This window comes from Arachis duranensis, chromosome 3 (genome assembly GCF_000817695.3).
Source record: "Arachis duranensis cultivar V14167 chromosome 3, aradu.V14167.gnm2.J7QH, whole genome shotgun sequence".
Taxonomy (NCBI): Eukaryota; Viridiplantae; Streptophyta; class Magnoliopsida; order Fabales; family Fabaceae; genus Arachis; species Arachis duranensis.
Window position 1 is genome coordinate 41,375,514 of NC_029774.3, and position 72,089 is coordinate 41,447,602.

Genomic DNA, 72,089 nt, shown 5'->3' on the forward strand with positions numbered 1-72,089 from the left:
TAAAGGCCTAAAACTGGCGTTCAATGCTAGCCATCTGCTCTATTCTGGCATCCAACGCCCAAAGGAGCATAGACCAGCGTCCAACGCCCAAAAAGAACCCCCTAAACAGTAAGACTAAATTGATTCAGAGGAACAAAGCATCTCCGAGGCCTTAACCATCCTCTTAACACTGGTTATATCAAATATAGTAATTCCATTTTATTTTTCTTTTATGCATTCCAACAAACAAGCAACTTTTCTATCCACCTGGCTAAGATCTACAAGATAGCCATTGCTTGATTCAAGCCAACCATCCTTGTGGGATCGACCCTGACTTGCTCAGGTATTACTTGGACAACCCAGTGCACTTGCTGCTTCAGTTGTACGAAGTGTGGGAATTTGTGCACCATTAAATTAGCTGTATTTTAACTATATTTTATTTCGAATAACTAATGTTGTTGAATTTCTTTATGTAGGAGAAATTTATATGGGATAAGGAACATAACATCTTGATCAGGAATTTCTATGACCACTGGATAGCTAGGCGACATCAGCAGATCATGCAGGACGTTCGTCAAGAGCGTGACCACCTCATGATTTTGCTTCGTCCAGATATTAAGATGGAACTAGATGTCCATTTTAGTACTGATGAGGAATTTTAGCATCACTGTCTGACAAATAGAACTAATAAGGCTTCGCCGAGGTAGTCGAAGTATACCGGTGGGTCGGCAACTTTCATGAAGACGACGAGCATATTGGTATGTAGTTTATTAATATTTGTTAATTATTACTTGAATTAATTGTTACTTGATTTATTTTATTATTTGGTTTCAATATGTGTAGGCTAAGTCGTTGGATCGTAAGGCGACATTGGCAGAAACCTTCAAGTATACCCATACTTGAAGGCCAAATATAAATTTTGTATTTTGAGTTGGGTATTGAGAATTTTTGGTAATTTTGATGTTATAGGAGTTCTCTAGCTTATGTTCTTGGTGGTTTCTATTACTAATTTCAATGAGTAAAGATAAATACCCCTTTTTCCCTTTGGTTCATCAATTTATACAAGCCTTACTTTTGACATTGTGCCAAATTGTATGATATAGTATTAGATTGAGTAATTGGAAGCTTGACTTGGTGAAATTTTGGAAGGAAAATCTTAGAAGCTTGAAATTTGCGACATTAAGGTGTGGGCTTAAGTTTCGGATAAATACCATACAATGTGACTTAAAATCCTAGGCTATTGGACTTAGAATTATTGTTGAACTATTGTGGTTGACTGTTTAGTTTACTAAAAATTGTGATATATGTTGGTATGATTGAAATTGTGTTGAAATGAAATGTAGTTTGATTGTTATAATGGTAATAGTTTCATGCACATAAGGGGTGTTATAGAAGTGAAATAGTTTTGTGAGCATACCATGTGTATGCACAAAAGCCAATTCATGGTACGCACGACCCATGCGTATGCACGACTTACATTTTAGAATTGAATAATTTTCATGCACGTTTTCGCGCGTACGCGCAAAAGTGAACTCATGCGTACACGCACGACTGTCATTTTTTTAGAAATGATCATTTTTAACTGTTTTAGTCTATCTAACCAGATTTTTCACTTTCATAACTCCTATGGTAAGTTAGAGACGGTGGATTAGAGGGTAGAAAGCATTGGGAAAAAAATTATTGAGTCGAAATGGGTTGGAAGTGATTGAAGGGATGAGTTGATATAATTGGATGATGGAGATGAGTTTGATTGATAGTTGAGTTGTCTGGATAGATGCAAGGATTGTGGCTTTGTCCCACTTGCTCCGGGTTGATATTTGAGTTGCTTGGGTAGATGCAAGGGTTTTGGCTTTGTCTCACTTGCTCTGGGTTGAGATATGTGACTTTGTTGAGCCTCCATGGCAAAATGTGGCCGAACACTTAGACCTTCCTAGATGATACTCCCAAGAGAAGGTGAGATGTAATGCGTGAGCATCTTTTCTATTTTTTTCTAGTGAATTTGTATTTGAATTGTTAAGTTTAATTAAGATTTAAATATCTTTTAGTCACAGTGAATGTTACTTTGAGTCGTGTGCAATTCTGTTTATTTCAGGTAGCATTCGGATGGATTTGATGGAGTTTTTGTAGAAGAAGAGAAGAAAGTGAATGATGCTGTCAACCCTGACCTCTCTGCACTCTAACAGAAATAACTTGAGCTAATTGATGTTATTCTAGTAGCATTGGAAAGCTAACTTTCAGAGCTTTCCATCGATATATAATAGTGTACACTTCTTCTCCAACACACTCGGCCTTAGTGTACACGTTGAAGTTTCATTCTGCATAAGTGGGGACTAATTTGGCTTTTCCCATGTTAGGCACCAAGACAAAGGAACGCGCCTCCAAGCCTTGCTTCCCCCTTCATGCCTAACTTCACAATTATGAAGTTAGGTGCCAGCCTTATAACACCCAATGGTCCCCGCGCTCCTCAAGGAAAGCCACGAAGATCCTTGGTGATTTTGATTAAACTTTTATTTTATTTATAAATAGGAAAAGATATTGTTTAGTTTTAGAAAATATATTTTACATTAATTAGGATTAGATATAAAAGGGAAAAGAATCAGCCATTTGGACTCCTCTTCTCTCTTACCTCATTTCGCACTTTACAGTTTTTCAGAATCCTTGTTTTCTCTCTGAACCATGAGCAACTAAACCTCCACTGTTAAGGTTAGGAGCTCTGTTTATTGTATGGATTGATACTATTACTTTTATATTTTAATTTATGTATTGATTTCAATTTCAAGAATTTGTTTTTGTTCTTCATCTTATGAATCTGGGTAGAATGGAAGTATGACCCTTATTCTATTTGAGTTCTTGTAAACCTTGGAAAAGTAATTTACTTGAACAACAGCTTGAAAATAATTTCTCCTAAATTTCTAATTATCTATACTTAACGGGATATGTGACATATAATCCTCTTATATTTGGATAATTAGAGTTTTTGTGGCACATAAACTAGTTTTGAACTTAACACTCTATTTGGAATCAAGTGACCAAAGAATTGGTGGTTGATGAAGGTTAGAGGAGACTAAAAAGGTCTAAGGAATTAGGGTTTAGTCACATATAATTTTCCATGAATTGAATCTTGCATGATTAAAATAGTTGGTAAGAAAAGTTAATACGAAAAATAAACATCTCTGAAATCTTAATTGTTTTCTCCCATATTCTTTACAATCCATTTACTATTTGCTTTCTAATTCTCTGAATTTACTGTTTATGCAATTAAACTCTCAAAACACCATTTTCTGCTTATCTAACTAAGCCAATCACTCAATCATTGTTGCTTGATCCATCAATCCTCGTGGGATCGACCCTCACTCACCTGAGGTATTACTTGGTACGACTCGGTGCACTTACCGGTTAGTTTGTGGGTTATAAATTCCGCACCAAAATGGCACTCCCTAGCATTGATTTGAGAATCATGCATGATATTGATCAATGAATAAATATGAATACGTTTTAGGGATGCTCGCACCAAGTGACTGTTCAGGATTCAAATGCATCATTTTCATTTGTGTGTATTGATTAGGTGTGCATCTTGTATTTGGCTTGCCTTATTAAATAATTGTATCTATATGCTATTTGGGCTAATTGCTTTATCTGTTCTCTCTATTTGTGTAATCTTTGTATTGTTTTGTATGTGTTTGACAATTGAGATATCCCTTATGCTGGCGATGGTGACCCTGAAGATTGTTCTTGATGCAATGTGGTGATTGGAGGTTTGTGGAAAATTGAGAATAAATAGATATATTAGAATCTCTTAGGTAAGTTTCCATTTTTTGGTTTAGTGAGAACCCTAGACTTGGAGCAATGAAATTTTGAAGATTCAGATTGCTTAGAGAGTTCCTATTACCATATATTGTATCGACTCGGCACTTTTACCCTACTAGGAACCCGGTGGTTTGGGTTCTCACCCATATATTATTTTTGTTTTTCAGATGCAGGTCCCAACGTTCCTCAGTGAGCGGGAGTTTTATTTGGAAGATGGCGAAGAAGACTTTTTGCTTCTATTTTGGTTTTAGATACTCTCCTTCTTTTGGAGAAACTCGTATGATGTATTCATTTTGAAAACTTTCCTTTAGAGGCTTTTGATGTATATGTCAAGAGATATATTATATATATCAAATTATATTACTATTGTAACTCTATCCGGCCTAATCTTTACAAGCCGAGACTAGTAGACATTTATATATACTTATATATGTCTCTTTACCCTTATTCTTTTTTCAAGCTTGTAATTATCTACCTTTTTTGACCCACTTATGTATGTTATCGAATGTGAATGATCAAAAAATTGTTTTTTTTTATCTGGGGTTTAAATTCCTATACAAGCTTCTACATTAATATCTCCTTTAATACATAAGAATTTATATATCATCCTGGTGTCATAGCACCAAACTCTCATTGAATTATGACTTAAGCATAAGACTTTAAAGGGTAGGGTGTTACGGCTTCATCTGTCTCTACAACCCTGCCGTTCCCGAGGAAGTTATCAACTTGAAGGAGGAGGTGCAGAAGCTCACACAGGAGCTTCACGAACAAGCATATCAATCTGAGTAGAGATACAATGAGCTTCTTGCAAGAGTGAAAAAGACCGTTGCCATTAGCTCAGAGCTGACGGAGAAACTGGAGTGGCTAGAGCATTTGCGAGACCAGTTGGAGGTGTACAACAAGCAAATGCATAGTGTACAACGAGCAAATATATTCTGGAGGCAGCGCCGTTGCTAGTACCAGCGGCAATGCGGCTGGTGGGGCACCAACATCAACACCTAGTCCGCTGCCTCAGTAGGGGGAAGACGACGTGTCGATGACAATAACTAGGATCCGTAGGGTTTAGAAATTTAATTTATTTTATGTCTATTTCATTGTATTTTACTTCTTTGACTTTTTATTATATTCAGACCGTTGATATTTAATAAAAATAATTAGTTGATTTCTGATAATTTTGAATTTGTGCCCTAATTTTGTAAACAAAAATTTTAATTTGACTAGTAATTGTGCACTAATTGTGCAAAAAATTATAATTTTAATAAAACGTAAAAAAAATAGATTAGAGTGACAATTAGATCCTTGAGAGTTTTGATTTTGTACTAATTAGTCTACGAAGAAAAAAAAGTACCAATTAGATCCTCCACTATAGCAAACGGTGGACACCTTATGTCTTTCTGTTAATTCATCATGTAAAACCTAACCCTGATGCTTATGTGTACTATTAATTACAGTGATGTATCTATTTATGGAAGATCTTCATAGATATAATAATTTTTGGAACAAAACTTCGCTTATATTATTAGGATTTGTAGTAAATAGAGAGTAGTTGATGAATGTTATATGAAAACTCAGATGATAACAAATCCTTCACCATCCAAAATGGCACCATTTACTTGCTCATATGGTAGCCACGACACACGTAGACAACTGAATATATTAGTAACTCTATTTTATTTTGCACAATTCATAGATGAAAAGATATGACATGTCCACTTTTTAATATTGTAAATGATTTAATTGATATTTTTTTCTTTAGGAATTAATTAGTCTAAAGTTAAAATTCTTAAGGAATTAATTGTCACTTTACTAATAAAATTATAAATTTCTAAAAAATTTAGTTATTTCGTTGGTCCCTATAATTTTATTGAATTTTTAATTAAGTTTCTATACTTTTTTCTTTTTAATTGGGTTCCTATACTATATTAGATTTTGTAAATAAGTCCTTAGAGTGACAAAAACGTTAGAATTAACAAAATATTCTAGTAAATAAAACGAATATATCTGATACTTGACTGAATATTTTATTTTATTTAATAAAATATTCCGTTAATTTCAACATTTTTATTACGGTGAGAACTTAGTTATAAAATCTAATATGGTATAGAAATTCAATTGAAAAGAAAAAAAATAGAGATCTCATTAAAAATTTAGTGAAACTATAAAGACCGACAGAATAATTAAACTTTTTTTTATACTAAAATTAATATAAAAATAATTTTTTATTAAAGCAAAAAGTTAAAATTTTCTAAAACATACCATCACTCTTTTAAAATTATATTTTGTACCGAAATCTACTGAAAATAAATAATTCTTTGTCAAAATAAAAAGTTCAAAGTTTTTATAACACATATACATCACTCTACTAAAATTATATTTTATGCCAAAATAAATTTCTAAAATATATTCTTTAGTCACTTAAAATTATAGTTTATACCAAAGTCTACAAAAAAGAATTTTCTGTCAAATTAAAAATTTATAAATTTCTAAACCATACTTATCATTCTTTAAAAATGATATTTTGCACAAAAATCAATATAAAAAATAATTTTTAAATAAGAAAAAAATTTATAAATTTCAAAAGCATACTCATCACTCTATTAAAATTATCTTTTGCACCAAAGTGTAAAAGAAAAATATTTTAACAAAGTAAAAAATTATAAATTTCTAAAATTATATCCATCACTCTAATAATTAAATTATATTTTACGCTAAAATCAATCTAAAAAAAGTTTTCGATAAAGTAAAAGATTACTTCTAAAATATATAAATTTCTCTTTTAAAATTTTGTGCCCAGGTCTACAAAAAAAAATAAATTTTAATGAAAGTAAAAATTTATAAATTAGTAAAATGTACATACCCACGACTGTCTATAAATTTAATTTAAAACCAAAGTTTATATAACAAAAAAACCTTTAGGTTAAAAGCAAAAAATTCTTAATTTTAAAACCTACCTTTCACTCTCTGTATATTTGGCGACAAAATCTTCAAAAAATAACTTTTGGTCAAATTAAAAAGTTAAGAGTTTTTAAAACATATCTATCCTTCTCCTAATAATTTTATATTTTGCACAAAAAACAATACTAAAAATAATTTTTTATAAAAAAATTATGAATTTCTATAACATACTCATTACTGTACTCCATTGAAATTATATTTTATACCAAAGTCTACAAAAAACATTAATCAAAATAAAAAATTTATACATTTTTAAAACAAATTCATCACTCGTATAAAATTCAATTTTACATCAAAATTGATATAAAAATAATTGTTGATTAAAACAACTACATTTCTACAACATTTCTATTATTCTCCTAATAAAATTACACTACAAAAAAAAGTGCAACTACTTCATTTTATCATCGATTTTTAATATTATTTACCGTCAATTTTAATTGTATTTTTTGTAGTGTTATATATATTAAAATCAATATAAATAATATTTTTATTAAAACAAAAACTTATAAATCCGATCCTATATCCATTACTCTCTTAAAATTATATTTTGTACCAAAATCTAAAAAAAAAATTGTCAAAGTATTTTTTTAGGAAAGCGATAGATATGTTACGAAAATTTATATTTTGACCAAATATTTTGTTTTATGATTTTTGTTACAAAATATACTTCTAATAGAGTGATTGATATGTTTTAGAAATACATAACTTTTACTTTAATAAAATATTAGCTTTTATACTGATTTATGTGTAAAATATAATTTTAGGAGAGTAATAAGTAAGTTTTAGAAACTTATATAACTTTTTATTTTGATTGAAAATTATTTATAAATTTTTGTATGCTTCTTATGAGCTCAAACAAATAACTTACAAGGTAAAATTTAAATCTTCTCTATTATGTCACTATCAATTAATATTATTAACATATTTTTTTATATTTTTTTATACAAAAAAGCTCAACATCCATGTAAAAATTATATGGATGGTATCTAAGTACTTTTCACTTCATGCATTTTTTTCACCCACACACTTGTTTGTTTTACACGCGCCTCATATAACGTATATAACGTAATCCTTATTTTGCGTGATCAACCTTTCTCAACGTAAACCTTTTTCTATAACGTAAACCTTTTTCGCGTTCTTCTTCTTGTTCTTCTTCTTCTTCTTCCTATTCTCCTTCTTCTTCTTCAACCTAATTAAATTTGTTGTTCTCCTCTATTCGCGTTTTTCTTTTCTGCATTATGAAGCTGGATTGACTTCAACGTAATTAGCTTCGTCGTTCATCTTCTTCTTCATTTTCTTCTTCTTCATTTTCTTCTTCGATCTGTACTTCTGAATTGAAACAATGAATGAATCAACTTCAAATCAGTTGAATGAGTGCGATTTGGATAATTCTTCCGAAATGCATCAATTTGATGAGGTATGGATTATTGAATTTTGAATCGAATTCAATGGAATGAAATTGCTAATTTTATTTGAAGTGAATTGAATGGACTGAGGTGATCTATATCTGAATTGAATTGATAATATGTAACTGTGAGTAACTGTGAGTGTGAGTAACTGTGAGTAAATGTGAATAACTTTTCGGTTCCGTAAGTACTAAAGAGTTGATTCACCATGTGCATGTGTTCGGTTTGGTATGCAGAAAGGAGTCTAAAAAAACATTAGACGAATATATTCTGTGTTGTTCCCTAAGCACTATATAATTATTTCACCATTATTAAGATTTGGGTTCACCATAATTAAGATTTCGATTCACCGTGCAGACCAGCTGTGTTGTGGATGAAAAATTTGTCCCAAAGGTGGGAATGATTTTCAAGACACTAGAAGAAGTTGGAAAGTTCTACAAACATTATTCCAAACTTGCCGGTTTTTCTACCAAAATAAGGAACACAACTCGGGACGGAGACAAGATTAAGAATCAACTAATTGTATGCACAAGAGAGGAGAGGTGGAAATCAAAGATATCTCCAACTTTGAAAACAAACCCTTCAGCTGGGTTAAATTGTCTTGTCAGAATTTACGTACACATAATGAAGGATGTTGGTCTTTGGACAATTTCCAAAGTTGTTTTGAACTACTCACTTCCTTGTTGTCCAGACTAGGCTGAGATGCTCAAACAACACCAGGAGCTTAGCATGTTCGTGCGTCGCACCATTGAAACCCACGAGGAAGCCGGAATCAGACCAAGCAAAACTTACCAATCATTTGTGGCAGCAGCTGGCAGCCACGGTGAACTAGGTTTTATAGAAAAATACGTCAGGAATTACTTCACAAGGGAAGTACAGAATATTTCTAAAGAAGACGATGCCAAAGAATTTGGAAAGTACCTAGTAAGAATGAAAGAGAAGAACCAAAATTTCTTCTTTGAGCTTAACCTTGAAGGCAATCACTGCATTAAACATGCATTCTGGGCTGATGCAAGAAGCAGGGGTGCATTTGATTATTTCGGAGACATGATTTCATTTGACACCATCTATAACACAAACAGGTATTCGATTCTTTCAAATATATTTTTGATGTTCAGTGAGTGTATATATTTCGGTTCACCACTGTGTGCTTGTTATTTATGCAGGTACAATTTGGTTTTAGGTTCTTTTGTGGGCGTGAATCACCACAGCCAGTCGACATTTTTGGGATGTGCGCTGATAAAAAATGAGGACATCTAATCATTCAAATGGCTATTTTAGTGTTGGCTACGTTGCATGGGAGGGAAGGCACCAAAAGGTATTATTACCGATCAATGCACATCGATTCAAAGGGCAATTAAGTTGTGCATGCCAACAACAATTCACCGCTGGTGCATCTGGCATATTATGAAGAACATCCCAAGCAAATTAAACGGATACAAAGGACACAATGAAATTAAACAAGAGATGAGTCATGTTGTTTGAAACTCATATACAAAAGAAGCATTTGACAGAAACTGGATCGATTTCCTTAGAAAGTACGGCCTCGGAGGCAACAAGTGGCTTTCAGGAAATTGAGATTTCAATTCGAATTAATTTTATGCTCATATCTTTTTTTCCCAAAGCATGCACTGTTTTCGGTTCACCACACCTTATGAGTTCGGTTTGGTTTGCAGAGCTGTACGAGGATCGACATATATAGATTTTGGTTTACTTGGATCACCACTTTTGGGCCGAGATGAGAAGCACACAAAGGAGTGACAGCATGTATTCAATTTTCAACAAGTTCATCACACAGAATAGCTCCTAGAGACAATTCGTGAAGCAATACAACAATTGCCTAGCAAGTAGAAAGAGAATTTAATGCTGCAGATTTTCACACTGTGATACCGTGTGCAACAAAATCAACAATAGAGGCACAGTTTCAGCATGTATATACCCAAGAGAAGTTCAGGGAAGTTCAAGCTCAATTCAGAGGTAAAGTAAATTGTATCACAACATCAATGCATTCCACCCTAGGTTTCACAACATATGAAGTCATAGAGCAGGTTTTCAACTCCACATTCAACAAGTTTATCGTCACCTACGACGCAGTATCACGAGATGTAAAGTGTCATTGCTTGCTATTTGAGTCTAGGGGCATATTGTGCCGCCATTTCCTAAGCGTCCTAAGCTTTGAGCGAGTGGATAACGTGGCACCGAAATACATATTAGAACGTTGGAGCAAGAACATAAAGAGGAGACATACACACATCAAGAGCAGCCAAGATGAACCTCTATTGGAGCCAAGAAGTAAGAGATTTGAGGAATTGGTGTTTTGGTCGCACAATATATGTGAATTTACATCCGAGTCTGAAGAGTTGACCAAAATTTTGCACCGAGTATTTGACAAGGTCATGGCAGAGATGGAAGAATATCAAGAGAGAAGCAAAGGAAAAAGTTTGTTAACCCATGAAGAAGCAAAATTAAGCAATGTGAAGGACCTTCAAAGCCCACCACGTGTCAAAACAAGAGGTCGGCCCAAGAACAGACTTGGATCAAACCTGGAAAAAAAGATCTCAAATGCCATGAAAAAAAAAAGAAAAGACAGCTCCAAGCGAGGTAAAAATTGACTTGCTTTTGATTAGTTAAAAATTCAATTGTTCATTTTGCTAATATACAATTAATTATGTCTTTTCTAATTGAACGTTTTAGACTCTGGATCATCGATTCAGTCAAGCTCCACTCTTTACAATGCACTAGATATGAATTATCCAAGAGAGGATTGTACAAGTTTTAGTTTTTATTAATGTAAATTTTTGTTCACCCATGAGCAAATTTTGGTTCACCATGGTTATAGCAGCGTAAATTTCTGAATGTTGTTAGTTTTTAATGAATAGTCACTTTTTTTGTGAAATTCTATATTGATATATGCAGTTTTTTTATTCGTCTAGTGTATTAATTTCTAAGTTGAATAATTAGAATTTGTTTTGAGAAACGGGAATCAGGTGTAATGCTAGTTACATTTTTTATGTGATTAATTGAATAAAAATTATTATAAAATATAAAAGAGTAACATAATTATTTTTAACTTACATTGGTGGAGTTTTAAAACTCTTTCTTGGATGGATTTTCAGGGTTTAGGATTTTGGGTTTAGGGTTTTAGGGTTTAGTGTTCAGGATTCAGGGTTCAGGGTTCAGAGGTTCAAGGTTTAGGGTTTAGGGGTTTAGGGGTTCATGGTTTAGCGTTTAAGGTTTAGGGTTAGGACTTTAGGAGTTTAGGGTTTATGGGTTCAACGTTCAGTGTTCAGGGTTATGGGTTTAGTGTTTAGGGTTTAGGGTTTAGTGGTTCAGTGTTCAGGGTTTAGAGTTTAGTGTTTAGGGTTCAAGGTTTAGGGGTTCAGTGTGTTTCCAACTTTTGGTTCGCTTAGTGTATTAATTTCGGTTCACCGTGTTCAGGGTTCAGGGTTCAGGGTTTAGGGTTTAGGTTTAGGGGTTTAGAGTTTTGGGGTTCAAGGTTCAGGGTTTAGGGTTTAAGGTTAGGGGTTTAGAGTTTTGGGGTTCAGGGTTTAATGTTTTAGGGTTTTAGGGATTTATGGGTTTAGGGTTCAGGGATCATGGTTTAGGAGTTTAGGGTTTTAGGGTTTAGGGTTTTAGGGTTTAGGGTTTATGGGTTTATGGGTTCAGGGTTCAGTGTTCAGGGTTCTGGTTTTAGTGTTTAGGGTTTAAGGTTTAGAGTTCAGGGTTTAAGAGTTCAGTGTGTTTCCAACTTTCGATTCGCCCAGTGTATTAATTTCGGTTCACTGTGTTCTTTTGGAGTTCATAATGTATTGGTAAATACAGTGATTGCAATCACTGAGAACTTGGAATAAAATAGCAGCCAAACAGTTCCAACAGATATATAAATTAGCATCTCAGATGAGTAATCCATCTTGAATCAAATATAAATATTAACATTAACATTTAGATTAATATTCACATATATACATTTGAAGTAAGCATTTTTTTCTTTTTAAAAAGGTTAAAAAAATTGTTAATTGCAACCAGCTAATCATAGTATATGCTATTTACTATCTGAATTCCCATATGTGAATTTATAATAAGGGCTGGAGAGGGCAGTAGATGGCTTTAGGAGTCTTTTTGCTTCAGATTCCCAAATCACTTGGTCTCTAATTTTGTTCATTTCATGCAACAGAATGTGTGGACCATATTGATACCTGAAGCTATCAATCTCTTTCTACTTTTGATCTTTTGCGGATCAATTGTTTCAAGCCATTTTATGACGTATATTTCACAATCATAGCTAAGTAAGAATTGAGTATAATACGATTAATAGTGTGCAAAATAAAACATATTAAAAATAGCACTATAGAAGAGAAAGATTCTTACTATGTACGTTGACCATTTAGTAGGATATACTCTACTTCTACTCCTAGTCCATCCTCCATTAAGGGTTTCGTCCCAACATAAACCCTCATCTGAGAAATTATTAATCCCTGAAAGAGGTGCAAAAATTGAAAAAAATAAATCAACAACACTCAACCGAACACATTTCATGTCCTGAATAATTTGAATAATTTACAAGAAAATAACTTACAACAAATTTGTTCAGTTTCTTCCTCGAATCAGGTATATTTTCTGGCAGCTTATTGATATGGTCAAGCACATAGAATTTCCTTTTGATGACATCGGCAATCAACAACCACCAATGCGCTCCATTGCAAATTGGCACAAATAGCTAAAGTTTGGGAAAATAATAAAATATTTCAGTCAAAACAATAGCAAACAAGAGAATTATCGAAGAATTTTTAGAAATTACAACTTACAAATTGATATGATGCAAGTTTTCTTTTGTCAAGAAACTGGCGGTGGTGGGCATACTGTTCAATATCTAACCGGTAGGCCTTGTTTGTCCTTTTATCAATGTAAGACTCGCCATGTGTTCCCAACATAAAATTTTGCAAAAAGAATATCAGTTAAATCACATTTGCACTGAATTGAACACAATTCATACAATGAACCGAACACAATTCATGTGCTGAATAATACTTGAAAAACATTCAATCATCATGAGAAAAGATTTCTTCATGAAAAAGAACTCAACAAAACACATAACAATCAGTTGAATCAGTATTAACATTTTCACTCAACTAAACAATAATCAGCAGTGAATAAGAAATTTAGCTTACCACAATATCCAGCGGCACAATGTATATTTGTTCCTGATACCGCCGAACTTTTATTTGGTTGAGAATCATGCTGTGTATACTAACCACCGACAGGATGAAAATTTATGAGATATACTATATAAGAGTGTTTAGAAAAATCATTAACGTTATTGCAACTGGCAAAGAATTTATCGAGGCATGCACTTGTTCTTTGGGCATTAGAGACATAAAATATTCTCTTAACCCCTCGTAAAGTGCCTTATGTTTCAAGACAAATATTGTATCGTATTCATTGCTACCATCTTTTGTCTGTTTCACATGTGTCATCCAATGATAACACTTTTCAATCAGCTCATTCACAATTTTTGTCTTTTTCTCCGGGGTTTTGTAAACTTCAACAGCTAGTAAGATTAGTTCTGAAGCTGTTGCTTCAGCAAACTTTAATGCTGCTGTCACTCCAGCATCTACCACCGCCTCTTTTAGAATTTCAAGCTGTAAAACACTCGGTTAAGAGGGCTGACTTGGTTGAGATGTTGGTGGACTTATCCCAAGGTTAAAGGAAGGCATTTCATCTTCCCTTTCCCTAGGTTAAGCAGCACTGCAAGATGATAGATATTTAACAAAGATATTAAACAAAAATGATATTTAATCATTATAGTGAACCGAAATCCAAACTAATAGTGAACCTAAATCCAAACTTACAGTAAACCGAAATGATATTAAACAAAAATGATATTAAAGAAAAGCAAGTAACATACCTATCAAATGATGACAAGATTAGAGTTTTTTGTTCTGATTGCCGTGCCACCGGAGGTTCTTGGGATTGTTGTTGTTGTTCTTCATCAGAAACTTCATAGACATCGTCATCTTTGAAAAATTCTTCAATAATAGAACTCGTAAGAGACACTGTAACATCCTGCTTTTTGGACAACAACACATTGAATTAATTTCTGGTTTCAACTGAACCATAATTAAACCATGTATAAGCAGTAAACATTATCGGTATTTATATAAGCAGTAAAACTTACACATCAACAGGTGCTTCTTGTTCGGATTGCTGTGCTGTTAGTTCTTCGCAGGGCTGCTGTTGCTGTTCTAGAGGTCTGCTGCATTAAACAGTAAACATTTATATAATTATCCCAAATTATTATCATATTTAACAATGATATATATTTAACAAAAATGACATTAATCATTATAGTGAACCAAAATCCAAACTTATAGTGAACTGAAATCTAAACTTATAGTGAACCGAGATTATATTAAACAAACATGATATTAAAGAATTTTATGCTTACACATTAACAGGTGCTTCTTGTTCTAATTGTTGTGCCACCGGAGGTTCTTTGGATTGTTGTTGTTGTTCTTTGGCAGGGTTGTTGCATTAAACAGAAAACAGTTCAATAACAACCCAGAATTATTATCATATACCATTAAAATTAATAAAAAAAATTTATGTGAAACTTACTCTTATCAGAAACTTCATAGACATAGTCACCTTTAATTAATTCTTCAATTACAGAACTTGTAAGAGATACTGTAACACCCTGCTTTTTGAGTTCTGGAAGGCAGCTGTAATAAACAGAAGAGAGTCCAAAGACAAGAACATATTGAATTCATTTCTTGTTTCAAGTAAACCATAATTAAACCATGTATAAGCAGTAAACATTGAACAAGATTCATGTAGTGAATAAATATTTATTAACTTACTCATTATTAGAAGTTTGTTGTGTTTCATTTTGTGGAGGGACATAAATGAAGTCATCTCTGATTAACTCTTCCGGAACAGAACTTGGAAGAGACAATGCAAGAGGATGTCTAAGGAATGTAAACAAGGATAAAGTTAATGTTGAATAACTAGAATTTATTTTGAAAAATAGGAATTTGCACATTGAAAAACTCACACTTCTAAAGGTTGAGAACGAGTTTCTTGTCGAAACTCAACGATTTGTAGCTCAGAATCAGGTGTAACTCTAGTGACATTTAAACACATTTACCTTGTGATTAATTAAATAAAATTATTACCTAAATCTAAAAGAGTAACATAAATATTTTTAACTTACACTAGTGGAGTTTTAAAAGTCTTTCTCGGGAAGATTTTCTTTTTTTTTTTAAATATTTTACCGTGCTTTCTAGGGTTATTTTCCTAAAACATAGATAACAAATTAAAATTAGAAACCAAGATTAAAAGCAAAGGTCTAGAAACACATTAAATTCATTTTTGGGCAACCACAGAACAGAAAGTAGAATATGCAGTGAACCAATTTACCTAGTATTGCTCGCGGCATTTACAGAAGCTGTAGAGCTTCCTTGAGTCTGTAAGAGTTACTCGCTATCCAGATTTACAGTCGGCACTCTAAGCAAGATAAATAAATATTAGTAATTGAATATAGAGGAATTAGAAAAGGTTCTAGCAAAAGTAAGCAAAGAAAGAAAAGAACTCGGGAATAATAAATTGAATCTTACGTCTCAGAAAATTCATTTTGTACCTTTGGAGAGTCAAAATGATCCAGAGCAATGTTTGCTGACTGAGCTTCATCATTTCTTTTCTTTGATCTCTTTTCTCTTATCATCTTCAATGCTCGTTTTCTTCTTTCCGCAGCATTGTCTTTTGCTGTTCAGTTCTGAAAGTTCATAAAATAAGTATTAAGGAACCTAGAACGTAAGTATCAATAAAGAAAATATGATTCGAGAAATTTACTCCTTGTCAGATTGGGCTTGTGTTTTTGCCACCCTTTGCAGTTATTTTCTTTTTATTACGGGTGTTTTCTCAATTTCATTTTCTCTAGAATACAGACAAACACATCAAATTTATACCGAAGACAAGACACTAACAATGAAGTCAACCAAACTGACAGACACCACCGAACCGAACTAAATTAAATTACTAAAACAAAAATTAGAAGCTCACCGAACCAAAACTAATTCATTTGCTGAACAAAACGTGATACATATGCAATCAACAAAATGTCTCACAGAAATTATGCAATACGTACTGGCTTTCAGATTCGCTTGCGCTCTCTGAATCTATCGGCACAGGCTTTGTTTTTTTTGTTTGTTTTTTAACCACCTTCGGTGGTTGTTTTCTTTTCTTTGTTCCGGATTTTTTTATTTCTTCTTCTCTGCAATACATAAGAACAAGCGCATAAGAACAAATTTAAGAAAATACAAGTTAAATGAAATTAATATGAAAATTAAACTGACTGGTTTTCAGATTCAGATTCAGAAAATCTTTCCTCTTCCGAAGAAGAATCCATCTCAACAATTTTCTTTTTTATTTTCTTTCTTGTCCAAGTTACTTGTTTTTGTTTTTTCTTTCTTTTTTTCCTTTCTGTACAGAAATCCCTACAACAGAAACAATGACTCAATTATTTAATCATCAAGAAAACACATTAACAATACAGTGAACCAAATGAAGCAATCCCACCGAACCGAAAAATATTCATATGGTGAATAGTACATGACAACTATTTAATCATCAAAAAAATATTTCTTAATGTAGAAACATTCAAATGAACAAACTAAAAATTGCAAGTAGGACAAATAAATTAATTATAACCTAAAACAGAAGTTTATTTAGATAGTAGAGTATTTTAAAAGCATTTGAAAGCAAAATTTTGGGGGAATTTTAGTAGAGTATTTACCAATGGTTCTGTTGCTTCGGATGAAATCAGTTCAAGCATCATTTGCCTTGTCCAATGGGCCACCCATGGTGCAGGGGGAGCATCAGGTGCAAACGGACGGGAGAACTTGGTTTCGTGAAAGTATATCAATATTAATACAAAAATACAGCCATCAACAGACTATTTCTTCCCCTTTCTCTTGTTTTCAACTCCTTTTATCAAGAAGTTGAGCACATATTTTTTCCAATCCCATTCTCGAATGTTGTCCACATGAAATATCAGTGGCTTATGGATTGGGAAGGTCACACTTACTATTGTGGGGAGCAAGAACCACTTTTGTATGAAGACAATAAAAGTTCTCTTGAATTTTTTCCGGTTCTCCTCCCCTTCTACACTCATATCCAGCACATTTCTTGTCTGCTGAATTCAGGCTGTTGTAATCAACCTTATCAGGAAAACGATTCTCTATAATATTTTAATAGCAAAAATCAGTCAAAAATGGTCAATTCAATTTTCTAGCCACCAATGAACTGAAAATAAGCAGTAAGTGAAAAGTGTATTACCTCCATTGGTTATGCCCAGGGCAGCTGCTACTTTCCGAAGAGTTATGTATATTTTTTCTAGAGAATTTTCAGGCATCCTTTCTCTTTATCAAAGCGATCAAGCAATTCTTTCAACAGGGTATTAGAGACATTCATTTCTGGGATATTTGTCGGGCACCAAATCCCATTTCTTCCATGATATCTTTCTTTTCTTGACTCATATCATTGTACACTGTTGCTATTGCCTTTGTTTGGCATCTGCAATAATGAGTTTTCTGCAAGTTTTGAAACAGAATGTGAGGATATATTTATAATATAAAATAGATATTATTCGAATGAAAGCGGATAAATATATTTAATATGCTTATGTTATAGTGCGGCTTCTCCTTCATTGTTGCTATTGTCTTGTTCTGTTTTACTGTAATGAAAAATTTTGGTCAATACTTCGTTGAATAAATCAACAAGCACAAACATGTATATCTTAATCAATTCAATTAAAATGCCACAAGTCACCGAACCTAAACTCATTCATGCACAAAACTAAAATCACAAAGGCCACCGAGCCGAAAAACGTTCATGTGGTTAATAAATGATGATCAACTTTCAATCAACAAGAATAGTATTCCTCCATGCAAAAGAAGTACTGAAGATAGTAACAATCAATTTCAAAGCTCTAGTTAAACTATCCACACAAATAAGAACAAGCACGTATATCTTAATTAAATCAACATCTTCCAAAAGAAAAGTTTTTCAAATTTCATGAATTTTGGTCAATACTTCATTCAATACATCAACAAGTACAAGCATGTATATCTTAATCAAGTTAATTAAAATGTCACAAGCCACCGAATCGAAACTCATTCATGCAGGTAGCGTTTGTTTGCGAGACAGAGACCCAGAGACAGAGACAGAGAGACAGAGACCAAGAGACAGAAATAAAAATAAGTACTAGTATTATGTTTGGTGTGAAAATGTACAGAACTGAGTTATGTCTCAGTATCTTGTTTGGTTTAAAATAAAACTAGAGACTAAATATTAAAAATTACGAAAATACCCTTAATTTTAACTAATAACCCTACCCCCAAATCAAATGTCATTTTACTCAGCATGGAACCCTAACCCCCTTTCTCATCTCTTCTACCCTATCTCCTTTCTTCTCCCGTGAATGAATCCCGGATTCTGACCCGCCGCCGGTAGCACCTCCACGGGTCCAACGACGACGATGCCTCTCCAATTCTCCAGCAGTTCTTCTTCGTGGCGCCAGTTGCTCTTCATGGTTTGTAAAGTTGCTGCCGTCTGCGGGCTCCTGGGTTTGCGTCACCACAGTCTCGGAGTTGTTCCTTTGGTCTCCACGGTTTCTCTGTCAACGGACTTGGTATCTTCTTTCAACTTACCTTATTTGCTTCTTAATTTTGTGAAGCATATGAATGTATGAGCAAAGTGTTCTGGCTTTTTGCTTTCTTTCTATTCTGTTCTATTTTTTGTTTGTTTTCAAGAAAAGCTTATCTTGTTTGTAAAAATGTTGCATTATTCTTCAATTTCTCCTCATTGCCTTACTGCCTGTGATATCCAAAACTTTGTAACTACTATATCATGTACTCAGCCAATTTAGAATGCCCGCAGTTTGCTTGGTTATTTGGTTTCTTTGTTATTGGTGCCATTGTATTTGGTATTGCTCGTTGGTAAGTCACCATTTGTTTGGAGTAGGTTTGGGGAAGTTTCATATATGAAAGTGGAAGTGCTATGTATTTTCAAATAATTTCCTATGTATTTTCTCATTTTATCTTGTTTAATGGGTGGCATAAGTGAAATTCCTCTACTAAGTCTGTATGTTTTACCAGATGTCATTTTTCTACCAATATCTGGTTTGGTCGGTACAAATATGAAGACAATAGTGGATAAAAAAATCTGCCCATGGTGGAATGGCCCATGCTTATTTGAAGCACTTGACGATGTTGAAGTTCCTGAGCGAGACCCCAAATGCCCCTTTAGGTAATCTATGGCCTAACATTGTGTTGTATTGCTTCACTTTCTCTCTCAAATGTCAAATATAATAATTTTACTTAGTTTGTTCTAATAAAGGAGAATTTCTTATTGGCACAGGATGCCTATAATTGACAAATTCAAAGACATGGGAACTGTTGTTATGGAAAAAGTGGAATCTGGTACTGTTCATGAGGGAGACTCCTTGTTGGTTATGCCAAATAAGGTAGTTTATATTTTGGATTTGTATTTGTGATAGTTTTTTAGGTTATTCTGAGCCTTTGTTCTTTTTCATCGTCGTCTTCTGCTTTGCTCTCTCTTCTTTTTCTTTTTCATTGTCTGAACCTTTCTTTTCTTTTTTTTTTCTTTTTCTTTGTTATTGGTTCCATGGATGTTGTAGGTTATCCCTTTATTCTTTGTCATGCTTTGCTTAAAATTGGTGATTTGTGCTTCATCAATTGCGTAGCATATAAATTTTTTTTACCTTACTTGTACTTGTTAATTGCTGATTTGTGAATTTCTGATAGTTATATTTATAAATTTATTTATAAATTTGTGATTGTTATGATTGTTAACTGTCTTACCACTAATGTCAACATTGTATACGAAGTCACCACATGCCTTAACTGCTTTTTGTTTTATTTGTGCATCACGTGATCAATTTATGCGGGAAATTGTTCTTTCCAAGTTTTGGTTTGGGTGCAGCTATCAAGAAATTCAACCAAAATTAAAAGTCCATCATGAAAATTGATCACAATTTAACTGTATACACCCTAAATAATAACGGCTACTTTCTCAGTTCTAGTTGTAAAGATATGAAATAAACTACTTGTTTATTGTTGTTTCCCCTCGTGTGCAAGCATGTATATATGATGTCTTATGTTGTAGTGAGGAATCTTACAAAAGTGTTTGATGTACAACAATGTAAGGTCAGTATTGCTCAAAAGGAATATCAAGACAGCTATGAATGCTTGTGTAATTTGAGATCTGTTTAATAGAATATGTTACTTGTGTTCTGAATTTAGCAACTATGTGCATCTTTTCCCACTTCTTCATGTAGATACTTCAATAAAACCAGTATAAACAGTAATGTTTCACCAAAATTTCTATAAGACTCAAAAACACAAATCTAATGCTTCCAGTTAATGCAGGAAAATAATCTTTTTACAAGTTGAAAAAGCATATTGATAATCAACCAGAATAGGACAGTTGATGACCTAAAATTATCATAATTTTCATTAACATGATCATGACCATAAACATTGTACTTAACCAACAATTCCTGCTCAAACGACCACAGCAAAGGCCATACCACAAGTTCAAAAAGATTGTACTAAGAACCTACACCTATTAAATACATACCAAAGTAAAGGCATTACCAAAATATCTATCCAAATGTATACTAAGCATAAGTTTGTACATTAAACCATAACACAAAATATAACCATCTCACAAAATACTAAAACCCTATAGTAAAAAACTTAATACCATAAGCCAAGCCTAATACCCTTAGCCAATAGTCAACTTCATATAATGGAACGCACAAGGTCAATCATCTGTGAATCTGTCAAACCCCAGAAGTGTGCATACACATTAAGACTCTCAGCAAACTTCAAAATCGCCCTCACCACCTCCTCATCACCGAACCCAAGCTGTGCGAGCTTCTCACCAACCTTAAACTTCTCATTCACACCAACAATGGCATCAGCAATTAGTTGGGCATTCTTCCTTTGGTCAGCCGAAGATTGCTGGATATGGTCAGCCATCCTCTCCAAAACGTCAGCTTGCTTTCTCTTCCTCCCATATCGCCTTGTGCTTCCTGCACTCGTACCAGCTTCAGAATGTGATGCTTGTCCTTGCATTGCTGGGCCTCCGTCTAATTCTGGTTGTGGAGACATCTCAGAGTCATCAAATCCAATTGTAGTGTCTTCCGTCTCTTCGTTAACCTGTTCTTCCGCATCAAAGCCACTAACTGCTGCTGCTCCCGTGGCTCTATCCCTACCAAATATACCCTCTAGCCGGTGGACAAGAGGAAATGGCTTGCCAGGACTGTAGAACTTCGTTGGATGTGCCTGTAAAAATTTAAACCCGATTTAACAAAAATTAATGAGGTTCCTGCTGTACAACTAGTTACATTAATGAAGTTCATAAAAGGAAAGCATATCTTAAGAGAGTGTTAGTTCACAAGGAAATTCTAGTTTTCATCACCCTTTCCTCTAAGATCAAAAACTTCAAATAGCTAGGAATTGAAAGAATGGATAATGGGCATATTGAGAAAACTCTAAGCTAAGAAAAAGGTTTGTTTTATACCTTATTGTAGCAATTATGGTGAGCAAGAAAATCATTGAAAATTAGGAGAGGCCACTGCCAATATTAAAGAGGACTTTTTATGATTTTTGGAATGTTTAACTCATGGTAGAAGAGAGGATAGCAACTTGTTTCTATCGCCTCTAACATCACAGAAATAGGAAAGTCCACCAACCACCAGATGAAAAATAACAAGTACAATTTCACAAAATCAGAAACAAAATCAGACAACATGATAATAAATTCAGCAATAACAAAGCAAAACACAAATGTCTTTTATTTAAATATAATAAATTCAGCAACAACAAAGCGAACACAAAGGTCTATTGATACAAAAATAGGAATATTAGAAGTGCGAGAGAGATTTACCAAGTTTAGATTCCAATAAAATAGGAACATTAGAAGTGCCACTACCATGTTCATTCAGAGTTAGTTAATTAATTATTAACTATAACCATGTCCCCCATCTACCTTTCAAGCTAACACCTAATTTAAGAACTAAATTTAAGAACCAAAATTCCAAACACAGCAGAAAAAAAATATAATTAACTCAAACTGAGCTGCCATGTTAATACTATTATTACAGGCAAAACAAACAGAAACCTATTTCATACTTGGCGTCCAATACATGGCATCAGCATAAATTCGTAAGCAACATTAAATTTCTGTGTGTAATCTATGGTGTCTATGGAATGAGGCAACAATACTAATCTAACTATCTAAATAATTAGGGTTCAGGGACCTTGTTGTTCAATGGGTCTTTCTCCTCTATTGAGGCTGCTTCTGAGTGGCTAATCTATAAATCCAATATACTTATTGATATTATGGCATTGGTAATAACCATTGAAGTTATAATACATCAACACACCGTAAAGCAGATTATGTAAAATTAATTTAAATCTTCAACCATCAAAACAACGAAGAACAAAATTATTAGAACAACACAAAAAAGATTAAAAACAAGAACTAATTTAGAAAAGAAGCAAGAACAAATCTACTGTTCTATTTTACCAAGCATGAATCACACTCACCTTCAACCATGCATCAAGGACGTCTTTTGAATCAACCTCGACACATTGTTTCTCATTATTCCACCCGAACCCACTGCATCCAAGCATGTCAGCGGCGTACTGATACTTCTCCTTCAACCACTTGTGCTTATTCTTGCAATGCTTCGCATTCAGGGTACAACCGGGGAAGGCCTCCAGCATCTTCAGAGCCAGTTTCTCGAATGTATCTGGTTTGAATTGCCCACAGTCGGTCCTCTGACCATCTACCACAAACTCCTCCATGAAGCCAACAAAAGCATTAGTCTCTTCATCACTCCACATGCGTTTGTTCTCCATTTTTACCTACACAAATTAAGATAATCAACATTGTGCAACAATCATTTCTGTGTACATGAATTAAGAATCTGAAAATCAATTAACATAATGTAGCTAAAAATAATAAAATAGCAAACAATAACACAAGAGACTCCAATTTATCCACAGCCTACAATTCACGCCATAAGCAAGTACAAATATTAAAAATTGAACCACGAATACTTAGTTGCCATTACAAACAAAGAAGTGCCATTACAATGTTTCTCGTCTCAACAAGTGATACAAATTAAAATTGTGCCATTACAACAATACTCAATTGATAACAATGTCATTACACTGCAAATACAGCACTACTCCATAAGCCCTATATGCCACTCTTCATACATCTCAGTTGCTATGTTGTCACGCCAGTGAGTCCACTCGTTCGTGTTTTCAACTACATCAATCATTCCATCCTGTGCTTCATCTCCATCAGGCATAAATTCATCCAATATGCTACCTTCCTCCTCCGGATCCATACCCATACTCTTTCGAATGAAATTTTGAAGCAAACAACAAGCAATAATTATCTGAGATTGTGTCTTTAGAGGGTAAAAGCTAGGGCTTCTTAAGATGGACCACCTCTTCTTCAGCAAACCAAAGCATCGCTCAATGATATTCCTAGCGGAAGAATGAACCCTATTAAAATATTCTTGGTGATTGCGCGGTGCACGTGCTCCTTGGGCCCACTCTCTAACATGATATCGAGTTCCTCTATATGGTGCTAGAAAATCCGGACCATTTGTGTAACCAGCATCAACTAAATAGTAATTACCTACAGACAAGTAATACAAACAACATAAGCTTAACTACTGTGAACTCAAGCTATATGTACAGGCTTATATCTAAAGATGACATAATTACCGTGGGGTATCTTAAGACTATTACGATGAGTTATTGCATCCCGAAGTACCCGCGAATCAGATGCCGATCCCTCCCATCCACTGAGTACATAAACAAAACCCATCTCCCGGTTACACACTCCTAAGACATTGGTGCAGATTTTACCCTTTCTTGTTCGGTATTTTGCCTTCTCAGACTCGGGGACTGTCACCTCTATATAAGTGCCATCTAATGCTCCCAAGCAACCCTATCATCCATAGAAAGTTATGATACTCAGATATAGAATCCTTCAGACAAAAATGAATCAGACACAACATCGAATAAGCTCTACCTTAAACCTTCTCCATGTGGGGTCAAGACAATCCTCTTCAACTGGTGTAGCCTTGGCAAACAAAATGCTTTGAATACGTATTACAGCCTTCAAAACTTTATTAAAATACTTACTAACTGTCTCGCCGGACCTACAAAATCTAACTTGCAGACTACGATTTTTTTTGTGATGCGCTAAGATAATTAAAAAAGTCGCAACCTGCTCCGGCAGGCTTACATGACCATCTTCATTAAGTCCTCCTTGAACTTCGAGCAACTCACATAAATTAGCAAAGGCATTTGTGTTCATTCTCAACTCCCAAATACAATTCCTATCACCCTCACCAACAATACGCTCTAAAGCCTCACGTCTAATTCTACTATTCATTCTTCCGCCTAACGACAGTTGGCCACTAGTTCTATCCCTAAAGTAAACAAATAGCGTAAGCACAAAGAACAACATCAAATCTTCATTCTTGGATCTCATCTCTTCATAAAAATACACGCATCGCTTAATAATTTCCGACCGCTCCATTTCTTCCTAACAAAGTCATTAAATTAAAAAACGCATAAACATTCAAATTAATCTAACACTTCTTCATGCAAAATCTGCTTTATCATCTTAGAACCACAAACAAGAATAAAAAGCTGCAATAAAAAGATATCTAATTCTATTTACTTCTTAATTTTAATTAAGTTTCAACTATAAATCAAAACAGGAAAAACAATATAAACACAATAAAAAATTTATATGAAAGTACTTGAAGAGGGTGTTTTGAGTCAAAATCAAGAAACAGAAATTCCTACCATGCATTAGTGTTAGTGCAGCCAAGGATGGATGGATGAAGTCTACTGCTTGTTGTCTAAAATCTAGAAACTGGAGCTTGTAGTTAACAAGAGTATGAACTAAATTTCCTTTACGTTTATACTTTCAAGTTGCATGCTTTCAAGTTGCTATTGTATCCTTTTTAGTTACTACAATTGTGTTTAGCAAGTGTGAGATGAAAAGTTTGTAGATGTTTCCAAAGCAAGTAAATTATTATTATTCTGCACTATTCAATCTTTATTCATTTATTTTGGGTAGTACTCAGCACTATTCATTACGTTAGATAGAGATAATATAGTTATTACACACTGCGGAAAGGGAAAAACAAGAAGGGGGGAAAGAAAAAACTTTATTCAAAATGGGAAACACAAATTAAGCAGTAAGAAAATCCCAAACAACATTAAAAAAAAAGTAAAAAGCTGATTTAAACTCCCCCATCAACATGTATCGGCTTAAACTAATATATAGACTAGGTGAGTGTGTGCTATTTTTTTTCTTGATCTGTTCAAGTAATCATCAAACCAAATTTTAGCATAAAATCCAATCTTGTGTTCAACATCTAAGGAGTATTAGTAAACTTGAGGATTTTGCAAAGAGCATACATCTAAATGGGATGTTCTGTTATCTCATGCCATGAAAATTTTTTCAATAAATCACCCATCCATAAGCTTTATATGCAATACGATACAGGGGAAAAATGATTCAATACATTGTGCAAAAAAGCATAAAAGCAATTATAGTTACTGATAAATAGATAAATTACAACCATCTCTATGCAGATTTTGATACTCCTGTTAAGCTTCACCCTTGTTTTAATTAAGTTTCCTCTCTCATTTCACAAACTGAAAGTGACTTTTTCAGGTACTTTAAGCAAATCATAGTCTTTCAAGAGGCAACAAAGAAGAATCGGTAATTAAAATGTGAAATGATTCACACTTGACAAAAATAATTGTGCTGTCATTATCAGCTACACTGTATCAAGCATATTTATATGATATCATGTACATTCAACAATTTCACTTACTAGTTTAGAGAATACCCCTCAAATAGATATGTTAATAATTGTAGCCTACCTAACAATAGTTCTAACATATAAACAAGCATGCTGTTATAAAGCTGCACTTATTGAGGTTTGAAGATGCAATTGACAAACCAAACAAAGACATTGAAACTTATTACAATGGCCAAACTTAATCACTGACCCTGCTATCAAAGTGACCAAACTTCACAATTGAACCCAGATTGTTCAGTAATTAGTTCTTACGAGACAAAAATAGGAGGTAAACATCATAAACTCATGTTATTATAAAGTTGAAATAAATGGGTTAGTTAGTTTGGCTTTCGTTCTCATCAAAGAAACTTTCACAAATTAGGGCATGACGGAAAAGATGAAATGAACAAATCCATGGATTAGGGTATGACGGAAAAGATGAAAGGAATCAGTAAATTAAACAACTTTTGTATATGACTAACCTGGGTCAGAGCACTAAGGACGAGGAGTTGATGGTTGACGTCGACAGCAACCGGGGAGAGGCGGCAGCTTCGTTCTTTGACTTTCCTGTGAAGGTGAAAGAGGGGAGATGAGAAGATGGGAACCACGAACATGAACTTGCAAGCGGCAAACCACTTACCTAGCGGTGGCGAGACCAGCAGCGCGGTGAGGCAGCGGCTATTCTTCAGATGGTGCTTCAAAGGCTGCGTGGCTGTTCTGAAGAAGAATAAGAAGATGGAGTAATTTTGAAGAAGCCCTGATTTAGAAAAGGGTAATTTTGGAATTATTGAATTAGAATGGGGGTAATTTAGGTACAAATTATAATTGAAATTACTGTCTCCGTCTTTAAAATTTTCTGTCTCCAGTGTCCCTACTTTTTGAAGGTACTGGAATACTGAAATTTAGAAGACAGAGACAGAAATTTAAGTTCCAGTCTCTAGCTCAACAAACATAATACTGAGTCTCTGTCTTTCAGTCTCAGTTCCAGTCTCTGCAAACAAACGCTACCGCATAGAACCAAAATCAGAAAGTTCACTGAATCGAAAAACGTTCATGCACAGAACCAAAATCACAAAGGCCACCGAACCGAAAAACGTTCATGTGGTTAATAAATGATGATCAACTTTCAACCAACAAGAATAGTATTTTTCCATACAAAAATACTAAAGATAGTAACAACCAATTTCAAAACTCTAGTTAAACTATCCACACCAATAAGAACAAGCATATAACACCCCGAATTTTCGAAAAAGATTAAATATTATTATTATTATTATTATTATTATTATTATTATTATTATTATTATTATTATTGTTATTATTATTATTTGGTTTTATGCAACTAGTTAAAATGGAACAAAGAAAAGAAAAAAGAAAGTTAAATGTGAATTTTTATATGCATGTGCATATATATATATAATGAGGACACATAATCCAATTATTATTATTATCACCTGGCCATTATCATCAGCGGTTCCATTAAGGGAAGTAACGAAGAAATGAAACGTGTCTTGAAAGTATATATCCATATACATATATACATGACATTTATCAATGTTTAGCTTACCACCACAAATCAATATCCATTACTATCTAGCCTTTAATTGACTTCACTTCCTTTTAACCGAAACCATAAGAAAAGAAAAGGAAGAAAGAGGGACCGTGGGTGAGGGAGGAAACCGCAACTCCTTCTAACATTTCACTTTCGATTTCTTGAGATCCGTAATTCCAATAAAAAATCTAATTCGATAAAAGTTTTCGTATCCTCATTCTTTATATGTTAGTGTTATTTTTGTTTGATAAAAGTTAACAGTAACGTAGTTCCTCTTTTCCTTGAGTTTGGCTAACTGGAATTCTAGAAAGCATAGACAATTTCTGACGTTTTCTCCTTCAACAGCTCGGTCAGAAAGCTTCTTCAGAGCTTTCGATAATTTTGATTTCATACGAAGGTAGGGGGTTTTATTTTAAAATTAACTGTTTTAAATTATGAATACCACGGAAGTCTAGTGGATATTTACAAATAATTTATGATTGCTTGGAATGACTGAATGATGAGTTTGAATTGAAGCTGTGATTGATATTGGTTTTGTGATTGATATTGGTTTTCTGATTTTGATAGAGTTGTTGAAATTCTAATTTTGTGTGATTATGATGAATTGGTTGAGTTGTGGCTATAAAAGGTGATTAAATTAGCATTACTTATTAAATGGTAATATGATGAGTTAATTATTGAAGAAATTGTCGTATTGATAATTGTTGAATGGAGTTGGATTTGAGTTTGGTTTGGAAAGTGATGAATTCGAGGGAATCCTCATGGATGGTGAAGTCCAATTTTTAAGAGGAGATTCTGCCCAATTTTATGTAAAAGTAACCGAAAACGTGGTTTTATTTCGAAAATCTAATTTATAAATTTATTTTGAAACATAATTTTATAGTAGAAAATATTTTATTTACATATTTACTCATATTAAGAAATGGATTTTGTATTGAAATTTTGTTTTATTAGTAATAAATTGAGAGTTAGAAAAGATTTTGACATTGGAACTAGTTGAATTTTTAGATTTATAAATATTTTGGATATTGGACTTGACCTGCTGGTTTATCGGAAGTAATCTGTGAGAATTGAAAATAGGTTTTTAGTACTGAATTTGATTTGTTTGAATTATCAAAAATATTTTCTAAGAATTAGAAATGGTTTGGTTGGAACCCTGAAAGGGTGGCGTAGTCCGAATTTTAGAGGAAATGCTGCCGAAATTTTTATAAAACTCCAAGACTTTGTTTAAGGCGTTATTTAAAAGCCAATCTGATTTATGAATATTGATTGATTTTGAATTATTACGGAAAGAGTTATTTTCAATCTGATTTATTAAGAAAAAGTATAATCTTTTAAATTCACTCTTTTGAGAAGAGATTTTGTTTTAAGTTATGACATGAATTTGGTTTGTTAAAAAAAGAAAGAATGAGAAAAGAACATGGCACGTGTGATTATGAAATGTTTAAAATGTCACGAGAGGATGACAGAAAGTAAATGGTTATGGTGCCGATGGAAAAATGTTAAGATGTGGGCTTTATATGTGAATGATTGTGCGGGGATGCGCGTGTATATGGAATGGCTTCCAGGAGAAAGTGGCACATGCTTCACCTAGAGAATCAGCGCCTGCAAGTACTTGCAGAGGTCATGTTCGACATACTTCAACTGGAGAATCAGCACCTGCAAGAAGTAGAAACTTGTAGAGGTTATGCCGCTGGAATGCCTTATCTGACTTGCGAGTCGGATTGCATTGGGTGCGGGTCGAAACCGACAAATGAGCTCATTACCTGCGATAGGACTAGACATGCATCATCATTGTTTGCACATTTGCATTTGATTGTGTTTACTTATCTTGTCTCTATGTGATTGTGCTATTTGTCTTATTGCTATTTGTTTGTGTGCTAATTTGTTTCCTGTGCTATTAGTTTGTGTATTGAGGTGACTAAGAACTGAGGTTGTGATTGAGATTTGTCTTATGTTCGGGAATTTAAAGAAGATAATTAATTATATAAAGTAATAGTAAAAATTATTTTCAAAAGGTTTGATAAAAAATATAGTTTTATTGAGTAAAGTTAATTATTTGCATTTTATTTCACTACTCTACGGCATTCTCATTCCCTACTGAGAACGCATAGTTTGTTCTCACCCCAAAATCTTCCCCCTTTCAGTGACACAGGTTCGAAGACTCAGTTTGAAGTTGCGGGCGATGATTAGTCTTATTTGAGTTAAGTTTATGTGTTGAGTCACCTTCCTAGGATTCCCTCGCCTTTGTTAGTTAAGATTTTATTTTATATAGAGGGATAGGAGTTGTATCTGAGTTTCATTTGAATTCTTTTGTAGGATATTTATTATTCTTACTAACTATGTGACTAGTATTGCTTGGAGATCTTTGATATATGATTTTAATTAATAGAAACAAAACTTTTCAGCTTTTCTTAAAAATTGAAAGGCGAAATCGAACTAAAGGCTTAGTATTAAATAGTAAATACGGAAAACAGGTCAGTAACGCCTCACTTTTGGTACGATCATGAGGTGCTGAAAGTTAGGGTGTTATAAAGCACATATATCTTAAAGCCCTAGTTATACTATCCACTGAATTGAATGAAAATAATAATAAATTTCATTCCAATGCCTAGTTATACTGTGAAAATCATTCACAATAGTTCAATATACTAAACGAAGCAAATCAATCCAGTAAAACTAAAATGCAACTAGGAGAAACGCGACATTGCAAGATTTTAAATGAACAGTAGTTTTCTCATACATTCGGTAGTCTTTGTTGCTGTTTTTGTTTGTTTCTGGTTGTTGCTTGCGAAATCTTCTTCTGATTCATTTCGAGTAGTGATTTCCGCAGATAATGTGATTGAAGTTTGAGTGATGTTGAGAGAGATTCGAACAGAATGAGTGTTTTCGTGTCTTGGTTTCGTGTTGAAGATGTAACATTTTTTCATAATGAAGTGCGAATGAAAAAGGAGGGGTTTCTTTCATCTCTGGTGCATGTTTTTCACTCGCCATTTAATGCGCCTGATTCTATTTGGGTTTGGGCCAACCTGGTTATATGGTTATATAGATGTGTAGCGGCCCTGTATAATTTATTTTTCGTCTATCCAACAACACTAGTCTCAGAAAATCATTTAAAAATCCACCACTTGAAGATCTAAACAAGCAAATGTTACTTAAATTTTGCTCGCCAATCAACACTCCATGCTTGCAAAGGAAGAAAACCACATCCTATAATTCACTAACTAGGATCCTTTCATGTCAAATTTCAATAAAAATAGTGAAATGCTTAAAAAGAGCAATCTACAAGAACAAAATCAACGAGAGATAAACTCATGGAAAGGAAAAAAGAAAAAAAAGAACTCGATGGATTTTCATGAGCAGCAAGCCATGGTTCTACAACTGCAACTCCAAACGAATTAGAGTGATCACCAACCAGCAGTTAATTAATTAGAACCAAGCATTCATCAGGTGAAGTAACATTATAAATACTCGTTGCACTATTTGAAAAATCAGTTTTAACGGCCATTGATTTTGTTTTTAAGGAAAAAAAGTAACTATTAATATATTTACCGGCAATCAGATATTATCCATCGTATACTTTGTTACTAAAAGGTTTTAGCAGCAATTATAATTTTCGTCAGTAAAAATCTTTTTAACAGCAACAAAATATATATAACTTTTAGTGGTTATTTTCTCGACAATTTATATAACCACTAAAGATAATTCTAAACTTTTAATGCTATTCACTTTTAGTTACTATTACTGTTATCGTTAAATCCCATTTTACCGCAATTTATATGACCACTAAAAGTAATTCTAAAATTGTAATATCATTTACTTTTAGTTATCATTACTATTAAAGCAATAAAACACACTATAAATTTGAATAATGAGTATTAACACTACAAGAAAAATGCTATGAGTACTGTCGAAATTATCGTCAAAAAAATAAATAAAATCCGATGATATAAATCTCTCCGGTAATTAGTTACTGTCAGATATTTTACATCCGACGGTAATTACTGTCGGAATCTGCGACGAATTACCTGTCCAAAAAATCATTTGGTTACCAACATATTTTTCCAACGGTAATGTTAGCGGCTTGGCGCCATAATATCTTGTTTCCCGCACTATTACCGTCGGATTATTCCCTCGGTAAATCCGACGGTAATCTCGATTTGTTTAAAAAAAATTATTGTGACGCAATTTTTTTAATTTTAATTTTAATATTTCATTTAACTTTATTTTTTACACAATTAGTAGTCAATTTATAAATAATAGAAACCAAATATGTAATATTAAATATCAAATATTCAATTAAATTAAAAGTCAAATAAATCAAATAAATACAATGAAATAGTAAAAACAAAGCCCTAATCGCTAAAGATCCTGGTAGTCGTCGTTATCGTCGTTCCCATGGTCTTGCTAAGTCGGCAGAGAAGATGGTGATGTCTGTGTCCCACCAGTAGCACGGCTACCACCAGTAGGGCTGATGCCAGCGGCATGCATCTGAGCTTGGTACACCTCTATCTGTGCCTCCATCCGTTGAAGCCGCTCCCTCCACTCCAGCTAGAGGTCATCCATGTTCGTCACGCATGTGAGGATCTCCTGATACTTCTCCCGAGTTTTGGTCAGCTCCTGAGCCTGGTCATGACGGCTCCGGGTGAGCTCTTGCACCTATAACCTCAAATCAATGCGTTCCTCGGAATCGACGATTCGACTGGTGGCAGAAGCGGACGATGGCCTCAATGTGGAGGTGCAGAGGCCACTGGCAAAGAACAACCCCAACCCGTATATACAATTCTTGTACAGTGCTGGGGCGGTCTCACGCCAAACCGCATCAGAATCAACGATTGAAGCAGCAGAGCCACGGCGTCCTCCCCACTTTGCTGAGATTGCTAAGTCGCGACCTCTAGTCTTTGTTTGTAGGACTCCTGTATAACACATGTTATTATAATTAGGACGACAGCTGTATAATTAATCTTTAATTTTATATCATATGATCAGATGTTTACTCACATAATGATCCTGAGACTGCTAATAAGCAAATCTCTCTTTATTCTCCTTCAAAGTGTTGGTGTATCTGAAGGTCTCTGCCAAGATTGCATTGCGATCCAATGACTTCAACTACACATGTTGCATTGAAACAAAAATTGTTAGGATAACTACTAATGATATGTCAAAGAATATAATGAAGTTAATAACAAAATTAGACAGGCTACATACCAGCCTGACCTTAGTCTTCATGAAGGTCGTTAAGCCGCCGATATACTTGGACGACCTGGCCGATGCCCTATTAGCTCTATTTGTGAGACGCTGACGCTAGAACCCCTCATCGGTCTCCCGGTGAATGTACAGAGCCTTCTTGATTTCTGCGCGGAGTCAGGTAGTGAGGTGGTCGTACCTCTCACGTACATCCTCCAGCATCTGTTGCAGCCGCCTACCCATTTTATGGTCGTATATCTTTCTGATGAAGGCATCATGCTCCTTGTCTCATATAAAGAGAAGATGTACAAAGAAACTTTAAAACTAGTTAATCAAAATATATCGTATTAAATAAAATAGAAGATATAAACTAGCTAAGAAGATTTGATTACGTTAAATTAATTATCGTCCACTTCTAAAACCATCACTCTCTAGTCTCAGCGGGGATCTTCTTGTAGCTCGGCCGTAGATGGTCGTATATCAGCTTGATGACGTTGGTCATCTCCTGAGTACATGTGTTGTTGTTTAGCGCAAACATATCAACAATTCATAAACAAACCAATATGACAATATAAATTAAAACTTCAGAAGCAAATAACCATAATATATAGAGATTTTTTTTAGAAATTTTGGAAGAGTTTCATCTATAATTGGAATGTGCCACAAACTCTATCTATGAACAATTAACTTAATCAGCCACTAAATGTCAACAATCAATGAACAATAGCCAAAAATCAGAAACTTTCAGCAATTCAAACCTACAATCCTAAATCTACTAAAACTAGAATCAACTATTAAGAATTGAAACTTATCACGATATATCAAACACTTTCACCAGTTCAAACCTTCAACCCTAAATCCACTAAATTAGAATCAATAATCAAACTTTTAGCATATAGAAGACTTAAAGTAGTACTTACACTGTTCCAACATCATGCCAAATCGTCAATCGTACGATGGGAGGTGGTGGAGGGGCATCAGCTGGCTCACTTTCGTGAGAGAATTTTGGGGCCACAATGTCCGTTGCTGGAGGCAGCATTGCCAAGACATTGGGCTGTTGAGCGGATGAAGGTGGCATCGTCATCGTAGACACAGGGACGTAGTTGGGATTAGGGAGCATGATAACGGCTGGTCAATCCACCCGCAACTTGTGACGTCACTGGAGTAGTTGGAGTAGAGGGAGACAATCTAGAATTCCCAAGAGTACCGGCAAAAACCCTCCCTCTACTACGACCACGACCATGACCACGAATTTAAAATGTTTTAAACATATTCACGACATCATTCAAAATGCTTAATCAAAATAAACTACGTTAAACTTATTGAATATTCAATCATCAATACAGAATAACAAGAATTTCATTAAAAGCTCTTTGAGGCATATTGTCAAACACTTAGCGTGCAAAAATATAAACAACACTTAATAGCACTAAGAAGCATTCTTTGCAACACTAATTCAAAATTTAGCAGCAATAACATGAAAAATTAGCAGCATTTTGCAGTGACTCAGTAAAGTATCAGTCAATCAATCCAAACAAATTGAAATTCAAACTCAAGAAGCTCTTAACAGCATGTTTAACTATGTATAAACTAACACTAATTCTAATAAAAAATCCTAATTCTAACCTAAACTCAACTAACAGCAGCAAATAAGCATTGATTTTCAAAGATTGAACCCAAAATTTCATTAAAAGTTCTTTGAGGCATATTGTCGAACACTTGGCGTGCAAAAGCATAATCAACACAAAATAGCACTAACAAACATTCTTTGCAACACCAATTCAAAATTCAGCACCTATGTCATGAAAAATTAGCAGCATTTCGCGGTGACTCAGCAAAGTATCAATCAATCATTCCAAACAAATTGAAATTCAAACTCAAGAAGATCTTAACAGCATGTTTAACTATGTATAAACTACCACTAATACTAATCAAAAAATCCTAATTCTAACTTAAGCTCAACTAACAATAGCAAATAATCCTAACCAAATCAAATTAACACTAGAATCAACATATAACTAATCCTAAATTAACTAAAACAAAGAAAAGAAGATGATACGAGAACCTGAGTCGAAGAATAGAGCAAGAACTTAGGAGAGCAGGATGCAGTGGTAGTGACCAGCCGCTGCTGTGTTTGAACTCGCTGGAACTAGAGTGACTCTGTTCTGATCTTGCGACTGCGAATGAAGGAGGCAGGGGCGAGCTAGAGACCCACAGTGCGAGGTTGTAAGGAGGGGAAGAAGATGGTCGCGACAGTGCTGGATGGTAGCCGGTGGTTAAACAGAGAAAGCAGGAGAGACAATGGCGAGCAACACGAAGGTAGCGAGACGACGCGCAAACTGCACAAATGCAGCGAGAGGGGTAGAGAGAGAGAGAGAGAGAGAGAGAGAGAGAGAGATTCAAATGAGGGGGAAGAGATTTCACGCTTCAATTTTACAACGTAATAACCGTCGGATTTACTGTCGAAAAAATTCGACGGTAAACCATTGCGGGTCACAAACCATCAGAAAAATCCGACCCTAAAGGGCGCGCTAATTTCTTTTTGTTTCCCTCTAATTATTATCGCCGGTAAATCCCTCCAATTAAAGTATAATACTTTTTAATTGAGGACTATCCTTAGATTTTTCCATGTCATCATTATCTAAGTCATCGTATATATTAAACAACTCTATTGAAATGGTATTGATAACATAATGCCAAGTATCACTTGGATCTTGTGTAATAAACTTGTCTTTCTTGAGTTACAAATACAAATAGATCATTTTCATAAATTAGCTTTTTAATATTTACAAGTGTTAATTCAAAGTTATCTTTTTTACTTTAAAACCAATCACACTTAAATAGCATATATTTAGAATATCTATGATAATCCAACTCAAGTATATCTTTTAGAACTCTATAATAAGTACATTTTCTACTTCTGGATCTTTATCTTTTCATTTCTAAACTTGACAGTGGATGAAATAACTATAATTTCAATATTCTATATTTTTCAATCACAAACTTATAACCATTTATCACACTGAAAATCTTCTTACAGTAACATTTGGCCTTCTAGACAACCACTTCACCTCTTTATTAACAGATGAATTTCTAGCAAAATTTTCAAACCATTAAGTAAAAGTAAGATAATAGTCTTTTGTCTTGTCCCGTTTATCTCCAAAACTAACATGAGTATTAATAAAAACAATTTTTTATATGATGTTTTTTTTAAATTGATATTAATCAAATTGGACAGTCTGATTTATTTAAAAAAGAAAAATAAACTACAAATCAGTTTGAACTTTAAATTTTATTTTTAAAAATAAAATTCGCAGCGTTCAATTTTAATATAATTTTTTATTTTTGAAAATCGCAAATCGGACAATTTGATTTATAATTTTTCTAAAAAAAATTAAACAATGTAAAAATTGAACGGTACAATTTATGGACATCACCGTACAAAAAGAAAAGAAATCGGTACCTTCGATCTCCTCAAGGCCATAGCAGTGAAAATCACATTCCATGGCTCATCTTTTTATGATACACACTCAGATAATCATAGATTCATGATACAGATTTTTATGCATATAATGGAATATAGTAACAGCCCAATCTTGTTCATATTACTGCCAAGTATGAAACTAGAGGAAGAGAAGAACAAGCACCAAAACAGATATCAGATGAGAAGCATGTGCACCAACACCATTATACAAATTGTAGATTGAAAACCTTATATATCAGCGATGACTTAATAATTCATACTAGCCTTGAGACAAATCATTACATGTGTCACATAAAATTGAACAAAATTTCCAATCTACAAAAGGCAATGAAGGATCCATTGCTTCTATAGGCCTCCTTCATTTGAATAAAGCCCCCTTTTCTGTTATCATAGTTCATAAAATCTACAGCATACACAAATCACCAGGGTCCAGCTTCAAGCAGGGAAAAAATTGGAATGCCTCAGACTTCATGATCAGTAAAATAATCATGCTTCTAAAGCAACAGCAGTTTCATTGTCACTAGAATCCTGTGACTCCGTGACTGATTCTTTCTCAGTGTTAAGTAGCTTCTCGCGAAGCTTCGCTGTTAATTCTTGTGTGTTATCACTTTCAGCCAGGAACCTCTTCAAGGCATCCTTGCCATGGAAATTCTGGCCATTATACCCGAAATATGCACCATTCTTTGAGATTAGCTTGTGTTTTAGGCTAAGTTCTATAATCTCGGATTCTTTACAAATACCCTTCCCAAACTCGAGTTCGAACTGCGCCGTTTTAAATGGAGGCGCAAGCTTGTTCTTAACAATTTTAACTTGAACCTGGCTCCCTAAAGTCTGCATACAAAATTAACATAATGGTTAAGTGGTTACCATATTAAGAATTAAATTCCCTCCAAATTATACTTCTGCTTGTGGGAGAAGTAACTCCTTACTTATTTCGGGGAAAAAGTAGCAAAACTAATTTATTTAATTCTTTTACCTTATTCAGAAATAAAGATGAACAACATTAAAAAAATTTATTAGTAATTCAAAATAACTGAAAAGAGTACCTCTTTTGTGTCAAAACTCAAGCATAAATAAATTCACCCAATGTCACGTAAGTTCATAGAAATGAACTCATTTGTTCAAAAAGAAAACACTAATTTTAGTAAATAGTTCACATATTTAATACCACAATATCAGAATAGGCATGGCAAACACTACAGGAGAAAACAAGTGAAGAATTAAGGATGATTTGTACCTCTTCACCTTTCTTCACAAGCCCTACTCTTTTGATATTTAGCCGAACAGAAGCATAGAATTTCAGTGCATTACCGCCACAAGTAACTTCAGTCGGCCCACCAAAACCCCCAAAAGTTGAAAGCTTTGACCTCACCTGGAGAAACAGACACACACACACACGATCTCATACTTTAGAGATAAACACTTCCCTCAATTAATTTGAACAGATGATGCCGAAAAGGGAAGATACAAATATTCTTATGCAACATTTAAGCAACAAGTAAAAGAGGAACACATCCACATCCAAAAAATTCCCTAGGATCAAACAGCAGTTTCAACCAAAACCAATAATTAAGGCCCTTCGTAGCCAGGTAATGAAAATAAATACAAGAGAACACTTTCACCAGAGATAGTGAGGGGGGAAAGTTTAATATCGACGCATCTAGTAGATCAGATAAAACCTATTAATTAGTTACAGTAGCAGAACTCTGAAATCATCATAATCATAATGAATCAAAAGCAGACATGCAGATGGCTGAAAACGACATTAACAAAGCCGAAGCCCAAACATTACATGAGAAGTGAACAACTTTTGGTTCATTAAGTCAAGAAAAACATATATTCGTAGACCAATATGAAATTAACAGATTTCGGACAGACTCCTACAACAGCTAAACAGCTCAAGATAAAATAAAATAATATTCACAATCGGCCATAGCCCATAGGAACATTGGTGACAGTGAAATCCACAACTATAGCTGATACCTGGTTTATAAAAATCAATATACACTGCGAGAGTGATAAGGAGTGGCACAACTTCCGAAGCGCCTGGCTCATCAACCTAGCTTGCATGGCCATGTGAGCATCACCCATCTCACCATCAAGTTCACCTTTAGGAACAAGGGCAGCCACCTATAAATGGAAACATCAAACTATGCATTGACTCAGCATGTAATGATATCAATCCAATGAAACAAGATGTCAATGATATAATCAAACTAGAATTGTAAAGAAAAAGGATTTTTCTTTGAGAAGTTCTAAAATTAGGCCCAATGTCTATTATGGAAAAACAAGCCAACTCCAGGACAGCACCTTTTCAGGCTTCGATGAACTTACACTATCGACAACAATTACATCAAGTGAACCACTCCGAATTAGGGTATCTACAAGACTAAGTGCCTGTTCACCACAATCTGGTTGTGATAAAAGCAAGTTCTCGGTATTAACACCAATAGACTCTGCAAGTGACTTATCAAGTGCATGCTCAGCATCAACAAAGGCACAATACCCTGCATGAAATAAACCAGTTCACATCAGCATAAACCAAACACAAAATTCCTAACACATACTCTGAAGTCTTAACAAACTAATCATAGTAATGGGATTATATATAAGCCCAAAAAACTATAGCAGCCCCAAAATATCATTGTCATGATAAATTCAAATTTTAAAGAAAATTAGTTGGGAGACAGAACACAAAGGTTGATAAAATGCAAAACCTTTTTATAGAACTCAAACGACAAATTCCCACTTCCAAATAACATCACTCATAAAACTCTTCTGGAAACGGAATTACCATTCATCAAATAAAATATGATTAAAAAAATTAGAAAGCACTCAGCGTATTGCCTCAGCCACAGGCAAAGAAAGGCAGAAAGTATTAGAACAATTGTTACTGCCATAACCAATTACACTACTAGTACTATTACAATCAAATAACAAACTACAATACTATTACTATTAGTCCTAGATCTAATAAAATCAAATGCAAAAGATATTACAATCATCACAGTGAAAGCATCATATAAATATCACCTCCTAGCTTCTGTGCCTCAGCAATCACATGTAAAGCAAGAGTTGTTTTCCCAGAAGCCTCAGGTCCAAATATTTCCACAACACGTCCCTGCAGATATTAAAGTTACATAAGATAAGAAGCATACTAGTACAAGATGGAGCCAATGGCATTTATTTATCTATCTATCTATCTACCTAGCTGTATAAATTAACCAGATACATTTCAATTTTTTGCAATGTATGAAGTGTCAAACCAAATAAATCAGTCATGAAGTTTAGCAAGTGATAATGTACAAAATAGACACATTTTTTTTCCAACAGTTCAGATGAAATAATTAGTGGCAATATACAAGCCAAAAGGATCCAACAGCACCTTTGGAAGACCACCAACACCGAGCGCTATATCTAGAGCAAATGAACCAGTTGAGACCACAGGTACATCTTTTGGTGAGATAGTACGACCAAGCCACATGATAGATCCCTTTCCAAAAGCAGAAGTGATCTGATCCATGGCATGTTGTAAGGCCAAATCTTTCTTAGACATGTTCTCTTCACAAGAGTCACTTCCATCTGACTTAGAGCGCCTTCTACCTACAGGTACATTTTTTTTCCAACAAAAAAAAAGTAAAACAGCTTAGAAGCTGCGCAAACTATAAGAAAAACCCAAATGCTGGGAAAATTTTGACAAACCGCAGAGAAAGCAAAAGCAGAATCTCCTAGCTTAAGCCAATGACTGCTTACTATGACTCAAACATACAATAGTCATTCAAATAAGTAGAAATTATGTTTTTCCAAGTTCCTTAATGGGTTGAGACAATAGTACAAGGACGAATGTCAAGATCCTAGTGGGAAACACAATAGCCTTATTTTACAGGTAAGGTCGGCTACATAGATCAAAAATGCGATTATACCCTATCATTTATCATATCTGCACTAAATAACCGAGTCCTTTAGAGTCTTCTTAGATCTCCTCTGCCCTTAACCAAAGGTCTATTTTCCACTTGGTTAACCCTTTTGACTGAGAATACTCTCCTGGTCTTCTTCCCATGTGCTCAAACCACCTCAAACAAAATTCCACAATTTTTCAACAATAAGCACCACTCCGACATTCTCCCCCGTGTCCACATTCCTTATTCTATTCACTGGTGTGCAGACAATCATCCAATATCCTCAGTTCAATGGTAATAAACTTATATTCATGTTCACCCTCTAATGACAAACATTTATTTCAATAGAACATTGCTGGTCGAATGGCATTGTAATAAAAATTTCTTGTTAAATTTTAAAGTTACATTTTTGTCGCATACAAAACTAAAGCAATCCTCCACTTTAACGATCCTCCATTTTTTATCATTTTAAAATGAGGACTAGCTGAAAGAAAATTTAGGCTCTCAAACTTTCACTGCAGTGTAAACTTAATGACACCAAATTTTCATTTTCTCTTTTTCAAATGATTAGAGAAAGAAAGGAAGACGAATAAATGGTTGAGACAAGCACCTTTACTTGAAAAGCTCAAAGATTGAGACATGCCGAAAATTCCTCGTTTAAGTCTCTGCAAGGAAGAGCAAACAAAAGGGCAAATGAACCACTAACCATTGATTTAAGACCACCAACACATAACCAAAAATGTGTGGAGAAAAAAAAAGGGAAAAAAAAGTTTCCGCAGAACATACATAACCAAGAGCTTCTTCAGAAACAAGAAATGCATTCACTGTATCGGGTTGTAAGAAAGAGCGTCTGATAAGTGAAGTGTTACGGAGCAGCCTTGCCATAGAAACAGAAGCACAAACAAACGGAATGATTTTTTCTTTCTTTCTTTCTTTGGGTGAAGAAATCAGAAATGTGACATGAAAGGGGGGTTTAAGAAAAATGGAGTGTGATTATGATTTCTGATTTTATAACTGGTGTAGTGCATGAACACTTTTTTGTCATTTTGCTGTGATTTTAGGGTTTAATTTTCCCTCCATTTTCAAGTTCTCAAGTTCCCACCACTGTGTCCTTAACTCTGAAAAGGGTCGAAAATGGAAAACCCACTTAAATAAACACATTGGGCCTGACCAACGTTAGATTTTAAAAGTGATAAACAACCTGACCAAATTAAAAAGTGATAAACAACAATTATCCTTGCCAAACTATAAGGTCAAATTCTCAGTTTATTAATTCGTTTAAGTAAAAGTTGAGAATTCGAATTTTGTGTAGTATATACTAATTTATTGACCAACGATAAATCATTAAACAAACTCTAATCCGCGACCAATAATAAATCCTCAAGGGTGTGTTTGGTTGAAGGATTAGTTTTTATGCCTAAAAATATCATTACTAGGACTAAGATATCTTGAAATAGTATTACCAAGTATGTAGTATTTCTATGTGTGGTTTGTAAAAATAAAATCCATGGAATATTAATAATATGTTTAGGAATGTGTTAGTTTTTGTTTGGTTCATTTTAGTGCATTTGGAAACTGTGAATATTTTGTCCAAAATATCCTTAAAATAAAAATATTATTTTTTATTTTATTTTTAAATTTATTAAAATATCCCTAATATTAAATATGTTTAATTAAAATTATTGATTTTTTAATAAATATAAATATAATAAAATATTATTTTTTATTTTATTTTTAAATTTATTAAAATATCCCTAATATTAAATATGTTTAATTAAAATTATTGATTTTAATTTTTTTAAATTTATTAAAATATTTCTAATATTAAATATGTTTAATATGTCAAAATTACCTTTATTTATTCAAATTAAAATTATTGATACAAGCGTGAACCCAAATCCCAAAAATTGAAACACCATAGTTTGAGGGTGACCCTTAGATTTCAGCTTAGAAAGTGTAAGGTTGGCGCTCCATTTGGCAATAATGCAAGGAGACCCACATCTTTACACTAGAAGAGTCAATTTTGATCAAATGTTGGACCAAATTTTGTCAGACATTTGTGTGGAAGGAGCACAATAGAGAAGGGATGCTCATGGCAAGCCTATCCAACTAAGAAGGCTTGACCTCAAGCCTGTAGCTAGAGGATGGTTGAAATTCATCCAACGCTCTATCATCCCTACTAGCAATCGATCAGAAATGACCATTGACAGAGTTATCATGATTCATTGCATTATGCTTGGGAACGAGGTGGAGGTACATGAGGTAATACCTCAAGAATTGTACAAGAAAGCTAAAAAGTCTTCCACCTTAGCAAGGTTGGCTTTTTTCCACCTTATCTGTCACTTATGCAATTCAGCTGGAATTGTCATAGAAGGAGACACCTCCATTGAGGAAGACAAGCCCATCACTAAAAGAAGGATGGAGCCGGTTAGAGAACCGGCGCATTAACCACAGCATGGGCCTATGGAGCCGCCTCAACAAGAAATTCCTGGGATGTCTCAAGGGATGCATTTTCCTCCCCAAGGCTATTGGGACCAATTGCATACTTCTCTAGGAGAATTGAGCTCCAACATGAATCATCTGAGGATGGGACACCAAAAGCACTCAACCATCCTCCATGAGATAAGAGAAGATCAAAGAGCCATGAGGGAAGAGCAACAGAGACAGGGGCGTGACATAGAAGAAATCAAGCGCTCTATTGGATTCTCTAGAGGAAGCAGCAATCGTGGTCACTAAGGTGGTCACACTCCATACTCCCCTTTATTTATGTTATTTTTCTGTTTTTCATTGTATTTCATTATCTGTTTCCTGTTTCTTGTACATGATCATCTTTATTTATGTTTTAAATCTATGAAATATTCCATATATAGCGTGGTTCACCTCCCATTCCTCCAAGTGGATACTAAGCTCAGCCCAAGTACTCAATCAAAGTGGGCCCAAAGATGGATTTCGCACCTATTGTCTATTCTATCATATTTTTTGTACTTCTTAGTTATTAGATTAGTATATATAGAACAAGGACCACCCTTGTTTAGGACCTTATGCCACCTTTTCGAATACATTACTACTTTCTGTAAGCTATGAGTCACTAACCTCCTAGGTTAAGGTTAAGAGCTCTACTGATTCTTATGGGTTAATAATATCATTGTTCTATTTCAATCTATGCTTGATTTCATTCTAAGATGTATCTTCGTTCTTCATCCTAATGAATTGGGAGTGTAACTTGACCGTCATTCCTATTCTACATGGGTTCTTACGAGTCCTTGACGGGATAGTATTGAACCACAAGCTTGATTATACATCTCTTAGACGGCTAATCCACGACTTCGTTGGGGACTTGGAGACATTAGTTCAGCCGAGGTACGGGGAGATTAGGGCCTTTGTGGTATAGGCTAGAATCAATGGAGCGACGTTCTCTGATTCAGAAGATCCGACCTTGTCTGTGGTGCTTTGAGTAGGATTACCAAGGGAATGCACTAAAGGAGCTTCACCTCCGTTCAGATTGGATAACCACTAACCTGGCATTTGATCTGAAGCAAAGGAGATTAATGACCATTGACCTGGCGTTAATCACTTACAGCCTGCCATGGAATGAATCATCAGAAGTTGAAGTAGACAGTGAGAAAAGTTGATCCAAAAGGAGGAAACATCTCTGAAACCTCAACCGTTCTCTTATCAATTGATTTCACACCTATCTAGTAATACTTTATTTATTCTGTTTTTATGCGTTTTTTCACAATAACTATATTTACTATCTGCCTGACTAAGATCTACAAGATAGCCATTACTTGTTTTAACCAACAATCTCTGTGGGATCGACCCTCACTCACCTGAGGTATTACTTGAACGACCTAGTGCACTTGTCGGTCTATCTGTGCGAATATTGTGGAGTCAATTTTGGGCACACACCTACAGATTAAAGAGCAATATATAAGGGCTAAGATGGTTACTGGTCTATCTATGGAGATAGGTGACAGAAGAAGGACTCATTTTTGGGAGGATGTGTGGTTACAATGTGGCTATTTGAAATCTCAGTTTCCAATGCTCTTCTTAGTTTTAAACCAAAGAGGATCTGTCATTGGGGATTACGGGTTTTTGAATGGGTTAGAGTGGATTTAGAACTTACAATGGAGGCGAGAATTATATCAATGGGAATTACAATGAATGAATCAATTACATGATACGTTAAGGCTGGTTAAACTAACGTTTGGCAGAGACGATAGAATTGTATAGAAGTTTGACAGAGATGCTATTTATTCTACTAACTCTTTTGTACAGGTGTTGTAGACAGATATGCTTCTGGAGGATGTAACAAGTTATAGCTTCACTAGAACTTTTTGGAGAGGCTTAGTTTCACCAAGAGTGGAGTTATTTTTTTGGTTTATTTTGATAAGCAGGGTGAATACTAAGAAAAGACTATGTAGATTAGGAGTGGTTAATCAGGATGATAATATATGTGTACTATGTAAGAAAGATGTTGAATATGTTCACCACTTGTTTCTTAGTTGTGACTTTACTTGACAGGTGTGGTGTGCATGGTTATCCGATTTCGGAAGGCAATGGTCTATTCATGGCACTTTGAAGGATCATTTTTTAGAGTTGGACTAGAGTTCAAAATAGGAAGGAGGAGCACAAAAAAAATTGTTAATGAGCTTCTTTGCTATTATTTGGAACTCCTGGTTAGAACGAAATAGAAGAATATTTTAAAATAAGAAATCAGGTGTAGATGAAATCATTAATAATTCTCTTTAGAGTTATAGGGAGTGGAGCGGTGTGGATCCCTTCTATTGTTGATGGCTATATTAAAGATGACAAAGAAATAAGTATTTTTTTTTCTTTTGTTCTTGTTCTTGTTACTTTGTTTTTTGTTATTTTTTTTACTCCACTTATTGTGTTGAACTCCCTTTTTTAAAAAATAAAAAATAAAAAAGTAATGATATGATATATTAACAATAATATGTGTAGTATGTATAGTACCGATAGGTGTTAACTTGATATAATGGAGTTAGCAAAAAATATGAGATTAATTTGAATATTATATCTATAACAATATATAATGCAAATACTTTAAGTTTGGTGTCCAATTTTCTTTCCTATTTTAAGCCTACTAAGTGCCAACATAATCCAAAACTAACTTTACAGTTATACATTTTACTACTAGTTACAAAAAAAATTCACACATAACTTCTTTCTCAATCCTCCACTTAAATAATCTATTTTTTTTCTTATCATTCCTTTAATTTTCTTTACTTCTCTTACTCAACTCTAATATTTTCACCTTTTGAATAACTCTTTAGAAAACTTTTTAAAATAGGCTATGACTATGATAAATGTTGATTTTAGAAGCATGTACGAAAAGAAAAAAGAATAATTTATGATGAAGGAAGTATTCAATTATCATCAATAATAGTAATAAGTAATTTTTGATAAATTTTATTATATTTTGTGGTATTCATTTAAATTATATTTTATTTAGTTTTATCTTAGTTTTAGTTTGTACCATCTTATTTTGAGTACAATCTACTCTGTAGTTTCACTCTAATTATTTTATTAGAGTTTTTATTGTAATTTCTTAAAAAATTTTATCATTTTTGTTTTTCCTTTAATGTTTTTCTTCTCCTTTCTTTAACATTTTCAGTTGAATTACCTCCATTCTCCTTCTTTCCCTTCCTTCAATGTGGTTACAATTTTTTTTTTCAATTTACTTACTCAATCTATATTTTTAATCCATTTTTTATTTTTTTAATTTGTTACCAATTTTTCACATAGATAAATAGTGTTATGTCTTTTTTTCATTAATTTGATTTGACAAAAAAAAAACAATTTTTTCACATTTTATATGTATATTTTATTTATTTTTTTATACGTCTGTATTTAATTATCTATCAATGATGGGATGAAAAAATTTTATAAATATTTTTTTAACATTTTTCTTTTTAAATTACTTTTAATGGGATAATTTCTTTTAATTTTCTAAAATACTTGATTACTTAGAATATTGTATTTAAAATTTGAGTATATAAATATTTTTAAATTAAAATAAAATAAATAAATTATATTACAAAAAAGTTTATTAATTTTGTCTTTTACAATATTATTTGTTTGGCATATTGGTTTAGTTATTTAATTGGTATATAATGCATGCAAGAAAATCACACCTATTAAGTATTTCTTAAAATATTAGTATACTAATTTTTTAAATAATTAATTATTTAGAATACTAAATTTGATATTTAATTATGTAAAGTATTGTATTTGTCATACAGAATACACAAAAAAATATGCACATATCAATGATAAAGTGAACAAACTCCATATAACATTAAAATATAACATTAAAATGGAATAAGATAAGAACTTTGTTAATTAATTTTAATTTTTTAAATAATTTGACAATTCAATAAATATCTGAATATATATTTTTATTAGTTTAATCTTCATTATTATTTTCTTTTTTTTTATCTTATGGGACATGTAAGTTTTAATTTATTTGTTTTTTATATATCTTTTATTTTTTGAATTATTTTATTTTATTAGGTATTTTAATTTATTTTATTTTTTTTACTTTAAAAATTTTAGAGTTTAAAGAACTCCTGTTCAAACTATTCAAACCATATGATTAAAAAGTGCTTTAAGAGAATAGATTTGAATTTCGGTAATTTAATATTTATTAATGAATAACTACTAGAAAAAAAAATTATTTCATAAATAACAGAAATAAGTTGATAATATATAGGCTAATTTAAAAAACCAAAAGAAAATAAAAAAGTAACAAAAAATAACTTTATTCTTGAAGATAAATAAAAAGATGTGACATTTTATACATTAGATATAATTTAAATGATACTTATTATATAAAAAGTTAAAAATATTTTTACCTAAAAAAAATTTCATAACAAAATTGTGTTTGAAGAGAGAGATATGAAATTTTTTAACAAATTACAAAATTTTTCTATTTCTTTTTATATAGCGTTTCACTTTAAGTAACTATTTTTTAGCGATAATATTCAAATGATAAATTAATCTCACCTTTATAATACGATGACATTATTTCAAAACATGCAAAATGAAATAATAAAATACAGTTTAATTAATGTGCATAATAAAATAAACATAAAACTTATATAGTAGTAGTCAAATACGATAACAATGATTATTTTTTTTCAAGATACTATATTAAACTGCAACTTCAATTTATAATTATTAATTAAAAAACTTACAATGATGTATTTTTATTTTTTTATTATTTAGTTAAAAATAATATATTTTGATATTATTTTTTAGAATTATTGATAAATTTTGCTAATATAGCAAAAATTTGAATATTTTTTGTCTTAAATTTCTTCTTAATCGAACAAAATAAGACAACCAACAAGCACATCAAGAAAAAACTATAATTTTTATACATTTAGATATTCAAAAGACACAAAAATAATTCTTTTAACAAAACTTCATTAATTCAAAAAAGTTAACAGAATAATTTGTTATAAAGTAAAGTGATAGACAAAATTAAAAATCGTAATAATGATACTTGATAATTAATAACCATAAAGTGAAGAGAAGATGGAAGAAAAAAAAAAGACAAAAAAGAGAACCATATAATGTACAGTGACGTTAAGACAATCATAAAAATATATTTTAATTTAATTTTATTTATTTTATACATTTTACATGTTAAATAATTTAAGGTATTTAATCTTTTTTATAATTTATTTTTAATTATTAATATTAAATTAAAAATTTTAAAAATAAAAATATAAAATTAATTTCTTAAAAATAATAGAAAATCATGCGTGTTGAGCCGCTAGTATTATTAATTTTGTTGACCAGTTTGATTACTTTAGAACTTATGATATAAAAGTAATGTGTAATACTCCAAATCGGTCTTGAATAAATTTTTAGTCAAATATTTAAATCTTAATAAATTTAATTACCAAATTAATCATTAACTTTTTATCTAGACAAATCAATTATATGTTTGATTTTTTAAAATTTTAGATAAATCCGTCACTATGATTACTTAATAAAGACAATAAAATCTGAAAACTTTTAAAATTTTCATATTAGCCCTTCCAAATAAACAGTTTGTCTACAAAACAAAAATTTTGAGATTAATTTCATAATTAAACTTTTAAAAACTAAAATCTGCTACAAAAAAGTTTTTTGAGAACTGGAATGTGGTATTAGTAGTACTTAATGATTTTCGAACCAAACTGAGCATTGAGGGGCCAATCCGATGTCGTACAGGGAGTGGCTCTTGGTTTATTTCCGGATGCAAACAACATAGGCCTAAGCAATTCATTGGTTTATTGGACTTGAGCTTGTTAATTATATGTAAATATTTAAAACAAGGTACTAGTCCATATTATTAGCTTGTAAATAAGAATAAATATATCACTAGGTGGCTTTCATTTGGTGGCTCATCAATTAGCTCCTTAACTAAGAAGATGGGAATTAGTGTTTATTTGAATGGGCTTCTTTCAGTGAAAAATATATTTTTTTTTTATTTTAAATATATTTGAATACCTTTTTCTAAAATATACACTTTTATTAAAAAAGTGTTTTTTTTTTCTAAATTTGAACAATACTTTGTTAAAAAGAATGTAAAAGCAAAAAAAGAAATTTAATACTTAAATTTTTTTTAAAAAGTCAATCCAAATATAAAATAACTTTTTTTAATTATCATATATTTTTAAAAAAATAAAAAATAAATATTTCTTTCACAATCCAAATTGAATTTTATTTCAGAAAAATAAATGCCTCCTGGTGTTCAAGTATTCCATGTACTCATGTAAAAGACTCAACTTTATGTGTAACTATATTTGGATAAGGATTAGAACCATAACTGCCCATAACAAGAAGTTCACACACAATAATATTTCTTATGATGAGCAAGGTAAAAATGTTTTAACTACTATCCTTCAAGCTTCAACAATGATGAAAAAAAAAAACCATATTTGCACCTTTTCCCAAAAAAGTAAATATCTTCAGGGTGCGGACAAAGATTTACATCTGGTATATATTGTCATATTGACAGTTATGTATTGATACACTACAAAGTTACAAACATGTATTTACTGTTTATCTGATTCATCATCAACTTCCTTTCTTAGGAAGTATTGCTTGCAAAACAGCTTCAAATTCCTCTTTTACCCTTCCAAATACATTTGGACCCTTGACCTCATTGGCAGGGGTATTCTCGTCAATATCATCATTTCTTCCATGAGTTTCTTTGTGATGAGGATGATGCTTTGACTTATTATTGTGTATGATGCCTTTGATCTCTTTCTTAGTTCTTGCTATAAGGTTTGCTGATGATGACTTTGCCTTCTTTTCTGCTATTAGAAAATATAGCTCATAACCATCCAAGCAACAAAATTTTTGACCCTTAACTATGTTATTATTTTTATATAAACCAGCAACTCTAGATTGGAAAGCTTTATAAGGGCATGAAACTAATTTTCACACATTTTTGTCATAGTACATAATTAGATATCTGTATAAAATTCTATTATATTGATAAAGCATACAAATCAAATCCAGTAGTTCATAGTCACAAGACATATAACAGAAAACTTCGTATAATCCCTGGACAAGATAACTAAGGCATCCAAAGAATTGGAACAATAACGTATAATAAATTGATAGGCCCTACTGTTAAAACAAAGAAATGACTTCGGATAGTAAAACTCTAGAATCAAATAAGCAAAATTAATGAGACCATTTATATTAGTTGTCACCATTCACCAACCACTAATTCAAAGAATGCATTTCTCTTTTATCTATACAATCTCCAAATGACCAAAGGAAAAAGTAACATTTCCCACATATTTTGTGATGTACCTGATGGAGAGTTTGGGATTTCATGTTTGAATTTTGACTCAGCTATTTGATTTCCATCCCTACAACACAAAAACAAGAAATCAGAGTCTCTCAGCAGAAAAGCAGTCAATTATGAACTGAAAACAAAAAGATGGTAAGACATTGAGGAAAGGTTCGAAAAATGAAAACCCTGTATCATGAGCATGGGCCTCTTTCTTTTGATGGAACAGTTGAGCAAGTGCTTGAAACTCCTCCTTTGCTCTCTCAAACACATTTGGAGCCTTCACATCATCTAAAGACGTGTTTTCATCGATGCAATTATTCACTCCATGAGTTTCCCTGCTATGAATATGATGATGATGACAAGTTGACTTCTCAGTATGCACTTTAGCATCAACTTCTTCCTTAACTGATAGCAGAAAACACATAACAAAGCCATCCAAAAGTTAGGGAATTTGTTATAAACTTCACATATTGCTCATGTAGTAACAAAATTTGCAATGAATTCTACGCATAAAGTGATAAATAGCTCATTCTTTTTTCTCTGAATTCATAGCTAAATAAAAATTTGCTCATCTGGTTTCCCCATTCATTTGTTTTTTCTCTTTTGTAATCTTAAACATAAAAATCAAATCTACCGACATTACTAACAATAGAAGTAGAAACCAGAACCAAAACTTGCAATTATATATAAAAAAAAGAGACCCTCTAAGTCCTGAAAAATTAAACAACATTTGACCTAAATAAATAAACAGCAAAAGTAAGATCAACGTATATGAAATTACGAATCACGCAATAAGGATTGCTTGTTGGTATTGGAATCACAAGTTTATACAAAAATCAACATGTAAACTCAAATTGGGGAGTCTATTTTGTATATTAATTAGATGGTCGAAACTCGAAAACTATGTACATACGTATATGAACTAGTTGGGGAGTAACAAGAGTGATTGAGCGGGATCACCTGATACAGAGTAGGCAGCATCCTTGGAATTAGAATCGGCCATTGCGAGAGAGAGAGAGAGAGAGAGTACGAGGATGTTTGCGTGTGTTTGTTGAGAGAGTTGAGAATGTGTGAAGAGGAGTTTGTTTTAAAAAAGGGGTGTGTGTGTGAGAGAGAGAGAGTGTGAGTTGGCAAAGCGCAAACGCATGGAAAAGATTGGAATGAATGAAGATCAGATCATCCAAATCCGAAGACAGTGACTTTCAGTTGAATGAGCAAAGTCATCCATTTCCATCCGCTGGGATTGAGAAACGGCGTGACGGATTGATTCAGACAACTCAACAGATTGCAAACCTGTCACTGCTAACGAGGATATACGCGCTGACAAATTTTTTTTTTTTTTTGTTCATACAACACACTCACACAAACAAACCTAGCAAGTACACTAGGATTCGAACTTGGTGCGGCTTCATTGAGGCAAATATCTTTGCCACTACATCACATGCCTCAGCCATCGCGCCGACAAAATTCAATTCACCAATCATTCGGGCTTTCCTGGGCCTCTTTGGTAGATACTTTATTGGGCTTTATTTAGTTATCTCTGATACCTTATTGATCTATAACCACAAAAAAAGTAACATATAGGTTCTAGCTCCAAGACCAAAAACCAAAAATTGTATGGTTTGGTCTGAAAACGGTTTTTGTTACATGCGGTCTTTTTTCTTAGACTTAAGAGTAGTGCACAAATGAGAGAAAGAAAAATAAACCACAAAAATGTCTTCGAACTATTGAACAGCTGCCAAAAAATGTGCTTATGGCATATAGGATGGAGCCATGCCTCAAAATGGCATTGGGTGGTGAGTGGGTTTTTTTTTTATTTTTTAAAAAGTTGTGAAAGTACTTTTCATATTTTGCGAGAAATGAAAGTAATTTTTTTTTATTAACCTTGTAATTTATTTATAACATTTCTATGAACAATTTCACTTTTTTCATTTTCACGTACAATACTTTTACCAACAACACATCCAACACTTTTTTCATTATCCTTTCTCTTCACAATAATCACAACCACCATATTAGGGGTGTTTGCGGTGCGATTTGGTTCGGTTTTTGAATGAAAAGTCATCCAATCCAATTGTCTAATTAAACTGCGGTTCGATTTGGTTCGATTTTTTTATCGAAACCATCCGAACCAAACCAAACCAAACCAATTAAAATCGGTTTGATTTGGTTCGGTTTGTTCGGTTTTTCAATCAATTAAAAAAAAATTCTACCATACTACCTCACAAAGTCATAACATGATATATTTAGAATCATTTATTTTTTGAAGGAAGAAATTACTTTTAGACAAATTACCAAACATAATCATTATACATCAAAATCAATTTTACAAAAGTTAGAATGCAAACAAAGCTTACCTCTACAATAGGGCCTATTCTAAAAGTTCCCATCACCTTTTCTTTAAACACCAATGTAAGAAGTGGAATGAGTGCAAAAGGAATCTGAATTGACTAAACCACATTGAGCCATTTATTCATAGTATTCAATGAACTTTTTGATGTATTAAAAACTATTGTAGCTATCATTGTTGGAACAATAGCACTAACTTCTAGTAATCAATGACCTTAACCATTTCTTTATATTTAGCTTCAAAAACCCTTCAGTTATGAATTGTCCTGCATATGTTACTGCAATGGTTTTTCAATTAGAACTTGTAAATACCAGAGTCAATGAACAGAGATTTAGAGTTAAGCACTTACATATTAGTCAGAGTGTCATATTGGCAACAAAAGGAGACAAGGATCCTAAAAGCTCCATACTTGTCAAATTTCTGGAAACAACAGGAAATCATAAGTAATATCACATTTACGGAGTACAGTTGGAACTGGAAGGACAAAGTATTGGGCCATGACAGCTCAACTCTGTGCTTACAAAGTCACCACTCAAATGCGGGGACCCGTAGAAAAATAAAAACCAGCAAAAACACAACAACAATCAGACTCAAATAAATTAAAAACAAGAGCAACAATCAGCAAAAATAAAAAACAGCAAAAACACAATAACAAATAAATTAAAAACCAGCAACAATATTAGCAACCAGCAACAATACCAACAATAAAGTTATTCAACAAAAGTAATTCAACCAGCGATAAGCAACAATACTCTGATTTCAAATATGCTCCAAATTTAATTCTTCAAATCTGCTTCAAATCTAATTTCAATATCTTCCTATCAAGATCCAAAACCAGTTTATCTGATTTCAAATCTGATTTCATACTAAATCACTTCAAAAGTTTCTTTTTATTTTATATTATTCTTCCAAAAAAAACTAATAATAAACAGAAGCAGTTTATATTATTTTTCCAACCATAACAAGCTACCAACAATACAAACAGAAGCACTTTCAGTAGTTCAAAACAGAAATTAGTCAAATTACATACCTGATTTGGTGGCTCCGACTCCATATCTGACTTGAATCGGTGGCTGGGTGGGAGGTGCTAAGTTGTGGGTGGCAAGAAAAGCGGCTGGGTGGTGGCGTGGTGCTGTGCTGGGTGAGTGGGTGGTGCTGTGCTACTGCTGGGTGCGAGGGTGGTGCTGGACTGCTCACTGCTGGCTGGGGTTGGGGCTTCGTTGTGCTCTGTCCGCGAGGAGGTCCTGGGAGCAGTGAGAGGAAGGTTCGGAGGCGCTAGGGGGGAGAGTTCGGCGGCGCTGCAAGGTGGTGAGAGGAACGGTCTCCCCAGCGCTAGGTGGGTTCGCCGCAGGCCTCGAGAGTGCAGAGAGCGAGAGTGTGAGAAGAGAGTGGCTACTGGCTAGGTTTCGTTTGGGGGTGGGTGTTGGGGTAAGGGGGTTAGGTCAGGTTCGTTTGGGCCTTTATGGGGGAGGGGGGTGTTGGTTTTTTAGGGTTTTTTTTTACTAAACCGGTTCGGTTCGATTCGGTTAGGGTTTTCTTGATCAGAACCGAAAATCGAACCGAACCGCAAAATAAACTGCAAAACACATTATGTCTTTTATTATCCTAGTTTTTCTTCATTCCCAACTAATCCATCAATCTCTCTGCTTCTTCTTTAATTTTTCATTAAAATAACTTGATGATCTCCTCCTGAACAAACAAACAACAACAAAAATATAAAAAATTTAAATATATTTATTAAACAAAAAAATCATAACATGATCATAAGCTAAGATTTCTAACATTTTTCACAAAAATTATTTATAAAAATCTTATCAACAAATAAAAGTGGAAGAGTGTAGCTATTAGCTACTACCAATATCATAAAATAAAAAACAAAAAAATAAAAACTCCAATAAAAAATATAAAAAATCCATAAATATTGTACACAATTATTTAAAAAAATCATCAAATATTTTTGATAATGCATACAAATCTATTGTGACTTTTTAAAAAGAGATGTGTGAAAATTTGAAGTAGCGAAAAGTTGGAGAAGTTAAAGACTAATGAAAAAAGAGGCACAAAAATAAATGAGAATAAAGACTTGCTTTCTTAAGCTATATAGTGAATAATAACACAATTTAACTAAAACAGTGCTATTGTTATATATACAAATGTATTAACTAAGATTAACTTCTAATTACTCTCTAACTCTTATTCTAACAATTGTCTAACCATGATAAGTTAACTACTAATAAATTCTAACAGCAATTTTATATATATCCCTTATCAAATTAGGAGTGTGTATATCTAACAATCCTAATTTGAAATAGTATGAGAAGAGTCCCGGAGTCAAAGTCTGGGTGAGTAGGCCTGTTTTTTTATTGGCAAAAGTATCAGGTAACAATTTGAGTTCTCTTTTACTGACTTTGTCCTTATAATATGGCAGTTAGCTTTTATGTGTTTAGTGCACTCATGCAGAACCGAATTCGCTCCATGTGAAGAGCTGGATGACTATCACTATAAAGTGTGAATGACTTCGCATGATTCAGACAAAGAATATTCAATAATAGAACAAGCCAAATCCCTTCACATGTCGCATTAGTTAAAGCATGATACTAAGCTTCAGATGATGATTATGACACAGTTTCGAAGAAAAAGAAATAACATGATATTGATCTTTTGGTGTTTGGACAAGTAGTTCAATCAGCATCAACAAAACTAATGAGAGAGAAATTATTATGTAGAGAAAAAAATAGCCCTGTACTTCGTAAGACAGCTTTGAGATAATCATAAGTTGAAAATGTTAAATATTGATTGAGTTTTTTTACTGCAAATGTAAGATTCATAACTTTTGAAAATTATCTTATAAGTTAGTTTCAATTTATTTATTGGTTAAAGACTTTAATTTTAAAAATTATTTTATTAAATATATTTAAATCAAATTTTGATAAATTGAATTTGAATTAAATTAAGATTTTTATCTAATTTTATAATTATTGGATAATTTTTATATTTAAAACAAAAAACTAATGCAAATTTTATATGATTCAATTTGAAGTTTTAGATATTGAATCTAATTTTTATAAATAAAATGGTATTCTCAAGGTAATTTTAAGGATCAAATTTGGTTTTAAATTATTACTCTATCCCCTAATTTTATTAAAATTACCAAACTACCCAAATTCTAATTCCCAAAATAAAATCCTAACCCTAACACTCATCCCACCCTCCTCACTTCTAGCCGCTATCCTCTAATCCAGCACCACACACACACACACAGAAGACGCAAAGAGAGCTTGTGAGGAGAGGAAGGAGACAGCGCCTACGGGATGCCAAGAGAGGGAGACGCTGAGGGAGGAGCTGTCGTCGACGTTTCATGCCGTCGCATCTCACCAAGACCATCGTCAGGCTTTGCCGTCACCAATGCTGCCGAATAGAAAAGGAGAAGAAGTTGTGTCCCGTGCCTCGTTGCTGCCAGTTTCGTCGCGTTTTGCCTTCCATCAATGCCCAGTCGCCGATGCTGCCGTCGATGGAGGCCATCACTGTCGTAGTAGGGAAGAGAGACGAATGGGGAGCTCACACATGGAAGGGGAAACACGGCAGAGGAGGGTGTCTTCCCTGTCCCCGCAGGCATTCATGTCACTATCATCGGAGTTCGTCAGAAACAGCCGCCGTCACCGTTTGGGTCTGACTGAAAGAGAGGAGCTGACAGTGCTAGATGTTGGCACTGCTGCATGCGAGAAGGAGGGGTTGGTACGCTGTCACCGAGCTGTTGTGCCACCGCCAGAGCTCTTTGCCACTACTCTGCTCGCCGGATGTCATCACTAGAGCTGCATCTATTCTATTCTTTTGTTCCTCCTTGGTACAGTGAGTAGTTCTTATCCTAAAACTTTTTCCATTGTTGTTTTGTTATGAGTTATATAGAATTTTGCGACATTAATGACTTAGGCTTGAGTTACTCTAACTGTATGCGGTGTCTGATGGAATGGCTACTGTGGGAGTAATCGTAGTCATGCTACGGGCCGTGATTGTAGCTGTCACAGTGTTATGGCAGAGATTCCATGGACGTTGCGAGTGCCGCTGCTGTGAACTAAAAGAAAAGGGGATTTAATACGTTTAACTCTGTAAATTGCAGTTAATTAAGGTAGGAATTTTTACTTAAACTTATTTTTATTTCAAGGAATTGTCATAAATTGATATCAATGTGAAAAATATTTTTTTGTGAACATGTGAGCTTATGGATCAAATTGGACTATTTTGGAGAAAAAGAAATGAAATTGATAATGGATTAAAAAGGGTTTAAATGCTCTAATAATAAAATTAATTAGTAACAATGCTTGAAGCCTCTTGGTGGGTGGATAGGATTTGAACAACTTGTTTGTTGTCCTAATGTGTAAAAATTTAATAACTTAAAGATATATTAAGATAAGAAAATAAATATATTGATGTTGAGAAATTATTTTGTGTTTGAAATAGTTCATAAGGATTTGAGAGTGATTTGAGTCAGATGGAACCCTTAAAGGGTGAAAATATCCGAATTTTAGGGGAGATTCTGCTAAAATTTTTATAAGTCTTGAATGGAATTGAATAATGAAGATAATGACAATTGTTGTGTTTTCATAAAGACAAGAGACTTTGTCTTGGAGATTAATTTAATTTTCTAATTAAAGAATTATGTCTTGAAAGAGTCTTAAACTTAAAATGGAGTTGAAGTTAGTTTGAAAGCTTGGTTGATTAAAGATTGTATGGTTATGTTAATTTATGAGGTTTAGGGATAAGTCAACTTTTTTGATTTGGTTAACAATCAAAAGAATAAATAGAGTAATTAAAGTTAACTTAAAAAGAGATTTAATTAATTAAAGGTTTAAAAGGCAAGTTAATTATTATCTTAAGGATTGAAAAATTTTATAAAGAATGAGATAAACTTGATATTTGGTTAGTTATTGACAAAAAGTTAGAGGAAGATAAGGGTGAAATAGATGAGTATGGCTTAGACTTGAATTTGGTTGAGTTTTATGGTTGGTTTTTGCTGAGAATATTGTGTTATAGAATGATAATTCTATTTTGATATTTATAATTATGCAAGTTGAATCATAATTAATCATGTTGTGTTGGTTTGAAACCGAAGAATTGAATATGGTTATTTTGACAAAGACTCGATGAGCTATAAGTGTGTGGTTTTGATTTCAATAAAAGGAATTAAGTGATTGATTATTGTGTTGAGTTTATGGCTTTGTGCATAAGAATGAATGATGTAAACTGATATTTGAATTGAGATTGGAGAATGGTAGAATAAATGGTATGAGGAAACTTGTCTTCTCTTCAATTCTATTTTATTAGTTTGGTGAGTAACTCGAAATCCCAGCTCCAGTTTTTCATTCGAAATCGTATTTTTGGTTTGGGTATTGAAGATTTTTGGTGATTTTAATGTTATAAGAATTCTCTAGCCTATGTTCTTGGTGGTATCCATCACCAATTTCAGTGGGTAAAGATAAAGAACTATTTTTTCTCTTACTTCATTAATTTATGAAAATTCTAGTTTTAATATTGTGTCAAATTGTATAATATGATGTTAGATTGGGAGCTTGGTTTGGTGGAATCTTGGAAGGGAGAGCTTGGAAGTTTGGAATTGCAACATTAACGTACGGGTGGTAGTATTGAGTAGGCATTAATGTAAGGTTACCTAAAAACCTAGGTTACTTGCCCCTAGGATAAGTTGAATAGAATTAATTGTTGATATGCTTGAATAATGGTTATTATAAGTATTGAGTTAGTTGATGTGTTTTGGCATGAAATTGAGAGTGAAAATAATTTTTGATGAATTGAGAAGTGCTATGTGATATGGTTGCAATTGAATATTGTGAAATATGTTGGTGTTATGTTGCATGAAAATGAGCATGTATGTTGAAGTTTTAATTGAGAATTAGATATATAAATATTGTGATTGGTGTAAATTGGACTAAAGGCCGTGATAGGGTGAAGAATCCCCTATGTGGTTGATAAACCTCGTTTTAACGGTTTGTCTTGTATTGATTTTAAGAGATTTTAATATCTTTTACCCTCATTTATTCAATGAATTAGCATAGTTTTGTGATTGTCTCCTTATTTGTGCTTAGATGTGAAAACATGCTTTCTAGACCTTAAAGTAGCTAAATTCAATTCACCTTTGATTCCACTAGATGCCTTGATATGTTTGTTAGTGATTTCAGATTGAAAAGGCTAGGAATGGATCAAAGGAGTGAAGAGGAAAGCATGCAAAGTGGAGAAATCATTAAAAGTCAAAGAAGTTGAACTCGCCCATGGACACGTGCGCGCACCTGGCGCTTGCGCGCACCTTGCAAATTACCCCATGGACGCGTACGCGTGATGTGCGCGTTCGCGTCGGTGTTGGTTTATGATTTTTAATAAAAACGTGGCCAACGAATTCTCAAGGGTTGTGGGGCCCAATCCCAGCCAACTTTGGCGCCAAAGATGCTATTTAAAGCCAAGGATTGAAGAGAAACGGGACATTAGTTCATTCCCACTCATTAGAATTAGTTTAGAAGTAGTTTCTAGAGAGAGAAGCTCTCACTTCTCTCTAGGATTAGGTTTAGTTCTTAGATCTAGGTTTTAATCTTTACTTTCTTCCACTTCTATCTCTCAATTCTTTGTTGCTACATTCATCTTCTTCCATTCTTTTGTTGTAATCTCTTTTATGTTGTTCTTGTATTTTGTTGTAGATCTACTTTTGTTTTTTCTACTTTCTTTCCATTCAATCCAAGGTAATTCATAATAAATGTGTTTCTTTTAATTGTTGTTGTTAATTCCTTTCAATAATTGTTGTTAGATTTCATTCTTGTTGTCAATTTACTTTGCTTTTCTTTTGTACCTTCCAAGTGTTTGATGAAATGCTTGGTAGGATTTTAGTGTAGCTTTTGTTCCTCTTGGCTTTGGTTGAGTAATTAGTGACTCTTGAGTTATCTACTTTTTTTGTTGATTGATAATTAGAAGCTGCTAATTGATTTGAATACTCTAAAGCTAGTCTTTCCTTTAGGAGTTGATTAGGACTTGAGGAATCAAATAGATTCATCCACTTGACTTTCCTCCATGGTTAGAGGTTAACTAAGTGGGAGTAATGGATAATTTGTTATCACAATTGAGGAGGATAACTAGGATAGGACTTCTAGTACTCATATCTTGCCAAGAGCTTTATTAGTTGTTAGTTTATTTTCTTTGCCATTTATATTTCTTGTCTAAAATCTCAAAAACCCCAAAATAACTCACAACCAATAACAAGAAACTTTATTGAAATTCCTAGGGAGAACGACCCGAGGTTCCAATACTTCGATTTATAAATTTAGGGGTTTGTTTTAGTGACAAACAACTTTTTGTATGAAAAGATTATTGTTTGGTTTAGGAACTATACTTGCAACGAAAATTCATTTGTGAAATTCTAAACCATCAAAAATCTAATCATCAGTGGTAAGTTGAGGTAAGTGGTGTGAATTGTTGTATGAGAATGAGATGATTGATTGTTGATTGATTGAAGGTTTGAATATATGAATGTTGTATGTTGTTGATGAATATAGATATAGTTGACAAAATGTGTTGAACAAGTTCTAAGTGGATTGATTTAGGATTGGAATGGTTGAGGGTTGATGAATGAGTGTTTGAGATGTGTAAAAATGGTTTTTGGAATGGTTTAGGAATGAATTAAATTGAAAACTTATGAAATTGAAGAATTATGAGAAATTGGTGAAAACAGATTTTTAGCCAACTTCGGCGGGCCGTAACTCAATTCTCGAAGTTGGAAATTCAACGAAATTAGATTTTAATAAAATTTATTCAATGATCTTTCCAATGGTTTAAGATTGATTGAAAAATAATTTTCATATAAAACATTATAAAAGTTCAGAGTTAGGTTGGAAAACTGAATTTTTGCAACATGTAAACTTTTTGAAAATCCGCATTATCGCGTACAAGGAAGTAGCACGTGATACGAGCAAATGTTTCTGTCTGAGTACTCTCGCGTACGCAAAGATGGTCCGCATACACGATATTGCCAAATTTTGAACTCATGCTTACGTGGAAGGAGCTTGCGTACGTGACCACCCTGTTTTGCTGAAAAATAAATTTTTGAGTTTTCACTCATTCCTCTAGCCTTTTAAACATCCGTAAACCCTATAATGAGTATAGAGATGGTGTATTAGAGAGTAGAAAGTGTTGGAAAGGAAACTATTGAGTTGAAGGGAGTCGAAAGTGATTGAGAGAATGAGTTACTATAATTGAATGATGAGGCTGAGTTGATATTATTGAATTATGAGATTGAGTCAATACGATTGAATACTGAGATTGAGCTGATATAATTGAATGATGAGATAGAGTTGATATGAGTGAATGAAGAGAATGAGTTATTATGATTGAATGATGAGGCTGAGTTGATATGATTGAATGATGAGATTGAGTTGATATGACTGAATGATAAGAATGAGTTTATATGATTATATGATGAGAATGACTTGATATGATTGGAAGATAAGAATGAGTTTGATCGATATTTAAGCTTCTAAGGTAGATGCAAGGATTGTGGTTTTATCCCGCTTGCTCCCAGTTGGTATTTGAGTTTCTTGGATAGAGGTGAGGACAGTGGTTTCAACCCGTTTACGGAGAGGTAAGTTAAGGATGAATGATTTTCTTTCTTGGGTTTTGAGGGATGTAGGGAACGTGGTAGAGCACTCATTCCCCGATTTATTCCCTCGCATTCTTGTTAATTGTGTTTTGAGGGACGTGGGAAAAGTGGTAGGGCACTAATCCCCTGATCTGTATGGCACGACCTCACCAGGAGAAGGTCGTAAGGTACTAATCCCCTGATAAGATCCCCTTGGTGTTTGTCTCTAGGAGAAGGTGGTAGGGCGTACTCCCTCGATTATAGACCTCCTGGAGATGCGCCGCAGAGAGACAATATCCGGGTTCGTGATGAACCCCAATTTTGTGGTTTATCTTGTGCTTAATTTAGGGGATTTTATTAACTTATCTCACATTTATTCAATGAAATAGAATGATTTTGTAATTCTCCCTAACTTGTGCTTAAGAGTTAAAAATATACTTTTTGGGTCTTTAATTAGCTCAATTTAATTCACTTTGATTCCATTTGATGCCCTGACATGTTTGTTGAGTGATTTCAAATTCATAAGGTAAGTATTGGATGGAAGAAGTGAAGAGAAAAGCATGTAAAGTGGAGTATTCATGAAGAAATGAGCATTTGGAGAATTCAAGGCCACGTGCACGCGTCATCCACACGTACACGTGAGGAGGACATTCATGGCCACGCGCACGCGTGACGTTGATCACATGACCTCATTAAAGCGAAGACGCTGGGGGAAATTTCTGAGCTTCTCAGGCCTAAATCTAACTCATTTCTGAGACTATTTGATGCAGAATTCAAGATTGGATAGGGGGAGCAATTAGATAGCTTAGGATAATGCTTTAGGTAGTTTTCTAGAGAGAGAAGCTCCATCTTCTCTCTAGAATTAGGGTAGAACTAGGTCAAATCTTTCTTAGATCTAGAGTTTAATTCTTGTTCTCATCTAGTTTTCTTTATAATTTCTTGTTCTTACATCTTTGTTCATCTTAGTTCTCTTGTTAATTTTCCTTTTATGTTACTTTGATGTTGATGCACTCTTGTTGGATTTGGATTTTCTTTAATGCAATTTTATGTTTTCATGTCATTGATGTTTAATTGAGTTTCTATTATTATTTCCTTACTTTGGATAGTTGTAGAATTTATATTTCTTACAATTTACCATGCTTTCCTTTTATGCCTTCTAAGTGTTTGACAAAATGCTTGCCTTAGGTTTAGAGTAGCTTTTTGAGCATTATTGGCTTGAAAAGAGAAATTAGGCAATTTTGAGTCATTAATACCCAACTCATGTTGGTGATCTAGAGTTGTTAGTTAATATTGTTTCCATTGACTCTAATCTCTTGCTAATTCAATTAGTAAGTTGATTAGGACTTTTGGATTGAGATTAATAACTAGTCCTATTTGACTTTCTCTCAATATGAAGATAACATTATACCTTCTTCCTATGTTGGAGATGATGAAATAGGAGTAGCTCTTGTTAACTATTGTATGATAATTAATAACTAGGATAGAGAGTCTATATTCTCAATCCTTGTCATGAATGTCTCTCTTTATTACTTACTTTCTTTAGTTGTTTGATTTACTTTTCTTGTCATTTAACTTTTTTGTCATTTATTTTCTTGCCCTTTTATCAACCAACCCCCTTACAACTCATAACCAGTAATTGAGAATTTGATTGTAATTTCTAAAAAGAATGACCCGAGACTAATACTCTCGGTTATCTTTATTGGGTTGGACTTGTGACAACAAAAAAATTAAACTTTGGTGGAGGATTATTTGTTGGTTGGAAACTATACTCCGACGAGATTATTTGTGCGAAATTTTTAACCGACGATAAACCTTATATCAAGTTTTTAGCGCCGTTACCAGAAAATTGCAATGTGTGCTTGTTATTAGTTATTGTTCATATGTGAATATTATAAATAGCTTGATTTTTGGTTTATTTGCTAGTTTTTGTTAGTTGTAGCATCTTGTTTTTCTTGTTAGTTTTTGTTTTTATTTTCTCTTACTACTATGAATTGGATGTTAGGGTTGGAAGCTCTCTTCCCTTGCTCTCCCTTCCATGAACGTGTTTCATGTTAAGTTGGGAAGAAATGAGTTAAAGCTCATTAAGTATGATGGATTAGTTGGGTCCACGAGTCTGGTTTGGGCTTGGTTCGATCGGTTCAGTTCATTGGGCCCAATTTTGAGCCAAATTTTTTGAAATTAGTGTCAAAATTCTTATTTTAATTAACTCTATCTTATTTTACTATAAAATTCACATTTCTAATTTTTTTATTAAAAATTATTTTATTGATTAATTATTCGCTACTTTAACGAGATTTACACTAACAATTTTGTTAACAAGAGTTTTAATTTGACTAATAATTATGGCTTAACTGCGCCAAAAAATAAAATAAAAAACTAAAAATAACTACCAATGAATTTATCGGCGGATAAATTCAACAGTAACTTGGTGCCTAAACATGTGAAGTGGCACCAAAGTTACACTCGGATTAATCCGACAATAATCATTAACTCAGTCTCGACAAATCTATTAAAAAATCGACGTAAAATTCATGGTAATTAGCATCGGACAAAAATAATCCGTTGATAAACACTTTCTAGCGCCGTTTACATCGTGAACTCTAGAGCGATGATAAATTTAATGATACTTAACGTTTTTTTTGGTAGTGTGTGTAGCTATCCCCACCACCAAAATTTCTATAAATCCAACTTGTTCTTTCTCAGTGTGGCCGAGTAGATTGAGAGATTATGAAGCACAGTAATAATAGTGAATGAGAGTGGTGTTAGTGAAAGAGAGCGGTGCTTTGATAAGAAAAAATGATAAAGTAAAGACATTAATATATATTTTGTTTATTTATATGGATAAGATATTGAGACAGGGACACAAACATAAATTATGTTTGTCGGATAAAATATGGATAGAAATATTATGTTTAGAGACATTGAATTAGTATATTTTATGTTCATCTTAACAAGAAAGGCATAAAAACACTAATAAAGGAAAAAACTTATTTTTTATTTTTTCTTTTATTATTCTCGTTTTTATAATTATATTTATTATTATTATATTTTTTTCAAATTTTTGAATAAAAAATGAGAATAAATTAGATTTTATAATTTATTCTAATTTATTACTAAATAAAATATAAAAATACAAAATTTTATATTTCTATCTTTTATATTTTATTTTTAATGTCTTATTTTATCCTGCTTTTAAAAATGAACGCAATTTAAAGTATGCTTTGAATAAAAAATTATACGAGATATAACTCTATCAAAAAAAATATATTATTGCGCATCTACACTATCTTCGATATATAAATTATTATCTTGTTAAATTATTTATAGATATCTTTATTTTACTGTTATGATTATTTTTTTTAGGTTGTTCACATTACTATTGTTTTAGTGTTATCACTAATGATAATATTAATATTATTACAATAATTATCTTAGTACATATATATCTTAAATATTAATATTTGTAGGTAATATATTTTTTATTATAATAAATTATTACTGAATGTCAAAATGATTATATGTATTAACATATAAAGTATTTTATATATTTTTGTTAATAAATTATATTTATTTTAATATATTCATACTAATAATACATAATTATATTATTAATATATAAATATAGTAGTATAATAACATGAATGTCGATAATAGATATAATTAATATTAAGATTAATGGAATATATATTTTACCGACGGTAGTCGCAGTACATAAATTTTAAGTAATATATATCCATGTTATTTAAAAAATATATGTATATATAAAGTATTTTTAATTATAAATATAGTTTTTCTAATTTTTTTTGGTATTTTAGTTTTTATAATTTTCATTGTACGTTAGTCTAACTATTTTCATGTTGATTTATATTCAGGCGGTAAAAATTTTAAAATTGAGAAAACTGATTCTATCAAAACGATATAATTACTTGGTGACGGATATATTACGAAAAATTAATTTTTATTACCTATCTCAAATAAGAAGAGTAAATATGTAAATCATCCCTAATGACGATATTAATAGACAGATAACAGTTCGAAACACATATGTTTCATCTTCCAGTGGGTGAATACACAATCACACTGGAAGATGTGACACGTATTTATAGTCTTCCAACTAACAGTCATGCTGTAAGTGAAAGAACGGACAGTAATTTTGTCCACTTGATCGACAAATGCGTGGCCAACTTTGGGATACTTTCAGGCAAAAATGATCACATATTTAGTGCGATCAAGTTGTGATGGATTAGACAAATCTGTGATGCAGAGGCATTGGACACTGCAAAGTCCGTACAACGCTATGTCCGATGTCACATATTCTGTTTGATTGAGATCACTTTGTTTTCTAAGAAGTTGACGTCAATGGTGAGTTGCAAATACTTACCTATGTTGAGAAATTTTTCGAAAATCAAATCTTACAGTTGGAGATTTGTATGTTTAGCATATTTATATAAGTCCTTGTGTTGGGCCTCGTGTTACGATACGAAAATGATAGATGGTCCTCTAGTTTTGCTTTACATCTGGACATGGAAGCGAATGCCTTAGCTAGCTCCAATAGCCGCAACCATTCTTACTGGTGGAGTCTTTCTGTTCCTCTAAGTGGAATCTTTTCGTTGGCTAAAAACTCTTTTTTACTATCATTGTTGTTTTCTTCTCAGTCTATGTTTCCCCCATCATTTAGGAAGGATTCATCTGCTTCTTGACTAATAGCCAACTTATCGAATTCAACATACAACTCGATCATTGACACATGAGCTTGATTCTGTCGATAAATCATTACACTACAAGAAAAATGTTGAGTACCGTCAGATTTATTAGTAAAATAACGAAAATAATCTCCTGGTAAATTGATTACTGTCAGATTCTGTGGCAAATTGTTTTTGACGGTATAAACCTCGTAGGTAAATTGGTTAGCGGTGGATATTTTTTTGTCCAACGATAACTTCCGGCAGAATTATGGATGGAATTCGAAGTTTAAGTGACGATAACTTGATGCCACTTACCGTCGAAATTTTTTCGATGGTAACTGTGGTGCCAAACGTGGAAACTTCGCGCATTATTATCGTCAAATTTTGCCGCCAGTAAAGTTATCGGTAGCTCCAATATTATTTTTTTTTTAAATATGGAAAATCGTTACCGTCGAGAATATTTCGTTGGTAATGCCAATTTTTTTCTATTTTTTATTTTCAATCTATAATGGATCCTGAAAGTTAATAATCAATAATCAACTCATAATAAGTAAAGTATAAATTAATAATTTATCTGAAAATAGTAATTCATATATAATGTGAAAGATCAAACATACAATATAAAAAAAGCCGAAAGAAGAAATAAAGAAATACATAAGATAGAACTAAGGCTAGTGTGCATTGTAATTATATGATCTGACTACAATATGATTTTAACCTACAGCAAAAATTAGTTAAATTATATTTAGGTTAACTGATGAAGGATATTTTATACGCTTTTTGGCATCATTTTCATATTGTTTTAGTTATGTTTTATTTAAGTTTCATTATATTTTCATAGGTTTTTTAGTGCAAAATTCATATTTTTAGATTCTACTTTGAGTTGTTGTATTTTCTGATAATTTCAGGTTATTTTTGGCTGAAATTGAGGAGCTTTGACAAAGTCTGGTTTAGAGGCAAGGAAAGCGTACCAGATGTTGTCAGATTCTGACCTCCACGCACTCAAACGAGCGTTTCTAGAGCTATAAAGATCCAAATGATGCACTCTCAACGGCGTTGGAAAGCTAACTTCCAGAGATTTCCAGCAATATATAATGGTTTATATTTTTCTTTTAAGGAGTTTGCCATATTGGGCATTGAACGCCCAAGAACTACCCCCTTTCTGGCGTTCAACGCCCCAAAGGAACTCAAGCCAGTGTTGAATGCCCAAACAACCCCTCTAGGGCATTCAACACCCACCAAGGAGCAGAAGGCAGCGTGGATCAACTCCTTAATGGGAGTTCAATGCCCATCACTCAAGTTGGACGCCAAGCTCAGCCCAAGTACTCAACCAAAGTGGGCTCAAGAGTGGACTTTCACACCTCTAAGTCTAGTCTATCATATTTTTGTATTCTTTTTATTATTAGATTAGTATAAATAGAACAAAGATCACATTTGTTAAAGACTACAGATCTTTTCCCTTTTGCACATTTTACTATTACTTTCTATAAGCTATGAGCTACTAAACCTCCTAAGTTAGGGTTATGAGCTCTGCTGATTCTCATGGATTAATAATATTACTGTTTCTATTTCAATACACGTTTGATTCCATTCTCTTGTGCATTTTCGGTCTTCATTTCATGAATTGAGGATGAACGTGACATTCATCCTTGTTCTACATGAGTTCCGTGTGAGTCTTGACCCAGATAGCATTGAAGCATAGCTAGAGAGTGCACTGCAGATTCCAAGAGCGTACCTGGGCTACTTTGGATAAGTGACATAAAATTCCGTTGACCGTGGGTGATGCGTGAGCATCTTGTCTATCTTCTTCTAGTGAATTTGCACTTAAATTGTTGAGTTTAATTAAGAATTAATTATATTTTAGCCACTATGGATGCTATTTTGAGTTTTGGACAATTTTATTTATTTCAGGTAGCATTCGGCGGAATTTGACGGAGTTCTACAGCACAAGAATCAAAGAAAATGGCTGCGAGTAGCGACGCGCACACGTGCCTGACGCTTGCGCGTGATCTGGAAGTATCCATGGCGACGCGTACGCATGACTGACACGTACATGTGATTTGAAGAATTGCTCAGCGACTTGCGAAGAAGACCAGCAACGCGTCCGCGTGACGAACGCATACGCGTGACATGCGCCACATGCAGAAAAATGCAGAAAAATGCTGGGAGCAATTTCTGGGCTGTTTTGACCCAGTTTCCAACCCAGAAAATATAGATTAGAAGCTGCAGAATGGACAAAGCAAGTGGTCCCTACCCATCAGCTGAAGATTTGTTAATTAATTCAAATTTAAATTCAAATCTTATCTTTTTGGAAAAGATATTATTTTTAGTTTTAGATAATTAGATTTTAAATTTATTAGGATTAATGATAAATAGGAACTTAGATGCCATTAGGAACACAGTACATTTTTACCAGAACCCTTATTTTTCTTCTCTGAACCATGAGCAACTAATCCTCCATTGTTAAGGTTAGGAGTTCTGTCTATTTGTATGGATTTATTCGTTTGATCTTTCTAATTTAATCCATGTTTAGATTTATATTTTAATAATTGTTTTCGATCTTTATTTTATGAATATGGGTGGAACAGAAGTATGATCCATGTTCTAATTGAGTTCTTGTAAAACTTGAAAAAGCTCTTTACTTGAACAACAACTTGAAAACATATTATACTGAATTTCTAATTGTTTGTATTTAACGGGATACATGACATATAATCCCCTTATTTTTGGATAATTAGGATTCTTTTGGCATATAAACTAGAAATTGATCCTCACCCTCTAATTGGAATTAATTGACCAAGGAATTGGCAATTAATGAATTTTAGAGGAGACTAGGAAGGTCTAAGGAATTAGGGTCTAGTCACATATAGTTTGCCATGAATTAAATCTTACATAATTAAATTAGTTAGAAAGAAAAATTAATCCGGAAAAATAGATAACTCTGAAACCTTAACTATCTTATCCATATTTTATTCCCAAATCATTGCTGGTTACTTTCTAAAATTCTTAATTTACTATTTAATGCTTTTTGAATACCAAAACACTCTCTTCTATTTGTCTAACTAATCTTATCAAACGCTATTGTTGCTTAATCCATCAATCCTCGTGGGATCGACCCTTACTCACGTAAGGTATTACTTGGTACGACCCGGTGCACTTGCCAGTTAGTTTGTGGGTTGTAAAATTTCGCACCAGTAGGTTACTGAGGTTTCTGTGGTGTTAAGGCTAGAGTCAGAGAAGCAACATTCCCTGATACGGAACTTCCGACCTTGTCTGTGGCATTTTGAGTAGGATCGCGAAGGGGAGTGGATTGCTTAGGTCTTCACCTTCGGCCATAATGGGAAGCCATGAGTTAACTTGATGAGAGGACATGAGTTGCTCGGATATGGTGGACTGCTACGGTTTAGAAGAGACTAACTTGATGAGAGGACATGAGTTAATCACTTACGGCTGTCATTGAATGAATCATTCGTTATTGAAGTAGACAGTAAGAAAACTTAATCTGGAAGGAATACGCATCTTCGAAGCCTAAACTGAATCTCTCTCATTGCTTTTACATTAATCTGGTATTTCGTTTCCTTTAATTTTCGTTTATGCTTGCAAACAAACAACCATCTTTTCTAATCGCCTGACTAAGATGTACAAGATAGCCATTGTTTGCTCAATCCGACAATCTCTGTGGGATTCGACCCCACTCACCTGAGGTATTACTTGGACGACCTGGTGCTCTTGTCGGTTCAGTTGTGTGAAGTTCAATTTCGCGCACCATTAACCTTATTTAGAATCATCATCTTCTTCCTCTGGTTCATCATCCTCCTCTTTCGATGCAATTTTTCGATCATTGAACTCGTCTTCTTCTTTTTTGTCTCGATCGACCCCGTCTTCTTCTTCAAGACCATCGTCTTCTAGTAATAGTATGTTGTCATGTATTTTTTCTAAAGTCAATGATTAGATCACCCGTATCAACTACCATTTTTTAAAAAATTGAGTCATTAATTTAATAAAATTCCTAACTCTCTGACCTATCAAACTCTATATGACCTCTTAACTTAGTTTTTTAACCACAACTCTAACTAATACACACAAAATTTACAAGACAACATAACTTACAGACGACTCAGATTAAATTTGTACCAAAATTACTTTAAAACAAAAAACATGATAGAACGACACTTAAAAACATAAGGTGGGACACTTCAAGCATGAGGTGAAAACCTTCTAACACTTGCTTGATTTAAATAAACTTTTAACAAACTTGAGTCTTCTTATTTATATAAAATCTTTTCTTTTTACTTTTTTTTTAATTTTTTTACTATTAAATTTTAAACTTTAAATGTTAATATTTGTAAGTGTATATTATTTTAATTTTATAAAAAAATTATATATTTTATAAACATAGAATAAGAAAACGCCATTTAAAGATTTCGCAAAAAGTTGGTCTCATTTTCTTATGTTAAATAAATTCGTTATATAAAAATAAGGCGGCTTTGGATAAATAATAATGACTCGCTCAATTAAATTATTTTCAATAATTAAATCGATGACTCATTAATAGTGAAAGATATATAGGGGCTGTATGTGATTATGTGAAAGAGTCAAAATCTAGAAGAGTCATTGCTGGTTTTGATATACTTTGTATACATAGATTGATCTGGAAAGCACATGTAGCGCTATAGACATGTTACGTTTATACACGTTTGTGCGAGCGAGGAATATTTTACATAATTGACGATATTATTTTATTTCAAGTAAACTTTGTGACCGTGGACTACCATTTTATTCATAATCGGATATTCATATTACTTTTTAAGTTTAATGCATAATATTATATGCCATGCAAATTCCTTAATGAGCGTAAGTGATGGCATGCGATCGAGGGAGGGAACAGTGGTAATTACTAATTAGGCCATTCAAAAAGGAGCATGGCTGCAAATAAAGAAAGAAAAAAGTGTCACTGTGCCAACTTCCACGAGAGATTCCACACATTATTATTGAATTGAATTGAATGGTCTTGATTTTTGACCATCTTGACCTGCACGATACGCACCATGAAGCATCAAACTTTGTGATTAGGTAATTATTATTATTATTTGTTAGATTTTAATTTCTAACATGAATTTGGGGGATATTTGCTAAAAACATTAAACTAAAAATAGTTTTTATTTAATTTTAAAATTTTAAGTAAAACTACACTTCTTCTTATATCTTTTGTAAAAAATAATTTATATTGATTTAACCATTAAATTATATATAAGTACCTACAATAAAGATCATTTGTACTAAATTTTGTAAATAAACATAAATACAAATATGATCCAATCATCTCATATTTCATTTTAAACGTGTATAGATCATTAACTTGATTTTTAACAAATATATCAAATAATTTTATATTGGCATGAAATTAATAAATATCAATAAATAAATACGCTAAATATGAAAATTATTTTCTTAAATTTTTCTTCTTCCTTTATTAAGTCTTTTTAATCAAATCCTTAAAGGTGGAACGATGTCGGGGCTTGCCTTTTGTCTCCCACTTTAAATAGTTGCTCCTCTTTAAATTGGTACACAAACAAGAACTAACCCTTGAGAGCGAAATTAAATGAATACCCGAAAAAGCTATCTTTCATTACTTTTTCTCATAAATAATTTCAATCATAGTTATTTAGGTATATATGTAGCTACATAATTAAACATTCATAAATATATAGAAAGAGAAAGGGCCATCTAGTGTACAGATATGCCTGTACAGATTTTTGTTCTTTTGTGGCTGAAAAAGCGTGTCATTAAAAGTGTTGCTTAAAGAGAAAATGTTACCCTTAATCGTTAACTTGGCTCTGATACCAACTTTTAAGTCGTCTTTTCTTTTAATTTCTTTTTCGAAATTTCTATTAATTCTTCGAATAATTTTCCAATAAAAAGTATTGACCGTATTACTTCTGATTTTTATAGTTTTTCAATCTTGTTTTAGTTTATAATATTCTTTTTTGCATGGATTATTGTATATAAAACCTTTTATCTGTTTGTCTTTTTCTTTAATATAATTTCTTAAATCCTCAAAAACTTCTTTTATTTCTACATTTTCTGTTGTTTCTAAATATCTTTTTAATTTTTCAACTTCATTTTCTATTTTTTCTTTTAACAGCTTTAATTCTTTTAAGTCATAATATGATTTTCCAGGCATTTATAAATTTTTTAAGTTTAACTCCAACTTGTTAATATTTATTCTTGTTTCTATCCTTTTTATTATAAGGTCATCAATTTCGATCTGAAGATTATTTAATTCCCTTTTATACTCCTTTATTTTACTTTTTAATTTTTTCACCCTTTTTCTTTTTATTTTGTTTTCTGGTCTTTCAATCTTTGTATGCTTCATTATTTATCTTAGAATT

The 72,089-nt window shown here is 33.0% G+C and overlaps 5 protein-coding genes and 1 long non-coding RNA gene across 8 annotated transcripts; 1 reads left to right on the forward strand and 5 right to left on the reverse strand.

Moving 5' to 3' along the window:
* The first annotated feature begins 8,852 nt into the window (after window positions 1-8,852).
* On the forward strand, window positions 8,853-9,410 carry LOC127745498 (protein FAR1-RELATED SEQUENCE 5-like). The gene is made up of 2 exons (XM_052258266.1): window positions 8,853-9,232; window positions 9,317-9,410. Exons 1-2 carry the CDS (start codon window positions 8,853-8,855, stop codon window positions 9,408-9,410), a joined length of 474 nt encoding a protein of 157 aa, XP_052114226.1.
* Window positions 9,411-20,971: 11,561 nt separating this feature from the next.
* LOC107478976 (uncharacterized) lies at window positions 20,972-23,098 on the reverse strand. Its single transcript, XM_021136802.1, has 2 exons — window positions 22,784-23,098; window positions 20,972-21,517 (listed from the first exon to the last, which is right to left on the reverse strand). The coding sequence occupies exons 1-2, from the start codon at window positions 23,096-23,098 to the stop codon at window positions 20,972-20,974; spliced, it is 861 nt and encodes a 286-aa protein (XP_020992461.1).
* A 218-nt stretch (window positions 23,099-23,316) lies between these two features.
* LOC110278576 (uncharacterized) lies at window positions 23,317-27,614 on the reverse strand. Its single transcript, XM_021136824.2, has 7 exons — window positions 27,540-27,614; window positions 27,044-27,076; window positions 26,726-26,763; window positions 26,568-26,652; window positions 24,291-24,341; window positions 23,981-24,206; window positions 23,317-23,891 (listed from the first exon to the last, which is right to left on the reverse strand). Exons 1-7 carry the CDS (start codon window positions 27,612-27,614, stop codon window positions 23,428-23,430), a joined length of 972 nt encoding a protein of 323 aa, XP_020992483.2. The 3' UTR covers window positions 23,317-23,427.
* Window positions 27,615-36,351: 8,737 nt separating this feature from the next.
* Window positions 36,352-41,319, reverse strand: LOC107478838 (DNA repair protein recA homolog 3, mitochondrial). 2 transcript variants are annotated; one of them, XM_016098976.3, is made up of 8 exons: window positions 40,994-41,319; window positions 40,818-40,872; window positions 39,694-39,911; window positions 39,342-39,429; window positions 38,619-38,815; window positions 38,292-38,438; window positions 37,546-37,680; window positions 36,352-37,139 (listed from the first exon to the last, which is right to left on the reverse strand). In XM_016098976.3, exons 1-8 carry the CDS (start codon window positions 41,090-41,092, stop codon window positions 36,795-36,797), a joined length of 1,284 nt encoding a protein of 427 aa, XP_015954462.1. In that variant the 5' UTR covers window positions 41,093-41,319; the 3' UTR covers window positions 36,352-36,794. The 2 variants fall into 2 exon arrangements, with proteins under 2 accessions (XP_015954462.1, XP_015954463.1); XM_016098977.3 differs by having other exon boundaries at window positions 36,355-37,139; window positions 38,643-38,815.
* Window positions 41,320-49,059: 7,740 nt separating this feature from the next.
* LOC107478840 (uncharacterized) lies at window positions 49,060-51,389 on the reverse strand. Of its 2 annotated transcripts, none has more exons than XM_016098978.3 (4): window positions 50,994-51,389; window positions 50,219-50,438; window positions 50,051-50,109; window positions 49,060-49,545 (listed from the first exon to the last, which is right to left on the reverse strand). In XM_016098978.3, exons 1-4 carry the CDS (start codon window positions 51,034-51,036, stop codon window positions 49,304-49,306), a joined length of 564 nt encoding a protein of 187 aa, XP_015954464.1. In that variant the 5' UTR covers window positions 51,037-51,389; the 3' UTR covers window positions 49,060-49,303. The 2 variants fall into 2 exon arrangements, with proteins under 2 accessions (XP_015954464.1, XP_015954465.1); XM_016098979.3 differs by having other exon boundaries at window positions 49,060-49,542; window positions 50,994-51,385.
* Window positions 51,390-52,266: 877 nt separating this feature from the next.
* On the reverse strand, window positions 52,267-53,814 carry LOC127745782 (uncharacterized). Its single transcript, XR_008007333.1, has 3 exons — window positions 53,414-53,814; window positions 52,733-52,803; window positions 52,267-52,660 (listed from the first exon to the last, which is right to left on the reverse strand). It is a non-coding gene; the product is annotated as an uncharacterized LOC127745782 (long non-coding RNA).
* Between the last annotated feature and the right edge of the window lie 18,275 nt (window positions 53,815-72,089).

Excerpts from the sequence above, each read along its gene's own strand:
- LOC110278576 (XM_021136824.2), bottom strand. The coding sequence starts at position 27,614 with ATGGATATATACTTTCAAGACACGTTTCATTTCTTCGTTACTTCCCTT. Across the intron at positions 24,342-26,567 it reads TCCTTAGTGCTCTGACCCAG|GCTACACCAGTTGAAGAGGA; the intron begins GTTAGTCATATA and ends TTGTTTGCCAAG. Across the intron at positions 23,892-23,980 it reads TAGTCTTAAGATACCCCACG|GTAATTACTATTTAGTTGAT; the intron begins GTAATTATGTCA and ends ACTTGTCTGTAG.
- LOC107478838 (XM_016098976.3), bottom strand. The coding sequence starts at position 41,092 with ATGGCAAGGCTGCTCCGTAACACTTCACTTATCAGACGCTCTTTCTTA. Across the intron at positions 38,816-39,341 it reads TGAGGCACAGAAGCTAGGAG|GGTATTGTGCCTTTGTTGAT; the intron begins GTGATATTTATA and ends TATTTCATGCAG. Across the intron at positions 37,681-38,291 it reads TATTGATTTTTATAAACCAG|GTGAGGTCAAAGCTTTCAAC; the intron begins GTATCAGCTATA and ends CTGTTTCTCCAG.
- LOC107478976 (XM_021136802.1), bottom strand. The coding sequence starts at position 23,098 with ATGGAGAACAAACGCATGTGGAGTGATGAAGAGACTAATGCTTTTGTT. Across the intron at positions 21,518-22,783 it reads TCCTTGATGCATGGTTGAAG|GCACATCCAACGAAGTTCTA; the intron begins GTGAGTGTGATT and ends AAATTTTTACAG.
- LOC127745498 (XM_052258266.1), top strand. The coding sequence starts at position 8,853 with ATGCTCAAACAACACCAGGAGCTTAGCATGTTCGTGCGTCGCACCATT. Across the intron at positions 9,233-9,316 it reads ACCATCTATAACACAAACAG|GTACAATTTGGTTTTAGGTT; the intron begins GTATTCGATTCT and ends TTATTTATGCAG.
- LOC107478840 (XM_016098978.3), bottom strand. The coding sequence starts at position 51,036 with ATGGCCGATTCTAATTCCAAGGATGCTGCCTACTCTGTATCAG. Across the intron at positions 50,439-50,993 it reads TGCTGCCTACTCTGTATCAG|TTAAGGAAGAAGTTGATGCT; the intron begins GTGATCCCGCTC and ends TTCTGCTATCAG. Across the intron at positions 49,546-50,050 it reads AATCCCAAACTCTCCATCAG|CAGAAAAGAAGGCAAAGTCA; the intron begins GTACATCACAAA and ends ATTTTCTAATAG.